We start from the raw sequence: 72,089 nt of genomic DNA, 5'->3' as shown, positions 1-72,089 counted from the left end.
TCATAACGAGTCACAGATGGTTCTGAACAAGACCTCCAGGTTGCTTCATCTGACACATTACAATAGGTATTTTGATTTGCTTAGTACTTGATGGTGACACTTTTTTAGCATATTTCGCATTTTTTCTTTTTTATTCTCGGTTATCGAGACTGGATGTCTTGAATGTCAAGATTAGTCTCTTTGCTGTTTGCATTCCCTAAAATCTGATATTTACCCAGGAAATAAAAACAAATGAGTTTAAAATATGCAATATTGTACACAACTTGCAATTTTCTCCTTGCTATATGCAAATAACTTTAAAATTATACTGATCTTATCAACTGAGGTAGCTGACCTTCATGTCAACTATACTGCAGTCCAATGTGAACCATTAGTCAGACTGTTTGTAGTAGACTGTTCCAATATTGACCCACAGAGTAGGGTCATTGGGGACTGCCCATCTGTGTGCTCACAGGCAGGTTCGGCTGGTACAGGCAAACCACTAGGTAGCCCTATTGCACATATTCTGCACACATGCGAACCACTTAGCCACCCCAACCCCAGGCACAAGGCAAGAGCAGTACGCTACACCCCAGCTGCATAACTGCCCAAACTGTCTACCACAGCCCATGGCAGGCAAACACTCAAGCTGGAACAGCCTAATTTGTGTGTCCGATACCCTTGGGCTATAGATTAATAGATTTCTTTCGGTGAGTGAGAAAGTATATCAAATGCAAGAGATAGTGAGTTTGATTTAGCACTAGAATCATGTTTCATGCTGAGAATCTGCCAAAAAATTGTTGGATATGGTTCACTAACGTCTACACAAATGCTAGGAATGGTGCATGCCGTACAAGACCAAACTGCAAGTGTAACTACTTCATACAGCATTGCATTCAACATAAATTAATAAGGGCAAGCTGATGTCAGAAGTGCCTCAATGGGAGAAACTGGGGAACAGTAATGTCTTCTACAATATTTTGGATATTGTTTCAGTCTTAATTATACAGCTTTTATTTATCAGTTTAACCTTATCTTCAATGCATGGCCCGATAGATGCTTACACAGCTGGGGCATATAGAATAAGACAACAAGATAAATTTGACAATATTTTACTACCCCATAAGATGATTCACATTGGGTCCTAAATTTTCATAATAGGGTTCAGCCAACCCATCTGACCCACAATGCCTTTTGTGGATGGAAAAAGCTGTTAGTTGGTTGGTGCCATACCACCTAGAAAGGTATTTTCACTGTATTATCACAAAATTTATTCCTTCAGGTGGCGGCATCTTAATCCATGAGGTACATAGTGAAATACAAATTGTGCATGAAGAAACTGTAACATACTTCATTTTTCAACCAAACAACCTTATGTAGCCATATTATTATTTATGAGACATGGTTACATTTGTCACACTACAGTTAAGACATCAGTCTCGTGTATGCCATCACCAAGGATGACGACAACTACAAAAATTCTTACAATCAATTCTAGTGAAGGTTGCTGAAATTACCACATTAACATGGAGGACTGATCCCATGCAGAGCAATAAATTAGGGCTGAGCATCTCACTGATGATGGCATTAGAAGGATGCAAAGTCGGATTGGGAAAGGATGAGGTAAGCAAACTGGTTAAGACTTTTTGAAAGGAAAATCCCTGCAATTACCTTTAGAGATTTATGTAAACAATGGGAAACTGGATGGCAGGACAAGATCTGAACCATGGTCCTTCCAAATGAGTCCAGTGTCTTACCACTATGCAATGTCACTCAGCATCTATAGATTGATACAAATGCTGAGATGTATGTTCTTTATATACTTATCATGAATTAATTATTATACCCCCTAATTTGTCAGACATTGGGACAGATCCATTGCTGATTGGCATCATCTACGTCATTTAGGTCAATGTACCTCATGTCTCCATTTGTTGAGAGAGCACAAAAGTTTGAAACAATTTAATGATTGTGTTTAAGAGAGAAAAATCTCAGAATGCAACAGTATGAAGAAGATTTGTATTCTGGTAAACTATAGTATGATGAAAATCATTAATTCTTATTATTACTGTAGTAGTAGTAGTAGTAGTAGTAGTACGTGACAAATTCTGTAACACTCTAGCTCACCTGAATTACTTCACACTCTTACATTCCGATCTCTCTCTCTCTCTCTCTCTCTCTCTCTCCCAAAATAATCAAATTATTCCCAACGTCAGCCTGGTTTAACTGTTCTATCATTTCCCTTTGTATTGCCTTCCTCTTGTTTGAACCTAATAATGAAACAACAATTGACACACAGTCACTGTTCACCTAACACATCCTCTCCAACACTGTTTTCTATGCCAATACTCTACAGACTGAACTTTTTAAATAAATTCAACTCATGCTGAAATAATCCGAATAGTTAAGAGTTTCACAGTGCTTGATGTTTTCAGTTTTTGGCTGATTTTATGACAAAAAACGCACTTAGAAACAGGCATATGCAAGGTCTGCTTGCGAAAAACCAAAGGCAGCAACCAAGCTAATGCTTAAAATATGAACAGGTAGTAGTAAATCTGTGTGTTTTTCTTTTTGCACAGTATCCACATGTCTCTCATGGGGAAAAAAGAATGAAAAACAACTGTTATACAGGCAGTTCCATCTCTATTTTTGTTCACCATGAGCTGTAGTGAAACCATATTGCAAAATTATTAAATGTAATCATTTTGCATATGGCTGTTAAGAATACACTGGTGTGCAAAACTTAAGAGACAAATGCAGCTTTCGCATGATATGTCACTGCCAAGTAATATAGCTCAATGAAATTTGGACCGCACGCAGAAGGAACTGCTACAGTATAGTACAGGTGGAAACTGAATTAAATACACGATGAGATGAACAGAAATAACACTTATTCACAGACAACTCTGAAGTCACTGCAATTTACAGGTGGGACAGTGTTCTTAATATGGTGTGTGAAAACCATGGATGGCAATGCATGGTCTACAATGTGCTCCCAGCTGGCCACCGTGTTGCAGTTCTTGTGGTAGGGCATTTCACTCCACCACCAGTATGGTTGACAAATGCCTCCACCAGTATGGTTGACAACTGTTGGATGGTCGTTGGTGCATATAATGTCTACCCAACACATCCTACACATGCTCAATGGGAATTACCTCAGGGAAATGGGCATACCAGTCGATTTGCTGAATATCCTCTTGTTCGAAGACCACCTCCATCTGCACTGTTCAATGCAGTCATGCTTTGTCATCCAAAAATGAAGTCAGGACTGAATGAAACCATAAAATGGTGTACATGGGGAAGGAGTACAGTGTCACAATAATGTTGATGGGTGACTGTAGCATGTTCAAAGATTTGGAGGTCAATAGGCCCATGAAAAATTATGCTCTCCACACCATAACAGTTAGACCTCCACAATGATGATTTTCGACAATGTTCCTGGGAGCATTATATATCCTTGGTGTATTACATATTCTCATATAGTGAGAGGTGGGAGCACACAATAAATTCAAGAAAAAAATCCTGTAGCAGAGGAGCAACAACTATATACAATTTATCAAATTTATTTGGTAAAGACCAAACAATCCAGTGGCAAAGCAGATAGGAAGAACAATCTGGTAGTGTTCTGGCTGTAATATCTTCACTTGCCACAATGCTTCAGATCATTTTGTACGTGGAATACACATGAAGTTGTTTACATACAAAATTCTCTGGACTGATGACAAAAAGTCTTAAGTGACTGATTTTTCAGAGCTGAAAATGTCCGAGTGTTTGGGTGGCAAATTGTTAATGGTGAATTTTTCATATATTGTCGACATTTAGCAGTGAATTTGAACAGTTCTGGTTTCACCAGTTTATTTTACGTGCACTACAATTCACCATGGCTCCATGGTAAAAGTGTGGAGTGAAACAAATGAAAGTGGGCTTTGTAAATGGTACCAATCAAGTTTTGCAATATGATACAACTAATGGTGATAAACTGTGCAAAATTATTGTAAATTCAGATAGAGGTAAATATAAACTTTTAATGGTTGGACAAGCACAACATACACTTATAATTGCAGTCAAAAGCTTTACAATGTTGTCCACCTACAACTATGAGACACTTTTGTTTAATGTGACTTTTACAAGCAGTGTAATCACAAATACCTGTTCTACCACAGTAGCAGACTTACAGAAATAAATGGAAGGTGGGTAGACTACAATTTAATGTCTGTTGATGATGTGGACATTAGAGATGGAGTACAAACTCTAATCTGAGAAGGATATCTGCCTGTCCTTTCCAAAGGAACCATCCCAGCATTATTCTTAAATGATTTAAGGAAATCTGAGAAGACTTAGCAACCAATGGAATTTAACGTATAAGTATACAGAAATTATGGCACAAGCAGACTGCATTTACTTAAGTGACCAATTGCCTGCTTGAACCAAAGTTTGTAGTGGTAAATATTTTGTCAAATCATTTTGAAAACTTGAGGACAAGAAGGCTCTAACCTCAGCTTCCATGGATGAACAGTCCATTTACATGACTACTCCATCAATAGTTCTGTGTTAAATGGATTCCTGTGATTACAGAACAGGAAAGCAACAATAAAAGCATACAGGAACACTACACAACTTCTCCTCATAAAAAAACTTTGTGTACAAATCAGCTTCCTGAAGTTGGGTTACAAGGTGTCAGTGTAGTCAAGCACACACACAATTCGTCTCCTCAGTCACACACATACAATGTTTGATAAAAGGAAAAAGGGTTAATTTATTGGGAGCATTTAACCCAAATGACATAAATATAAAAATCTTTATTTCTGATAAATTTATGAAATAAAAATACAGTAACAAATATACCACATACCTCAGATCTGTATACATTATAAATATTTTGTACATATCAACAAAATTGACATTATCTTGATGTAAGACTGCAGTGAATTATAATATATACACATGAATGTCTTTAATGTCCAATTATTCACTGCAGTCCAAATGGTGGAATTGTGTTGTCCATCAGCCAACGTTCCACTGAAAGAGGAAGTGTAATTAATACATTGAAACAAAAACACAAAAATGCAATCAGTATAATTTTTCAGTGTTGCAAAGTATCTTCTGGTATTGTGAAAATTAATACTGTCCTATGAGACTTAAAAGGGAAAGGTAAATTAGCATTTAAACATCCCAACAACAAGGTCATTGCAAATGTCACAAGCACAGACTGAACAAGAATGTGGAAAAACATCAGTGTCCTTTTCAAAACAAGCAGTCTTTCTCCCCCCACCCCCCACCCCTCCAGTTGATTTATGGACATAACGGAAACTTACAATAAAATGACTGGAGATGGGTTTTTCACCACATTCCTCTTAAAAGAGTTAAGAGTTCAGTACCCTAATACCAGTGTCACATCACACAGTGACTGACCGGGTGGCGGCTGTAAATCCTACTGTGTCCTGCTGTCTTCAAATACAACATATCTGTAAATGAATTACAGATTCTAGCAGTCAGATAAGATACACATTATTTCTACACAGTGTGGCTGACAGAGGAAATGTACTTTAGTACACACAGAAGCTTGCACCAGTATCACGCACATAGTGGCAATGCTACCATTACCGTGTATTTTGTTCACACACAGTGACAAATATCAAGACAAATAAGAAAGGACACTGCAGCGTCAAAATACAGATGAAAACAAATTAAAGCATTCCTTTAATATGGAAGAGAGAAAAAAACACAGCACACAGCATTACGAGAAAAAAATGGAAGAATAATTGGGTCACTGACAACAAATTAGAAGTTGGACCAGAGAATTTTAGATTTTCTGTATGTGTCACTATTACACCTAAACAATAATGACCAGGATATATGTAATAATAAGGGCAATAATGTAATAAGCATATAAAATATGTAGATGTATAGTTTATGGGGCATTTGTATATACTAAACATGTCATTAGCAAAAAAGATAATGGAAATTAATATCACAAGGGGTAGGATTATTTCAACAGCTCACAAAATTCATTATCACACTACATAAATTATTATAGCAAGGAAAAAGTAAAGGTGAACAGTAAATCATGTAAACAATGTAGTGGTTTGAACAAAAACTTGTTCTGTTATTGCAGTAGCAGTATCTAGAATACACAGTATAGAAAACCTCAAAACTACTTAACTACAAGAGGGTGGAATATATGCACTACACACAGAAGGCCATGAACAACAGCACACAAAATAATATATGAAACATGTTCTTGCAAAATATCAACGAGCAAAATGAGTTTCATAGATAAGCTACTTAACATCTCATGGCAGAATATACAGAGTAACAAATGGCTTCTTTGGCACATGCAGTACACAGTTGCTTGGAGACACTAGGTGGTTGTAATGTACTCTAGTAGGTTGTTGCACTACGTGTGTGCCAAATTTGACGGAACAGTAAAATTATACTTTTGATGTGCCAACTAACTGAAGTAAGACCCTGCTTTGTTTAACTCAATCTACTGTTCAGAGGATGCACAAAAACTGTTGGCCTTTATTGTTGCTGTCATCATTGGCTTCTTCTTATTCTTATTCTTATTCTTCTTATTCTTCATTCCCAAGACTGGTTTGATGCCACTCTCCATGCTACTCTACCCTGTGCAAGCCTCACTATCTCCAAATAACTACTCCAAGCCACATCCATTTCAATCTGATTACTGTATTCATCTCCTGGGTTCCCTCTACAATTTCCACCCCCCCCCCCCCCCCCCCACACACACAAACAAACAAACAAACACTCTTCCAGCTTTAAACTTATGATCCATTGATGTCACACAATGAACATCGTGAGTGCAAGGTCACACAAGGTCAATTACATTTACGGTATTCGACACCCCACATATTTTCTACCATGCAACTTCAATGCTGGCACAGCTCATGGCAACAGGGGGAGGGACTGGAGGTATCCAATGGTGAGCACAGCATTAGGCTACAGAGGGTCGAACTGTTTAGTCGACATGTAGCTCACAACAGCGCTAGAGTGTTAGTGGTATCGATACAAAGCAACAATGATAATCAAAGCAAACATTGCATTATACCTACAACAGCAGTTGCTAAAGGTGAAATTTCGTCAGAAAGGAACCCCAGGAGTCTCGCAGAGTCAGAAAGAAGTGACAGATGAGACATTAGCGTTTCTGCAAGATGAGTCAGTGGAATGTGTGGTGTTGTATATGCTCAACTGTGCAGACAACGTACATGAGTGTAATGATGATCATACATGCTTAACAAGTGAGAGCGATATTGAAACAGGTGTCGAGTCATTTAGTTCATCACCCTCGTTTCTACAGAGAGCCATAAACCCAGCCTCCAACGAAACATAGTCAAGCACAATCATTATACAAGGAGCTGGTACTAAACACAATTATGTACATGGAAATCATTCACAGCATAGCAAAACTAACCTTCATGAACAGATTTCAAGCAAGTCCACAACAATATGACTGCGTAGCAAGTAATAAAAACTACGGTTATTCAACAGAGGACAAGGCATACTTATTACAGAAACTACTGTTTCTGTGTTTAAAGGATGCCTGATACAATTTACAGGATGTGCATGATAGTGACCTACTACGTTATGCACATCAAATTATGTGCGACATACATTACGGTGATTTCAATGGCAGCAGTGGATGGTTGCATTACTTCAAACAGTGCTACATAGTTGGAAGATGTACGACAACAAAATTTCAAACAAAGCATCAATTTTACAATGTATGGCAAACTGCAGAATCGGCCCAACAATTTGTAGATGACAAACTTATCGTTCAGTAAGGCATTTGTTTTCAACTCAGACCAATTGGGATTTGACGAGGTAATACATATGAAAGGAACCCTGGAAATCAGAGATACCAAGAGAGTTGTATGAAGATTAACTAACATAAATGCCTTAATGCATTCATATACAATTATGCTGACTATTAATTGGATGGTAAATTCAGTGGAAAATCATTTATTGTGCTGCAAGAAATTGGAAGTGCTCTGCCCCCTGCAATTCTCTCTTGTGTGTGGTCTTCCAAGGGCAGTAGGAAATATTTATGTCACAACAAGCAATAGTGGGTTGGGGTTGTTTTGGGGGAGGAGACCAGACAGTGAGGTCATTGGTGTCATCTGATTAGGGAAGGACGGGGAAGGAAGTCGGTCGTGACCTTTCAAAGGAACCATCCCGGCATTTGCCTGGAGCGACTTAGGGAAATCACAGAAAACCTAAATCAGGATAGCCGGACACGGGCTTGAACAGTCTTCCTCCCAAATGAGAGTACAGTGTGCCAATCACTGCGCCACCTCGTTTGGTGCAACAGTGGGAAAATGGGTGTATGAACTACAATTATGGTATGAGCATTGCTTTGGGCCAATAGCTGATCAACATAACTTGCTTCTACTTGGTCTGCATATAAAAATCACACTCTTTTAGAGCAAACTATCCTCATGAAAATTGTATGACATTGCAATTCATACAACCCAGAATCACTGCACAAATTTAGCCTCTGGATGTTTGTTTTTTCTATGCCTATAAAACCTATGATCACACTATATGCAGCTATGCCTTAAAGGACAGCCAGTTTCACGATACCCTCTACAGCAGACTTTTTTGCATTCAGTTGTGTACCATACATTCGATCATTTCTCATCATCATCTGCATCTATATGCATTCTGTAAGAGTGGATACCTGGCAAAATGTCCTGCATGGCTTGTAGCTGCAAAGGAGTTCGCCTTCGGTCTTGATGGTGGAAACCTTTGTGATCACCATGGTATGCCATTTTTCATGGTGCAAGTTAATGGTTTGTTTTGAAGATTCCTTGAATGCTGGCAATATCTATTTTGTGATCTATACATCTCCTGGACACTGATTTTCTGTTGCCCTCATGATGCACATGGTGTGTAATTAGCAGCTAATATTGTTCCTGTTGTAATTGTGAACACAACAGTTTCAAATAATCCTTACTAAAATTGAACTTGTGACTTACACTCAAGGAGTTCCTTGTCAGAATGTGCTCTACCAACTGGTTCCTCCTTTTAGTCGAGCTATTCCACAAATTTCTTTTCTCCCCATTTCTATTCAGTACCTTCTTGTTAGAATAGCTTAGGTTAGAATAACACTTGTTCCATAGATCTTGAACATAACAGTTTAACAAAAGTTTCTTTGTATGTGATAATTCAACATGGTTTCGGTTTTTCTTAATAATTATCTGATTACTGATTTATATCTAAAAATTCATCTTTTGACTAGAAGGAGCAGCTGTTTAGAAATTCTTTCAATTTGTATTTAAATGCTGGGTGGCTATCTGTGACACTTTGGTTCCGTTCGTAAATGACCAAAGACTTTTGTGGAGCAGAATTCATTCTTTTCTGTGCCGAAGTTAGATTTAACCCAAAGTAGTGAAGATCAGCTTTTCTTCTAGTGTTGTAGCTATGCACACTGCTATTGCTTTAGCATTGGGATGCGTTATTAGTAACAAATTTCATGAAGCTACTGTGAATATCCCCAGTTCCTTAAATAAAGTCTGCAAGTGGGCTCGAGCTGTTATTCTGATTACTTGTTTCTGTGCAATGGATCTTTGTTTCCTTGATGATGAATTACCACAGAGTATAATGCCACACAAAAGCACTGAATGAAAATGGCCTAGTAAACTAATTTACTAATACATTATTCACAAAAATTAGCAATAGCCCCAACAGCAGAAGTAGCTGAACTCCAAACTTTCAGGATATCATCAATGTGTTTCTTCCAATACAATACAATCAATGCACATACCCAAGAATTTGGCATATTCTGTCTTAGCTACACTCTTCTGTTCAAACTTTATATTTATTAATAGTATTATGTCATTTACTGTGCAGATCTGTATAGGCTGTGTTTTATTAAAATTTAATGCAAGTTCATTTGCAGAGAACCAATAAATAATTTTCTGAAAAATATTATTTACAATTCCCTCAGTTAATTCTTGTTGGTGGGTGTGATTACTACAATTGTATCATCAGACAGACAAAAAAAAAGTGGGACCTCATTCTTGATACCTTCCGAGTCTGAGGAATCTGCAGATTTTTCCCCATTATGTGAACTGTTTATTTCAACGTTCCACACTATTTCAGTTAAATATGAATTACATCATTTGTGCACTGTCCCACTCATACCACATCTCTTTAAAGAGATCACAAAAAATCTCAATGGGTGATGTTACGTTATTTAGAGCATTTAATATTTGATCAGTGAAAGCTTATGTAGCATTTTCTGTTGAAAAGCCTATCTGAAAACCATTCTGGCATTTTGTTGGTGCTTTATTTTTACAAATACGTGAAGCTACCCTTGAATTCATTGCTTTTTCAAGAATTTTGGTTAAAGCTATCAGAAGAGAGATTGGGCAGTAGTTGCTGGCATCAAACCTAATCGGCTTTTTATGGGTTGGTTTAACAATAGTATATTTCAGTCTATCAGAAAAAAAGCCATGTTTTAGTGAGCTACTAAGTGGTTGAGGATTCTACTTATCTGTTGGCAACAAGATTGTAGTATCTGCTGGAAATGCTATCAATTCCATGCCAGATTTTAGTTTTGAGTGAGTTTATTATTTTCCTGATTCCAAAATGACAGGTGGGTAGAATTTCAGTTTTATCAAATTTCACAGGTACTGCCTCTTCTGTATATGACTTTTGCCTTTTCTAATGAACATCATGATCCTGTTTTCTCCAAAACATCTAAAAAAAGATTATTAACAATATTTCTAACTACTAATTTTTTGTTAATAAACTTTTTATTCAGTTTGATGATAATTCAGTCTTCCTGTACACACTGGATGCCCTGTTTCTCTTTCAACAATATTCCAAACAGTTTCACTTTTATCATCAGATGTGCTAAGCTCAGACATAATAAACATGCTTCTGGACTTTTTAATAACTTCCATTAATACAGTACAGTAGTTTTTATAATATTTCACTGTTTCCAGGTCATCACTCTTTCTTGCTATAAAATAGGTTTTCCTTTTCCAGTTAAAGATATTTTTATCCTGTTAGTAAGCCACTGTTTTTTTACTTGGTTCTTTTATAATTACATTTCACTCTTTCCTTAGAGAAACTATTTTCAAATGTGTTTGTGAGTATATCATGAAATAAGTTATATTTTAAATTAGCGCCAGATACCAACTAAACCTCGTTCCAATCTACCTGCTGCAAGCTTTCCCTAAAATATGCATTTGTTAAATCGTTAACTGAAAATACCATTCTGGAGGAGTTTTTTGCTTTATTGTATGAAGCTATGTCATACTGTAACTAGCTGTGCATCATAATTAGAAACACCATTCTTAACACCATGAAATGAGCACATTTTCCTTATTTGAATGTAGTTGCACTTACTGGTGTCTGATGCTGATGAAACTTGGCAGACATGTTTTTATGATATTCTAATATTCTTGAAGGATGTGACATCTCTCTTAACACATGCCTTCATGTAACAGTACTTCACAAAACTGGCAGTAATATCTCGTTTCACTTCTTTTACGATGCACTGCACAAACTCTGCAAGGCTGTGCTGGACATTTCTCTTTTCCACTTCCCATGACAATCGACCAGGTGGATCCTTATTAGGTGCTCATTCTGTAGATCAGACTGCTTCAGTTTCCTCCACAATTGCTGCGCCATCTTGTTGATCACTTGTCCAGGCTCTTGCAACTTCTTTTAGGAACATTTTATACTTTTTTGTATATCTGGATTTAAGTTTCTGTACATCTTGTATGCATTAAACAAAGCACAATTCACTAGAAACAAAACTACTTTGTCAATTTATTGGTTTTTCTCATTATTTCACAATATGAAAGATATTGATCAGCTCTGTCCACACCTTTCATAAATTTACTGTATGTCACAACACATTTTAGGTTTTGTATAATTTCCCCTTGTGTTTTTTACCTGTCACAACCATGGACTCATCATGAACTGTTATTCTCACCTCCCTTTTGTCTTTCCATACCTGCAGCAAAATGTCACCTTGTCTTCAAAAGGTAGTGTCACCTTTCTTTACAGGTTTGGCTTTTGTTTGTAGACACTGAGCGAGACCTCTATTGATTCATGTTGTACCAAAAAGTATTTTTTTTTCCTTTCCAGAAGTGTTTTGGCAACAGCTGTACTATTGTCACAATTGTCTTGATAAATGTAGTGCCATATTCCAAACTGAGGTGAAAGTACAGACAGAATAGTGTCGTGAAGCTTTTTTTTCTTCCCTAGTGTATATTTGTAGATAAGAGATATACCCACTTATGCTTTCACAAACCATACGAACATGCAAACTCCAGGATTACCTGTCTGGAAATGAAGATGCCCTCCTCTCCATGGTATCATTGCTTCATGAAGTGAAAGCTCCTGTTCAGATTTGTATATGGTCTGAAATTCATCTAGGAGGTACTTTAGCACAGGTTCATATCTGCTGAAATTAATATCTGCTCATTAGCTTGCCAAAAATCTGTTGACCAATAGTCCATCAAATAATCATGGCCAGAAATTTTTTCAGTTCAGCAGCAGTGATTTTATAAATTAAGGAGACCTGGGAGGTTCTTTATAAAGGTTTTTGCTTTGTTTGTAATAAAAGTTAGTTTGTGTCGCCATCTGACCAAACAATTCATACTCTAGAAATAATTCCACAGTGCTTATAATGCTATTGATATAACTCAGAAGCGTTTTTACATCTAGAATTCCTCTAAATGTTTCTAAAATAATTATCTTAACCTCCTTCAGCCAACTTTCACTGTCAAAAGCTTATTCATCTAAATTGTTCACAATTATCTCACTTGGCTGATTATAGCCATGTTGTTTTCTTCTTCACTTCCACTACCAGTATCCGTATCATCTCAATCACTTTTAACACAGAACAATTGTCTACAAACAGTTCAGCAAGAATCTCTCTTTCTGTCAACTGTTTCCGCACCATAGTTGGCAGAATAACGAAATATAAAAATATGTTCATACTGTTGTTCACTGTACTGAGCCCTCAAATTTGTATATAACCTTTTGTTACCCCAAAACTGAAATTGTTACTGGCATGAGCAACAGGTCTCAGAAAACATGTGGAACGAAAAACGTAAATTTATGTGAGCCGTACACAATGTGTTAACAGGATAAATGTTTATTTGCTTAAATTTATCTTGGCCTATGAAAGTAATAGCTATCAGTGTGCTGCTTTCCTATACTACCCAAGTAGGTACATCAAAAACTGATGACAAACTGGAAGAACCAATAATACTTAAAGGTCATTCTTCCTAACACACTCTTTCAAAAATCTACACTGAAATTCCCACAAATAATAATTTGCTTCCCCCTGTCCGACAGATAGCAGAACGAAGAATCCAAATTTTTTTAGTAACAGCTGAAAATTTCCCAATGGGGACCTATATGCAGTTACAATTACAGAAGTACCACAACTTATTTTAAGCTCACAGGAACACGGTTCTATACTTTGCTCTTCGCAAAAAATTTTTTATTTTAAATTTTTCACACTATGATGTCTCTACTTAAATGTGCTGAAAGGTTATATCTGCTTACATTTTCTTTTATCAAATCTATGACTATATTATGTTCAGACAGGCATAGCACTTCTATTATATCCTGAGTTTCCAAATCTTCCAAACAAGAAGCTCATCTAGTTTGTTTTTAATCTACTGATATTCTGATACAATATAGTAACAATATTTTCAACTTTACTTTTATGAGAATCTTGTGATATTTTGACATTTTTAGTACCTGCCTCTCTCAGCTTCTAATTAAGCTTAATTCCTTTTAATGCCGAATCAATGGACACTGAACTTAGCCTATGAAAAATGTACCCCTTGAGTTTCAGTGCCATCCCCCTTTAGGGATTTTGCTATCAACCCAGCCAACATATCTTTCTCTTTCCTACTGACATGCAGGCCATGCCTCGTAAAATCCCTCCTTCCAACAGCATCAACAGGAACCAAATCCATGTCTCACCCAGTAGCCACCCAAAGCAGCCAATCTATGTCGATCCTCCTTACAGAGCTGTTCAACTGGGCCAATCATATTGCATGAAAGCGGTCACCAATCCTACATTTGTATGGTTCAATGTATAAGATATTTTTACTGGGTCACTCTCAATATTGTGGCCTTAGTCCCTATCAATACTGTTTCATGCTCCGCACACTATCACAACATGATCCTGCTTTGTAAAGCCCTTTCACAAGGCTCTTAACATCATCTACCACATACACTGGGCTTGAAAAATTTTGTGATCTAGTACGTGTCACCTAACTTTTCCAGCAAAACCTGGCCCATACCTCTTCCACAACTACTTCCTAGCAACAAAACTCTCCTCCTACTTCCTACCTTTTTTAACTGGTGGTTTCCTGATCGAAGTTTGTTGGGTATTAACTACACATACATCTACTTGAGCCTCTTCCTTGCTTAACTGAGGTAGCAAAGCAAATCGATTTTTTCTGCCAATGATGAAACTGATACTGTTCTCTTTCTGTGGCCCCTGTGTTCCTTGCTACCACTTCCCACTTATCTTTACTCATCTCCCTCTTAGCCTCATCAGTTCCTTCCTAGCACTATCCAGCTCAGCCTCAAGAGCTCTGATCTTCTCTCCTTGTTTAGGTATTTTCCTGTCTCTTGAACATACTTTGCAATACCATAGAAAAGTCTTATTTACTTCCTCAATTCCCATGCCACTACATCTCCCCTCCACCTGCACCCCCCTCCCATCCAGTGAAACAATCAGTCACAACAGCTGTACAGAACCCCAGACCTAATTTTCCTCTGGCAGCTCAAAACACTTTGCACTCATGGCTGTTCACAAATTTATTCACTAAATTTAGCTAAATAATAACTACAATATTCTATTAACTACAGACCACATTAGGCTTTTAAGTTATGTAGGACACTAACATATGTATGTACTAGTAATATAGTAATGTAACACACAAAATTATGATAAATTGCTAAACTTGTACGCCCAAAAAATAGGGTCTAAAACTGTATAATCACAATATGGACTTCATGCATTTTAAAAGAAATAAAACACAGAATATCAAATCTTTAGTTCTCCAATTAGATAACACTCTGCTACATATATGTGAAATGAAAACAAACTAAATTCTGCAAGTAACAGTTACACAGACTCGTTCAGTTTGTGTAAACCTACATCTGGAACATGCAAAAACTGATCCTTAAGAAATTTTTTCTTTTCTTGAAAAACATGTTTGAAATAATGAAATCTTCAATAGTTAAGTTGGAACAGATGCTAATTAACTTCTTTACAATATAATCTTAAATTAATTAACAGCTATTAACAGTTAACAACTAATCTTTATGAGCTCAATATTCCAGTCTCTGCCATTTGGGTCAGGGCTGCCCACCTTACACGAGCTACTGTCTAATCTTTAGAATTCTTCTGTGGCACCACATTTCATTTCAAAAGCTTATATTCTCTTGCTGTCTGACCTGTTTACCATCTACATTTCACTTCTGTACAAGGCTGCACTCTAGACAAATACCTTCATAAAAGACTTCCTAGGACTTAAATCTTTATTTTATGTTAGCAAGTGTCTCTTATTTAGAAATGCTTTTCTTGCCATTATCAGCCTCCACTTTATATTCTCCCTTCCTAAGCTATCATCAGTTAGTTTACTGCCCAAATAGTGAAAGTCATCTACTACTTCTAATGTCTCATTTCCTAATATATGAGGGTTGCCCAGAAAGTAATACAAAGAATTTTTTTCCAACAATTCTATATTGAACATAATGAGAATTACACACACGAAAGAACGGTGTTTTATCTACACATTCTATTTTTCTACGTAATCTCCATCCCGTCATTTGGCCTTCCCACAGTGCGAAACAAGGACACGTATGCCCTGTAGGTACCAATCCTTGTCCTGGTAGTGGATCCAGTGCTTCACAATCTGAATCACCTCCTCATCGTCCTCAAAATGTATTCCATGAATGTCATCCTTTAATGGCACAAACAAGTGGAAGCCCAAAGTGGGTAGGTCAGGGCTGTCAAGTGTGACAGTCGTGGATGATCTCCCTGAGCACCGCAAATTGTGGAACTCTACCGAATCGTCTTTTGATGACTTCACCCTTCCTGGCCAGGGACTAACTGTACTTCTGTCAACAGCAGATACTCCATAGACTTTGCACAAGCTTCTGTGAATATTCCCACAGTTTCTTTCCCTCAATGTTACCTGATTTAGCTCACACCTATGTCCTATTATTCTTGTTCTGCTTTGTTGATGTTCATCTTATATCTTACTTTCAAGACTCTTGCCTATTCTGTTCAATTGCTCTTTGAAGTCCTTTGCTGTCTCTGGCACAATTACAATGTCATCCATAACCTCCAAGTTTTTGTTTCTTCTCCCTGAACTGTAATTCCTTCTGCAAATTTTTCTTTGGTTTCCTTTACTGCTTGCTCAATGCACACACTGAATAACATTGTTGATAAGCTACAACCATGTCTCACTCACTCCTCAACCAGTGTCACCCTTTCATGTACCTCTACTCTTACAACTGCCATCTGGCTTCTGCAGAAGTTGTAAATAACCTGTTGCTCCCTTTATTTTACTCCTGCTACCTTTAGAATTTCAAAAAGAGTATTCCATTCATCTTGTATCAAGTCAAAAGATTTCTGTAAGTCTACAATTGCTATAAATGCAGGTTTGTCTTTCCTTAACCTATGTTATAAGACAGGGCCGTTCATGGTACCATTTTACGGAGCAGCATGATTCTGTTCTTTGCTCTGGCTCTGGCAGTACACTGCAAGTGGGAGCACAGAGCACTTGACTGTTCATTTGGCAGTGGCACCCAAGTGGCACTGCACAAAGCTGGCTTATTATTCTTTTGTTCAATACTGTGGTGTCGTAAACAGAAGATAGCATTTGGAATTATTTAGTCACGAGTAAATCAATACTCTGGTGAGCAATTGGGGATACGCTTACTAAAGGAACTGTAAAAAGAAACAGCAATTCTGACTAAACATTTTGAACATTTCATGAAGACACGAATTACAATAGTCTTAATGCCAAACAGATTGCCAGTAAATAAAGAAGGGCAAAAATGAATGTAATTACATACTAAGTACAACATTTAATGGATGATGGCAAACTGTAATTCAAAACTAGGAAACTGAATAACAAAGAAAATACAGAAAATTAATCCACCTTAGTTTTCTATTGCTGATTTCTACATTTATTTATGTTTCTTTGTGTATGAGCTTCAATGCTGGGACTGACTGATTCAGCACAGTTCAGTCTCAAAAGACATTTCAGATGATAATCTGATATGGAACAGCTCAGTCATGTTTTACACAGTTTCATTAGTGAAAAGAACTTTTCACAATTGTGCATTGATCTGGACAGACTAAGCATCCATGCTGCATGTCTATGAAGTTTCGGGTAATGCTTCTGTGAAGAATGTTTGTAAAAGTCACTTGAAGTCCACAAAGTATGGAGTATCAAAGGTTCCTAAATCTGTTTACAAGTTCAAAATACCAGTTAATCTTGTTTCAAATAAAGTACGTAATTTTCTTAAAAGATCTGCATACTCTTCAAAATCCGCAGCAATGGTAACATTTGTTAATGCTGACCATTTTTGACAGTAACAGATGTTTATAGCCACCAGCTGCCAGCTGCCTTGCCCAGAATAGTAGTTTCATCTTGAATGCCTTTATTTTGGCACAGAAATGGACAATGAGAATATCCTTCCCTTGAAGCAACAAAAACAAGACACGAAGACGATCTGTAGCAACAGTTAAAAATGTTAAATTACATTATCCAGCAATCAGCCGACGGTTCAGGTACACTTTCTCCCTTAAATTCCATGAACAACAATATTTATTCATGCCACTACATGAAGCATTCCAGAACTTTAGCACGACTGTGCCAGCAAACCTAACAGTGATGGGATAAAGCTCCATATTCACAGTCATCATACAGAAACACTCTGAACAAGAGATTATTGAATCCTTTTGCTTTAAGAGAATTAGTGATTTTCACAACCAAGCTCATTAGTTCATTCAGTTTTATGCTGTTGCAATACAAATGTTGTTGGTGAATCAAGCAATGTATAGGGATAACCGGAAGATCATGAATCCTGATTTTTCTCTGGAAGCAGCCCTCTAAACCACTGATTTTGCCAGTCATAGCAGGAGCAACGTCTGTTGATACGGAAGTTAGTAATTCCCACAGCAGATCAAACTTCTACACAATCTTTTAAGTGCATTGGACATGTCTTTATCTGTTGTTGTGGCCTTCAATGGGATGAGATCTAACATCTCCTCATGAACTTCCTGCATTTTGTTTACGGTCCTGATGAAAATTACCAGCTACGCTGTGTCTGACAAGTCAAGAGAGTCATAAAGAAAACAACACTGTCATTAATATTCATTTTCAGGTGAGCCTCCACATCTTCTGCTAATTCTTCAATTCGGCCTGTATTACAGTGCCTCACTATTACAAAGCATTCTTAATAAATTCACCTTCAGCAAATGGCTTCAAGTTCACAACTATCTGATGAGAAATTCTGTAGCTTATTTTCACAGAAGAGTCTCTTCCAAGATGATCAACACCCTACAAATAATACAAAATATTTTTAGCAAATAATATCTGTAGCATGAGCTCTCAAAACTGGCAGGGTGATTGTTGAAACAAAGCAATTTTGTTTTATTTCTTCCACTGTCACCATATTACAACAGAAAGTTATTAAGAGGTGACTTACTTTGTTTGAAAACCTGGCTTTCAGTACAAGGATTATTGTGTTTCATTTGTTGTCGATATATTTGTCATATCTGCCACATGATGTACTGCATAATGACATCATAAATTGAATTTCCTGATGTGGTTTAATACTGTGTGACACACTACATTTTACACAGTCATCATATCCAGTAAAAAGATATAGATCATCTCCAGCAGGATTAAAAGAAGATGGTTCTGAGGGCCTGCTGTTGGGAGCTGCTTCCTGCTTCTGCCACATCTAACTGTGTTCACAACTCGAACTGGTGGCCAACGAGGCTCACACTCTTTCAGTTGCTCTTGCCTGTTGCTCTGTTTATTTCCAGAGGCTACATGATCCTGACCAGCACTGCTGAATGGTCTTGTTCTAAGCGATGTTTTAGGGTCAGTATTGCCTCGTGTTCCTACATTTCTCGGAAGTCCACACTCATCTCGCCAAGGTAGGCTCCTACCAATTTCTCCTTTTTCTGGAAATAATTCATGTCAATATTTTCCAATTATGACTTATTAGACTCATTGTTCAGTGATATCCACACCTGTCTGCAACTGCTTTCTTTGGAATTGGTATTATTATATTCTTCTTGAAGCATGAGATTATTTCACCTATCTCATACATCTTGCACACCAGACAGAAAAGTTTTGTCATGGCTGGCTCTCCCAATCAGTAGTTCTAACAGAATGTTGTCTTCTCCAGGGGCCTTGTTTCCAGTCAGATCTTTGAGTGTTCTATGAAATTATTCTTGCAGTGTCATGTCTCCCATCTTGCCTTCTTGTATGTCATCTCCCCTAGCAATAATAGTGCCTCCTAGTTCATTTCCCTTGCACACTCTCTCTATACACTCCCACCTGTGAGATTTCTCTTGTTTTAACCCTTTATAATTCATACAGCTGCTTCTATTTTCCCCAAAGAATGCTTTAATTTTTCTATAGGCTGTATCTATCCTTCCACTAGTTGCATATGCTTATATAGCCTTGCATCTGTCCTCTAAGCCATTTCTGCTTAACCATTCTGCACTTACAGTCAATCTCATTTCTGGGGAGTCTATATTCCTTTTTGCCTGCTTCATATGCTCTACCTTTTTTTTCTCTCTCTCTCTCTCTCCTTTCATCAATAAAATTCAGTACCGTCTGTGATATCCAAGGATTTCTGAAAGGCTTTGTTTGTTTACCTATTTGATCATTTGCTGCCTTCACTACTTCATCTTTCAGGTTACCCATTCATTATCTTCTGTATTTTTGTGGTAAGTTCCTATGGGACCAAGCCTTCTGTATTCCTTTCTTGTTTCTACTCATTCATTATCTTCTGTATTCCTTTCTTGTTTCTACCCATTCACTGTCTTACGTATTGCCTAACGCTGCCTCCTGAACTCTCAAACAATTTCTGGTTTGTTCAACTTACCTGGGTCCCATATTCTTAATTTTCTACCTTTTTGCAGAGTGAACATCTGCACCTGGAGGAGGAGGAGGAGGAGGAGGAGGAGGAGTAGATGATTCGTGTTTGATGTCCCTTTCGACAATGGGGTCATTAGAAATGGAACGCAAGCTCCGATCGTGGAAGAATGGGTACGAAAGTCTGCTGTGCCTTTTCAAAGGACCCATCCCAGCAGTTGCCTGAAGTGATTTAGGGAAATCGCAAAGGACCTAAATCTGGATAGCTGTACACGGGTTTGAACCGTCGGCCTCCCGAAGATCTGTCCCTGGAAATGTCTTACAGATTAAAATCTGCTTCCTAAATCTGTATCTTACCATTATATATAAGCAATCTGAAACCACCCTGTGTCTCTGAGCATCTTCCATGTATACAACCTTCTTTCAGGGTTCTTCAGCCAAGTGTTAGCAATGATTAAATTATGTTCTGTGTAAAATTCTACCAGACAGCTTCCTTTTTTATTCTATTTCCCAAGTCCACAGCCTACTATTTTTACTTCTCTTCCTTGTCCTACTATTTAATTCCAGTCCCTCATCACAATTAAATTTTCCCCTTTCTTCACTAGCTGAATATCTGTCCCTTACCATAAAATCTTAAGTTGGAATAACCACAGTGCAGCAAAACCATTAAAATATTAGTAATATGACTTTATTCCTCCCCATGAACCATGGACCTTGCCGTTGGTGGGGAGGCTTGTGTGCCTCAGCGATACAGATAGCCGTACCGTAGGTACAACCACAACGGAGGGGTATCTGTTGAGAGGCCAGACAAACGTGTGGTTCCTGAAGAGGGGCAGCAGCCTTTTCAGTAGTTGCAAGGGCAACAGTCTGGATGATTGACTGATCTGGCCTTGTAACAATAACCAAAACGGCCTTGCTGTGCTGATACTGCGAACGGCTGAAAGCAAGGGGAAACTACAGCCGTAATTTTTCCCCGAGGGCATGCAGCTTTACTGTATGATTAAATGATGATGGCGTCCTCTTGGGTAAAATATTCCGGAGGTAAAATAGTCCCCCATTCGGATCTCCGGGCGGGGACTACTCAAGAGGATGTCGTTATCAGGAGAAAGAAAACTGGCGTTCTACGGATCGGAGCGTGGAATGTCAGGTCCCTTAATCGGGCAGGTAGGTTAGAAAATTTGAAAAGGGAAATGGATAGGTTAAAGTTAGATATAGTGGGAATTAGTGAAGTTTGGTGGCAGGAGGAACAAGACTTCTGGTCAGGTGACTACAGGGTTATAAACACAAAGTCAAATAGGGGTAATGCAGGAGTAGGTTTAATAATGAATAGGAAAATAGGAATGCGGGTAAGCTACTACAAACAGCATAGTGAACGCATTATTGTGGCCAAGATAGACACGAAGCCCACACCTACTACAGTAGTACAAGTTTATATGCCAACTAGCTCTGCAGATGACGAAGAAATTGAAGAAATGTATGATGAAATAAAAGAAATTATTCAGATTGTGAAGGGAGACGAAAATTTAATAGTCATGGGTGACTGGAATTCGAGTGTAGGAAAAGGGAGAGAATGAAATGTAGTAGGTGAATATGGATTGGGGCTAAGAAATGAAAGAGGAAGCCGCCTGGTAGAATTTTGCACAGAGCACAACTTAATCATAGCTAACACTTGGTTCAAGAATCATGATAGAAGGTTGTATACATGGAAGAACCCTGGAGATACTAAAAGGTATCAGATAGATTATATAATGGTAAGACAGAGATTTAGGAACCAGGTTTTAAATTGTAAGACATTTCCAGGGGCAGATGCGGACTCTGACCACAATCTATTGGTTATGACCTGTAGATTAAAACTGAAGAAACTGCAAAAAGGTGGTAATTTAAGGAGATGGGACCTGGATAAACTGAAAGAACCAGAGGTTGTACAGAGATTCAGGGAGAGCATAAGGGAGCAATTGACAGGAATGGTGGAAATAGATACAGTAGAAGAAGAATGGGTAGCTTTGAGGGATGAAGTAGTGAAGGCAGCAGAGGATCAAGTAGGTAAAAAGACGAGGGCTAGTAGAAATCCTTGGGTAACAGAAGAAATATTGAATTTAATTGATGAAAGGAGAAAATATAAAAATGCAGTAAATGAAGCAGGCAAAAAGGAATACAAACGTCTCAAAAATGAGATCGACAGGAAGTGCAAAATGGCTAAGCAGGGATGGCTAGAGGACAAATGTAAGGATGTAGAGGCTTATCTCACTAAGGGTAAGATAGATACTGCCTACAGGAAAATTAAAGAGACCTTTGGAGATAAGAGAACCACTTGTATGAACATCAAGAGCTCTGATGGAAACCCAGTTCTAAGCAAAGAAGGGAAAGCAGAAAGGTGGAAGGAGTATATAGAGGGTCTATACAAGGGCGATGTACTTGAGGACAATATTATGGAAATGGAAGAGGATGTAGATGAAGATGAAATGGGAGATACGATACGGCGTGAAGAGTTTGACAGAGCACTGAAAGACCTGAGTCGAAACAAGGCCCCCGGAGTAGACAACATTCCATTGGAACTACTGACGGCCTTGGGAGAGCCAGTCCTGACAAAACTCTACCATCTGGTGAGCAAGATGTATGAAACAGGCGAAATACCCTCAGACTTCAAGAAGAATATAATAATTCCAATCCCAAAGAAAGCAGGTGTTGACAGATGTGAGAATTACCGAACCATCAGTTTAATAAGCCACAGCTGCAAAATACTAACACGAATTCTTTACAGACGAATGGAAAAACTAGTAGAAGCCGACCTCGGGGAAGATCAGTTTGGATTCCGTAGAAATACTGGAACACGTGAGGCAATACTGACCTTACGACTTATCTTAGAAGAAAGATTAAGGAAAGGCAAACCTACATTTCTAGCATTTGTAGACTTAGAGAAAGCTTTTGACGATGTTGACTGGAATACTCTCTTTCAAATTCTGAAGGTGGCAGGGGTAAAATACAGGGAGCGAAGGATATTTACAATTTGTACAGAAACCAGATGGCAGTTGTAAGAGTCGAGGGACATGAAAGGGAAGCAGTGGTTGGGAAGGGAGTAAGACAGGGTTGTAGCCTCTCCCCGATGTTATTCAATCTGTATATTGAGCAAGCAGTAAAGGAAACAAAAGAAAAATTCGGAGTAGGTATTAAAATCCATGGAGAAGAAATAAAAACTTTGAGGTTCGCCGATGACATTGTAATTCTGTCAGAGACAGCAAAGGACTTGGAAGAGCAGTTGAACGGAATGGATGGTGTCTTGAAGGGAGGATATAAGATGAACATCAACAAAGGCAAAACGAGGATAATGGAATGTAGTCGAATTAAGTCGGGTGATGTTGAGGGTATTAGATTAGGAAATGAGACACTTAAAGTAGTAAAGGAGTTTTGCTATTTGGGGAGCAAAATAACTGATGATGGTCGAAGTAGAGAGGATGTAAAATGTAGACTGGCAATGGCAAGGAAAGCGTTTCTGAAGAAGAGAAATTTGTTAACTTCGAGTATAGATTTAAGTGTGAGGAAGTCATTTCTGAAAGTATTTGTATGGAGTGTAGCCATGTATGGAAGTGAAACATGGACGGTAAATAGTTTAGACAAGAAGAGAATAGAAGCTTTCGAAATGTGGTGCTACAGAAGAATGCTGAAGATTAGATGGGTAGATCACATAACTAATGAAGTATTGAATAGGATTGGGGAGAAGAGGAGTTTGTGGCACAACTTGACCAGAAGAAGGGATCGGTTGGTAGGACATGTTCTGAGGCATCAAGGGATCACCAATTTAGTATTGGAGGGCAGCGTGGAGGGTAAAAATCGTAGGGGGAGACCAAGAGATGAATACACTAAGCAGATTCAGAAGGATGTAGGTTGCAGTAACTACTGGGAGATGAAGAAGCTTGCACAGGATAGAATAGCATGGAGAGCTGCATCAAACCAGTCTCAGTACTGAAGACCACAACAACAACAACATGACTTTATTCTCTTTACCTTCAGAACTGCATTAGAATTTTCAGGTAATTCTGCTGCTGGCATTTTTTTCCGTGGCTGTTGAGGATTTTTCACTCCCCTTGACTCCTGCTCCTTTTGTCGCCTCTCTGCTGCCTCAGCCATCTGTTTCCGTTTTGTTTCCTGAAATTAAAAAAAAGAAAGGTTCAATGGTTGCTATACATTATCACCAATGTACAAAGTGTGTTAAAAAAATATTAGGATTTTTGTAATATCATGAGCTGTATTAGTCCAGTTCGCACAATTTTGATTTGTTGTGTTGGTAAACATGTCTGAAACATGTCTGCACACTGGTAGCCACATTGGACGTTTGGTCTATCATCAGTTGTCATGAAGGTTACGTCTCTCGGCTTACAACTGAGGATTACTGATTTGTTTTAAAAATGCATCAGAGAATTTGCAATAATTTTGCTATAAATATGGAATAAAATTTAAGAGAGTTTTAGAAATGTTTACTACTGCTTTTGGTGAAACATCTATGAGTAAAACTGGGATTTATGAGAGGTATAAGCATTTCCAGGATGGCTGTGAAGAGGCTGAAGATGACCAACATTCTTGATGACCAAGAACAATAACCACCAAAGAAAAGTCGGTAAAAGTTAGAGAAATGATTATGAACCATCACTGACTCACTATCAGAGAAGTTGGTGATGGTGTTGGTATATCAATCAGCTCCTGCCTTGAAATTCTTTCTGATGTTTTGGGTATGACACACTTAACAGTAAAATCTGTGCTGGAGGTGTCAAATTGCGAGCAAATGGAAATTGCTAGGGAGTTACCAAATGATGTCAACAACGCAAAACTACTGAAACGTGTCTCAAAAGGTAACGAAACATGAGTGTATGGGTATGACATCAAAACTAAGGCTCAATGGTCTGAGTGGAGGCATCTGGCAAGTGTGGTCGAATGTCAAGACTATGCTCACCGTTTTCTTCAACTTTAACAGCATAGTGCATCACAAGTTGTTGCCAAAAGGTTAAATCATCGACAACAAGTACTATCTACAAGTTCAGTGGCATTTGTGGGAAGCAATCGGAAAAAAAGGAACCCAGATTTTTGGTAAAAAAATTTGTGGCTTTTGCACCACAATAATGCATTTGCTCACACTTCATTGCCTGTTCACGAATTTTTTGTGGAAACCGACACCATAATGATGCCCTAGACTCCCTATTTGCCAGATATTTTTCTGTATCCAAAAACAAAGAGAACCTTACAAGATTAAAAGCACATCGCTGAACGAGCTAAGTGCTAACCCAAAGATCAAATTCCGGAAGTGTTTTGGGGATTGGAAGAAATGCTGGCCCAAGTATATAATATCTAACTGAGTCTACTTTGGAGGAGATAGCATTAATATAAATAAAAAAATATACCTATTTCTGGAAAACGAAAATTCCCAAGATTTTTTTTAACATTCCTCGTATAAACTGAATTTTGCAGGAAAGTCTGCACAGTGCAACTTGCAAACCATAAAAAGGATTAATAGTCAATCAGCACAATGTAGCTGTACACATGAAAGAAGGGGGGGTGGGGGGGGCCACTGGGGCAACCGGGGGGGGGGGGGGGGGAGGGGGGGCGAGAACTGGGTGGCAGGGGCTGTGGGACAAGACCAGGTGGAGGGTGGGTGGGGACAGTGGGTTAGGCTGGTGAGGGGGTGGTAGGGAGAGTAGGGAGAGAGGGGGACAGAGAAGGGGAAGAGAGGTGTTGGTTGGTTGGATTAAAAGAGGGGGAAAGGGACCAAATTATAAGGTCATCAGTCCATTGTTCCAAATAAAACAATGCAACAAGTGTGAGAATAAAACAAACGAGACTGACAACACAAAACAGAATGAAAGGAAAAATCCCAAGAGCGATGAAGGGCAACAAACATGTAAGTGGACAAAATGGGACAAGAAAAACACAGGAACGCAAGAAATGGGATGAAGAGATTAAAATAACAAAGCAGATTACCATAGCTGGCTGACCATGAAAATAAAAAAGTAGAAGCCAGGCACTCTGCAACACATTAAAACATCCACCCTAGAAGCACTAGGGTAGCGGACAAAGAACACGTGCAAAAACTTAGGTCAAATGACAAAACCCACCCTCACGAATAAAATGTAAAACTATATCAGCCAATGAGGCGTTGTCAGATAAAATCAGCGGCAAGGAGTCCGGTAACCTAAGAATTCGTCGTTGGGCAGTAAAAGTGGGACAGTGCACCAGAATATGGGCCACTGTCAACCAGGCACTGTACCAACACTCAGGTGGGTCTTCACGGCGCAGGAGGTAAATGTGGGTCACCCAAGCGTGGCCAATGTGGGTCCAGTAGAGGACAACTGATTCCCTCCGAGAGGCCCTCATGGAAGTCCTCCACACATTCATAGTCTCCTTAATGACACGTAGTTTGTTGTGTGTACTGTTATGCCATTCCATCTCCCAAAGCCGAAAAACCCTGCAGGGTAAGACAGAACGCAGGTCAGGCTCAGAGATGTCTATCTCCAGAAGCGGTTTCCGCATAGCCTGTTTGGCCAGCCTGTCGGCAAGTTCATTGCCTGGGATGCCGACGTTTCCTGGGGTCCACACAAACACCACTGAATGACAGGACCGATCCAGGACATAGATGGACTCTTGGAGGGACACTACCAAAGGATGGCAAGGGTAGCACTGGTCAATAGCTTGTAGGCTGCTCAAGGAGTCAGTACACACAAGAAACAATTCCCCGGGGCATGAACAGATATACTGAAGTGCATGAGAGAGGGTCACCAGCTCTGCAGCGAATACACTGCAGTCATCAGGCAAGGAATGCTGTCCAAAAAGTCCTCTGGGGATGTAGGTGAAGCCAACATGACCATCAGCCATTCAGCGGTCAGTGTAAACCACTTCAGAAGCCCAGAACACGTCAAGAATCGAGAGGAAGTGGCAGCAGAGAGCGGCAGGAGTAACCAAGTTCTTAGGGTCATGCGAAAGATCCAGATGAATCTGTGGCCCAGGTGTACACCATGGAGGTGTATGCGGACAGACCCTTTAGGGGAGGATCCCAGTTCAGACAGAAGGGATCACAAGCGAACCACAATCGTTAGCCCTGACCTGGGACGCCGATGCGGGAGATGAACTGCCATGGTTGGGAAAAGAAGATGTTAATTCAGATGTGCAGGAGAACTAAGAATGAATGCAACATATCTGGCAAGCAGTTGTGCACGTCGGATCTGCAACTGAGGGACTCCAGCCTCCACCAGGAACTGGTCACCGGATTTGTTCTAAAAGCTCCTGTCACTAGGCGAACACCACAGTGGTGCACTGGGTCAAGTACATGCAATGCTGAGGGCGCTGCCAAACCGTAAACCAGACTCCCATAGTCAAGGCGGGATTGAACAAGGTCTTTGTAAAGCTGCAGCAGAGTGGAGCGATCAACACTCCAGTTGGTGCTGCTCAGGCAGCGGAGGGCATTGAGGTGCCGCCAGCACTTCCACTTAAGCCGACGAAGGTGATGTAGCCAAGTCAACGGGGCGTTGAAAACCAATCATAAGAATCGATATGTCTCCACTATAGTGAGTGAATCGTCATTAAGGTAAAGTTCTGGTTCTGGATTAATGTTACGACGTCGACAGAAACGCATGACACACGACTTTGCGGCTGAAAACTGGAAGCCGTGGGCTAGAGCCCATGACTGCACCTAGGGAATGGCCCACTGTAGGTGCCACTCAGCAACACCAGTACTGGAGGAGTAGTACATAATGCAGAATTCGTCTGCATACAGATAGGGTGAGACAGACAGCCCTACAGCTGCTGCTAGACCATTAAAGGTTACTAAAAATAGAGAGAGACTCAATACGAATGACATTTCATTAGTAGGGGTGAGGTTGGTTGGTTTGGGGAAGGAGATCAGACAGCGTGGTCATCGGTCTCATCGGATTAGGGAAGGATGGGGAAGGAAGTCTGCCGTGCCCTTTCAGAGGAACCATCCCGGCATTTGCCTGGAGTGATTTAGGGAAATCACGGAAAACCTAAATCAGGATGGCCGGACGCGGGATTGAACCGTCGTCCTTCCGAATGCGAGTCCAGTGTCTAACCACTGCGCCACCTCGCTCGGTGTAGGGGGGAGGGGGGGGGGGGGGGAGACTATGGGAGGCACGGATTTGGCCACAGAAAGTATGGAGAAACATGAAGATTTGGATAAAAATCGGGAGCAGGCCTTGGAGACCCCACTCGTACAATGTGGCAAGGATATGATGTCGCCAGGTCATGTCTTATGCTTTATGCAAGTCAAAAAAGACGGCAACCAGATGTTGGCATCTGGAGAACACTATTCGGATGGCAGATTCAAGAGACACAAGATTATTAGTGGTAGAGTGCCCCTGGCGGATGCTGCCCTGACATGGAGGCAGTAGACCACGTGACTCCAGGACTCAACCCAACCGCTGACACACCATATATTCCAGCAGCTTACAAACAACATTGGCAAGGCTGATGGGCCGATAGCTATCCACATCAAGCGGGTTTTTACCGTGTTTGAGCACCAGAACGATTTTGCTCTCCTGCCATTGCAACCGAAAGACACCATTGCACCAGATCCAGTTGAAGATGACAAGGAGATGTCACTTGTAGTCAGAGGAGAGATGTTTAATCATCTGGCTATGCATCCGATCTGGCCCAGGAGCTGTGTTGCAGCAATGTGCAAGTGCACTGAGGAGCCCCCACTCCGTAAATGGAGCGATACTGGGTTCACTGTGGTGTGTAGTGAACGAGAGGACTTTACATCTGCCATCTGAGGGTGCGAAAGGCTGGGGGGTAGTTCTCTGATGCAGAGGCTCGAGCATAGTGCTCAAGCCAAGTGCTCAGCAATCGTGTTTGCATCGGTACATAGCACGCCATTGATGGTAACACCAGGGACACCTGTACGGGTCTGGTACCCAAAAAGACATCTGATCTTCATCTAGACATGGGAAGGTGATGTATGGCACCCATTGGTCGAGACGTTTCTCGACCAACACTCCTGCTTCCGTCGTTTGATAAGTTGGCGAATGTGGGCACAGAGCAACTTAAAGGCTATCAGTTGCTCTAGGGAAGGGTGCTGTTTATGTCACTGTAGAGCTCACCGACACTCTGCAATTGCTTCAGCGACTTCCAGCAACCACCAACGGACTGTCTTTTGCCAGGGGCACTCTAAAGAGCAAGGGATCGCATTATCTGCCGCAGAAACACTTGTGGTAGTGACCTGCTCAACCATCAAATCGATGTTGCCATGTGGTGGAGAGTCAAAGGTGACATCAGAGGTGGAAGTTTCCCAGTCTACCTTGTTTAAAGCCTATCTGGGCTGGCATCCGTGGGCCTGACACCAGGGCAGTGACAGGAAGAGGGGGGGGGGGAAGTGGTCACCACCACACAGGTCATCATGCTCTGTCCAGTGGATAGATGGGAGAAGTTCTGGGCTGCAAATTGATGAATCAAAGGCTGAGTAACTCCCTCGAGCCACACTGAAATTTGTGGTGGCCCCAGTATTTGAGAGGCATTAGTCGAACTAATACAGTAAAGTTTTGACATCTCAGCCCCGGCCATTAAGCATGGTGTCACTCCACAAGAGGTTATGCACATTAAGATCTCCCCGAAGTAGGAACAGTTTAGGGAGTTGATCAATCAGTGCAGCTAATACATTCAGGGGTACTGCACCATCTGGAGGAAGATATACATTGCAGACAGTTATTTCTTGCGTTGTCCGTATTCGACAGCCACAGCTTCAAGAGGGGTTGAAGGGGCACAGTTTCACTACAGACTGAGTTTAGAACATGAACGCGAACTCCACCCGACACTCGATTATAGTCACTACGTTTCCTGTAATATCCCTTACAGTCATGGAGGGCAGGGGTCCGCATTGCCGGGAACCACGTTTCCTGGAGAGCAATGCAGAGAGCAGGTGTAAAGCTTAACAGTTGCTGCAGCTCAGCCAGACAGTGGAAAAAACTGCTGCAATTCCACTGGAGGATGACATCATGGTGAGACTGGTAAGGCATGGAGCATTCAATGAGGCAGTTTACGCCACAGTGTCACTTGCTGCCACCGACTTTTTGCCTGAGCAATCTACACTCCTGGAAATGGAAAAAAGAACACATTGACACCGGTGTGTCAGACCCACCATACTTGCTCCGGACACTGCGAGAGGGCTGTACAAGCAATGATCACACGCACGGCACAGCGGACACACCAGGAACCGCGGTGTTGGCCGTCGAATGGCGCTAGCTGCGCAGCATTTGTGCACCGCCGCCGTCAGTGTCAGCCAGTTTGCCGTGGCATACGGAGCTCCATCGCAGTCTTTAACACTGGTAGCATGCCGCGACAGCGTGGACGTGAACCGCATGTGCAGTTGACGGACTTTGAGCGAGGGCGTATAGTGGGAATGCGGGAGGCCGGGTGGACGTACCGCCGAATTGCTCAACACGTGGGGCGTGAGGTCTCCACAGTACATCGATGTTGTCGCCAGTGGTCGGCGGAAGGTGCACGTGCCCGTCGACCTGGGACCGGACCGCAGCGACGCACGGATGCACGCCAAGACCATAGGATCCTACGCAGTGCCGTAGGGGACCGCACCGCCACTTCCCAGCAAATTAGGGACACTGTTGCTCCTGGGGTATCGGCGAGGACCATTCGCAACCGTCTCCATGAAGCTGGGCTACGGTCCCGCACACCGTTAGGCCGTCTTCCGCTCACGCCCCAACATCGTGCAACCCGCCTCCAGTGGTGTCGCGACAGGCGTGAATGGAGGGACGAATGGAGACGTGTCGTCTTCAGCGATGAGAGTCGCTTCTGCCTTGGTGCCAATGATGGTCGTATGCGTGTTTGGCGCCGTGCAGGTGAGCGCCACAATCAGGACTGCATACGACCGAGGCACACAGGGCCAACACCCGGCATCATGGTGTGGGGAGCGATCTCCTACACTGGCCGTACACCACTGGTGATCGTCGAGGGGACACTGAATAGTGCACGGTACATCCAAACCGTCATCGAACCCACCGTTCTACCATTCCTAGACCGGCAAGGGAACTTGCTGTTCCAACAGGACAATGCACGTCCGCATGTATCCCGTGCCACCCAACGTGCTCTAGAAGGTGTAAGTCAACTACCCTGGCCAGCAAGATCTCCGGATCTGTCCCCCATTGAGCATGTTTGGGACTGGATGAAGCGTCGTCTCACGCGGTCTGCACGTCCAGCACGAACGCTGGTCCAACTGAGGCGCCAGGTGGAAATGGCATGGCAAGCCGTTCCACAGGACTATATCCAGCATCTCTACTATCGTCTCCATGGGAGAATAGCAGCCTGCATTGCTGCGAAAGGTGGATATACACTGTACTAGTGCCGACATTGTGCATGCTCTGTTGCCTGTGTCTATGTGCCTGTGGTTCTGTCAGTGTGATCATGTGATGTATCTGACCCCAGGAATGTGTCAATAAAGTTTCCCCTTCCTGGGACAATGAATTCACGGTGTTCTTATTTCAATTTCCAGGAGTGTATATCCATGGTGTCTGAGGGTCCAGCGAGATCCAGGTCCTCAGCGGATAGCAGAATCTCCACCCCATCTTCAGACACAGAGCTTGTAGGTAGTGGTGGTGTGGGTACCAACACAAGTTCCTTGTTCTTGAGGGTCTTCTTTTTCAATTTCTCACACTGTTCCTTGGGTTTCCCTGGTGGAGAGGACTTCACTGAAGCAGTCTCCAGGACTGAAGATGAGCATGAAGCCCTACAACCAGCTGCTTTTGGGCTCTTCAGCCACTGGCTGGTGTCATATTTCCCACTGGCAGAAACCTGGGAAGGGAGTGACCCAAGGGATCCCTTCCTAGCGAGAAGAGCCGAAGAAGCCTTATGTTTCTCTGGCTCAGAAGTGGGGACTGAAATCCCCAATGGGTGGGAGGGGGGAGGGGCGGAGGTGTTGCTCCTGAAGTAGGTGGTGCAGGAGCAACAGGGAGCGAAGTGACCCCCACCATCAAGCCATCAAGGGGGCAGGTGTAGTCTCCCGGTTCTGAGAGGCGACATGAATTTGAGGAACTGATGGAGCGACAACTGTTCTCATAGCAGCGGCATGTGAGGAAGTCATACCCACAGGATGTAGGCACTCAAATTTCCTCTTAGCCTCAGTGTAGGTCAGTCAGTCCAAGGTCTCATATTCTATGATTTTCCTCTCTTTCTGTAAAGTCTGGCAAGCAAGGTGAGTGATGCTCTCTGCAGTTGACAGAGATGGGAGGTGGGGCACATTGGGTATTGGGATGCGATGGATGTCCATAATCTCAAGAGGTGGGGCTTGAGGTACAGTGGGAAGACATATGGCCGAACTTCGAACACTTAAAGCAGCGCAGGGGGAGGGATATATGGCTTGACATCACAGTGGTAGACCATCATCTTGACCTTCTCAGGCAATGTGTCACCCTCGAAGGCCAAGATGTAGGCACTGGTGGCAACTTGGTTATCCCTCAGACCCCGATGGATGCACCCGACAAAATGAACACCTCGCTGTTCTAAACTGGCACACAGCTCATTGTCAGACTGCAAAAGAAGGTCCCTGTGTAATATAATACCCTGGACCATATTTAAGCTCTTATAAGGCGTGATGGTAACAGCAATATCCCCCAACTTGCCCCAAGCTCATGACTGGGCAGAGGATGCTGTTTTTATCAAAACTGATCCAGAGTGCATTTTGGACAAACCCTCCACCTCCCCAAACTTGTACTCCAAATGTTCCACAAAAAATTGAGGCTTGATGGACACGAAAGATCCCCATCAACTCTCGTACATATGAGGTACTGGGGCAATTAAGCTTTACTGCCATCCTTAGCCTGGTGTTCCTCCCATGGTGTGGACAGGGAGGGGAATGACTCGGCGTCATATTTCTTCGCACTGAAATTAGACTTTGCCCGCTTAGAGACTGCTGGTGTTTGACCACCAGCAAGAGATGACGTACTACACTTCATGGTTTGTCATCCGCCCTGATGCCACCCACTCCGACCAGGGGCCCTCCCCATGGGCACCACCCAGCCACAGAAAAGGCCACCTGGCAGGATGGCCATTGCCGGGAGTCCCGATGCCCCAGGGTGACGAGCATCTACTCCTTGGCATACATGGGGATTCAAAGGCGCAGGCATCAGCAGGGCGATCCCTGTGTTGTCAGGGGGCTACAACCAACAGGGTACATGGCGGCCCCACCACAACAGACTAGCTACCATACTGGATATGAGGTGCAAAGAAGTCCATGGTCATCGTCAGCACAGAAAGTGACACTGCATAGTGCATGGCGGAAAATTTGTGCAGGAAGGTGTCTTCACCCAAGAGATGGAGAACGAGTGGGACAGCAATGCAACGACGAGAAAGTGGGCTAAAGATCTCAATGCACAATAGACACGATGCACCATGTAAGGCGCCCTTCCCCAATTGGCTCTGCCTTTAGGAAAATTTCGAAAAATTGACTTCAAACCCTACAGGGGACCACCAGATAAAGGCCGAAATGTGAGAGACTCCTTTTAGTCACCTCTTATGACAGGCAGGCATACCTTGGGCCTATTCTAACCCCCGGACCCACAGGGGGGTGAGGTTGGGGGGGGGGGGGGCAGGGGGAGTGGGGGGGCGGGGGGGAAAGAGACAAGTGCGCACAGAACTGTGCGAGCACAAGCGTGCTTGTGTGAGTGTGCCCATGCACACACTAGTTCAAAAAAGTGTGTGTTTACCTTCACTCGTAAAAATTTTCAATCTACTGAACTTCACATTACCATAGGTATAATACCAAACTTAAATGCATTGAAATAATGATGATCAAGTCTATTTTCCACATTACAAACACATTCACTGTAGTTGCTGTTTAGGAGCCGTTTACGTATCTTCATACTGACTTTTTAAATTAATCCTCATCTCCGATGGATTTCAACATGAAAATACAGGCACTCTTCCACACAACATAAAAGCAGCAATTTCTTAGTCTTGTATCAATGACCATAAGGAACACATACTATGAAAGGGTGAGAGAAATCTAGAACCAGATGCTGAAAGAGAAGATTTAAAAATCTGAGAACTTAGAAGAGCAGGGGGGATGATCACTACCCAGAGATACGAGAAGCAATGAGAATGTGTGCAGAACTGCAGTGACAATGTTTAGCAATAGATAAAATTGAACAAGATACAAACAAAGAGCAAGACAGAAACTAGGAAAGAAAATACACCTGAGGCCACGAAACAAATTCAAAAACCATAGCATCAGTGGAGAAGAGAGAAGGAGTAAAAACCTATAGGGGCAATACAGGTGTAAGAGATGAGTGGTGGGACAAGAGCACCAGTAGTTGAGTGACTTACCCTACTAAGTTCTGAGCAGTAAATGTGATGAAGAGGTCAGGGTTACTTTGTCACAGACCATGCTCTACAGAAGGTATTTCATGACACCACAAACCTAATCTGTGTCCACACATCTTCATCTTCACTGACAGCTTTGTGCTCACATGTTGATATTAAAGGACAAATAAAAGTTGTACATAATGTGATGTATACCACAGGTTGTCTTTAAAATGGGTATCTTTATGATTGAGCAATTCTTACCAGCGACAAAGCGGAAGAAGATTTTAGTAAGAGAGTGCACTAGCCCCAGTCTCGTAGCTAAAGTGGCCATGTGGATATGAAGCATTAAGATGTGAAGAGTGTGTGTGATCTATATATTGCAGAGTTTGGAAAGGGTGGTGTGAGGTTGCCCAAAGTTACTCAGGGTTGTATGGAGAAAAGAATGGCTAAGTTGGATTTAATTTCAGAATAAGATGTCCTACAATGGTGAACACTGGTTAAGACATTCAACTTGTATTTGGGAGAAGTAGATTCCAGATCTCTCTCTGGCCATTCAAATTTCCTTTGGAAAGGACATAAGCCGATTTCTTGCTCCTATCCTTGTCGATCCCTATTGACTTCACTGCAATCGGGTGTTAGATTTATCTTCCTTCCTTGCTGTAAGCAAGCTTGACATAGTTTAATGTACTCTAGCAGCACTGTTTTCTGAGGAGCAAGTAGTACTACAGTCACTGTAGGTGCTACATGCCTGAGGACCAGGCTGGTGAGAGAGTTTGAGTTTTCATGCAGCAAATCAGCATCCACACTAATATATTTGTCAAATTCCAAGGATGTAGGAGGAAAATTTCACATGACGAGGATGACATTTAACATACTGCAAATACTACTATTTGTTATGGGTTATATGTCTTTGTCAATAGATAATAATACAGAAGAGTCCGTAGAATCTGCACAGTTCGGGAGGACACTGTTCCGAGATGCCCTTCATCATCAACAGGCTGCTGCCAGCTGATCATACAGCCTACTTCCCATAAAGGACACAACACAGACTGGCCACAGTGATTAGGCCTATAGTATATTCAATGTTTTGCTGTTGGAACACTAGATGATGGACCTCACCCTCTGCATACTTTGTCTGGACTTGCTCTTCAGAACACTGCTAACCTTGCTCCGATGTAAACACTTCTAAGCAGTCATTGTTGTGCAATCACTTCATGAATTTAACATGTTCTGTAATACTATTCATGATTGTTAAGAAAGCAGATGTTGATGTAGATGTAAATCTAGTGAGGAGAATTCTTGTACTCTGGAGTGCAATACAAAGAAATGGATTCAGTGTTACCAAAAATTTTTGAACATCAGCAGCAATCACTGTCACTACATTAGCAATATGTGGAACAGCAGTACAGGCATCAGATATAATAAGAAGCATGTCATCAGGTATGTTTGAACAACAGCTGCTCCTGCTGGACCGGTTGCTGCAGCAATAAAAAAAATCACGAGCATCTGTTTCATCAGCACCACATCCTCTGTCTTCAGTCCTGCCCACAACATCTGCACCTTTCAGTAAGTCAAAGGAAGCTCTGTACTCATTGAACTAATCTGACAACACTTCCACACTTTCCATGTGACTGATCAACAGGTTCAAATATTTTTCTCTCTCTTACTGAATGCAGATCTTTAATAAATGACAAATACATTTTCTTATCAAGGAGACAGTGTATCCTTTCCCTTGTACAGATATATGTGACCTTTCAAGTTATCAATTTGTAACCATTCCCAGCTTGTGATAACTGAAGTTGCATCAAAGTGAATCATAGTGTTTTCATTACCGCTAGGTTTCATGCTTTCCTAGGTTAAGTTGCAATTGTTGTTATACCTGGCACAAATGTCAGTCATATGCAAACTCCTTGAAACGTGATCTAGTGTTAAGATCTACTAATGCAACAGGAGGCATTAAAACTGTAAGATCCCTCTGTTGACTAATTATCACAGCATTCAGTGTGCCACAAGCTATTGGCAAAGCAGTTGCAATAAAAGCTGGACATTTCCGAAGTATAATATTCACCTCATTACCACTTATCAGATCTTTCCAAGTAAATATTGTGTTGCACAGTTGTGCTTGGCCATAGCAAACCATCAGGAAACAAAGAGCTTTGCTGGCACAGTGTCACCCCAACCAGTTGTATACAATAAGAGGTGATTCTTGCCTCGAAATAAAATTCTCACCACAATGTCATTTATGGTTAAAATCAAAACCATCACAGCCAAGTTATGCATATCCATCTTTTTCTAATGTTTTGTTCTTCATGACTGATCAATGTGCCCAATGCAGCAGGAAACTTGCAGCTACTGTAACAAATGTGGATACGTATCTCACTATGTCAAAATTGAACACCAGCAAAAACTGAACCCCTATTTCAAGTAAGTACCAATATCAACAGTACTATGCAGGCTCTAAAACATCACATCAGCTTTCACTTTAACTCCATCCAAAGAATCAGAAAATTAATTTTCAAGGAGCTACAAGGTCATCTGCCACATTAATTAACAAGGCTACATGTTAACTTAAGTACTTGGTATAACCCTGTTGTTATCCTAACAAACAAACGTCTTCAAATCACTGTAAGTCGTCCACCCCTCTAACTGGGACCACTCTAAAAGAGAAAATGATAGAAGCCGAAAGGGGAAAACGTGCACTAAAAGGGAAAAAAGAAGTAGAAGGTATTAAAATAATATAGCAAATGGCCTGGGCTGGCTGATCACAAGAATAAAGAAGGATGAGCCAGCCACTCCGCAACACACTAAAATGTTCAGACTAAAAATACATGGCTAAAGATACACAGCTAGGGAAAAGACGAACACCAAGGCAAGCAAACAGCAAAGAAAGAGCAAGGAAGAGTTGAAATGGAGGGAGGGTGAAGGTCTAGGAGAGAAGGCCAGACGCCCACCCTTAGATTGAGTGATAAAAACCTGGCTCACAAATGAAACGTAAAAGTAGATCACCCATCGAAGCAGTCTCCCTAACACTGTAGGGAAGGTTAAAAGTCCGCCTCATGGAGGGCTAAAACTGGGCAGTCCAACAAGATGTGGATCACAGTCAAGTGGGAACCACAGCAAAACTGAGGTGGGTCCTCATGATGGAGGAGGTGACCGTGAGTCAGCCGAGTATGTTTGATGCGGAGCTGGCAAAGGGGAATGGAGTCCCTGCCACTGGCTCCTATGGATGACCTCCACACATTCATTGTCTCCTTGATAACACTTAGGTGTACTGAGGGTGCGTCATTCAGTATCCCAGATCCTGAAAATTTTACTGCGTAAGACTGATCGGAGATCAGTCTATGGAGTGCCAATCTCCAGGATCAGTTTACCAGTAGCCTGTTTGGCCAGACTGTCAGCAAGTTCATTTCCTGGGATCCTGACATATCCAGCAGTCCAGATGAAGGCCACTGAACATCCATGGTTTACGAAGGCATAAACAGAGTCCTGGGTAGTTGTCACCGGAGGATGGTGGGGGAAGCAGTGGTCGAGAGCTCGTAACCTGCTTATGGAGCCACTACACATGAGGAAGCAGTCACCTGTGCAGTAGCTGATGTGCTCAAGAGCACAAGTGATGGCTACCAACTCTGCAGTGAAAACATTGCAGCCATCGGGCAAGGAGCACTGTTCAGTATGTCCAGCATGAGCAGCAGTGGCCTCTACATGACCATCGAGCCATCAGTGTAAACTATTTCTGAGCCCTGGAACTCGCCGAGAAGAGAGAAAAATGGGCAGCGGAGGACTTCAGGAAAAAATGAGTCCTTAGGGCCTTGCACCAGGTTCAGATGAGGCTGGAGCTGAGGCATGGATGATGGAGGTGTATGCGAGTGGACCCAGTGGAAAGGTGGTAGAAGGGAAGACTCGAGTTCAGTGAGAAGGGACCACACACGGACAGCAATTGTAATCCCTGATCTGGGCCATCATTGCGGGAGATGGATCACTGTGTTAGGAAAAAGGAGACTAATTGGGATGTTGAGGCTAACTGCGAATGTATATGGCGTAAGTGGCAAGCAGTTGCTGTCACCTGATCCGCAATGGAGGAACCCCAGATTCCACAAGGAGGCTGTTCACTGGGCTCGTTTGGAAAGTTCCCGTCGTAAGTTGAACACAGTGACGTATAGGGTCCAGCATCCACAATGTTGAGGTCAAAAGTCGAATTACACACCAGTCTCCCATCGTCAAGGACAGGACTCTACCAAGGCTTTCTAGAGCTGCTACAGTGCAAGGCGGTCTGCACTCTAGCTTGTATGGCTCAGACAGCGAAGAATGTTAAGATGGGGCCAGCACTTCTGCTTAAGCTGACAAAGGTGGGGAAGCCAAGACAAGCGGACATCGGAAACCAGTCCTAAACAGCAGTAAGTCTCCCACTACGTTAAGTATTTGATCATCAAGGTAAAGTGCCGGATGAGGGTGGGCAGTACGCCAATGACGGAAGTGCATAAGGCAAGTCTTGGAGGCTGAAAACTGAAGCTGTGACAGAGTCCATGACTGCCTTTCAATGGCGCCCTGCAGTAGACATTTAGCCACACCAACAGCAGATGAATGAAAGGAAATACAAAAGTCATCAACATATAAGAAGGGTGAGACTGACGACCCAACTGCTGCTGCAAGACCATTAATGGCCACTAAAAACTATGGGACACTCAGAACAGAGCCCTGCAGGACCCCATTCTCTTGGACATGGGGGGGAGGGGGGGGAGGGGAGGGGGGGGGGGGAACTGTGAGAGGCACCAACTAGAAATCTGAGGGAGCAGAGCGACAAAAAGTTGTGTGTAACGGGCCCCAGAGATCCCACTCATGCAATGTAGCAAGGATGTGGTGTTGCCAAGTGATGTCATAGGCTTTTGTCAGGTCAAAGAAGACAGCAATAAGGTGTTGACAGCAGGAGAAGGCTGTTCAGATGGCAGACTCTGGGTATACCAAGTTGTCAGTGGTGGAGCATCCATGGCAAAAACTGCCATGGGACGGAGCCAGAAAGCCCCGAGACTCAAACAGCCAACACAACTGCTGGCTCACCATCCAGTTGAGTAGCTTGCACAGAACATTGGTGAGGCTGATAGGATGATAGCTACCCACATCTAGCAGGTCCTTACCAGGTTTTAGCACTGGAATGACAACACTTTCCCACCACTCCAATGGAAATTCGCCACCGCTCCAGATGCGGTTGAAGACCGCAAGAAGATGGCACTGGTAATCCACCGATAGATGTTTAATCGTTTCGGGATGGATATGGTCTGGTTGAGGGGATGTGTCATGACAATTGACAAGGGCACTGAGAAATTGCCACTCACTGAAGGGAGTATTATATGGCTCAGGGTGATGTGGGGCAGCAGAGGTTCAAGCATAATGCTCAGCAAGACACACTGCAATTGTGTCTGGGTTGGTATGTACAGCTCAATTTGTGGAAATTCCAGGTATAACGGCAGGGGGCCTGAAATCCGTAAAGGTGTCTGAACTTATCCACACCTGGGAAGGAGAGCTTCAGGTTCCAATGGTGGAGACATACTGTTCCCAACACTCCTGTTTCTGTCACTTGATGAGTTGATGAACCCGGGCACAGAGCTATTTTAAGGCAACTAGGTGCCCCAGGGACGAGTGCCGCTTATGACGCTGGAGGGCTCGCCTACCATCTCTATTGGCATCTACAATTTCTGGTGACCATCAAGACACACTCCCGTTGGGGGCAACTTGAGGAACACACGATTGCCAATTCAGCTTCAGTAACAAAGGTAGTAGAAATGGTCTGGACCACCTCACTGATGTCACCACGCAACAGAGATAAAGGTGAAACTCCCTGGCAGATTAAAACCGCATGCCGAACTGAGATTCGAACTCAGGACTTTTGCCTTTCGTGGGCAAATACTCTACCATCTGAGCTACCCAAGCATAACTCACGACCCATCCTCACAGCTTCAATTCTGCCAGTACCTCATCTCCTACCTTCCAAACTTTACAGAAGCTCTTCTGCGAATCAAGCAGAACCATGAAGGTGTCCCAGTCAGCCTTGGTAAGAGCCCATCTGGTCAAGCATCTAGGTGAGTGCTGCTCGGGGGCAGGGAGGGGGGGGGGGGGGGGGGGAGGGAATAGGGAGACTGGAAAGTGGTCACTACCACACAAGTCACCATGAGCTCTCCATTGGACAGGCGAGAGAAGGTCAAGACTGAAAATCGAGAGATCAATGGCCAAGAATATTCCATGTGCAACACTGAAATGAGTGGGGCCACCTACATTTAGGAGACAAAGGTCGAGTTGAGTTAGTAGATCCTCGACATCTTTACCATGGCCAGTAATCTTTATTCCACCCTAAAGATGGTTATGGGTGTTAAAATCACCCAGAAGTAGAAGAGTTGGGGAGGGGGAGGGGGGGGGGGTTCAGAAATAAAGGCAGCCAACACTTGGTGCAGCACTTCACCATCTGAAGGAAGGTAGATGTTACAGATGGTAATTTCCTGCTTTGTCCTCACTGATGACCACAGCTTCTAAAGATATTTGAATGGGCACAGGTAAGGACATAGGTACAGACTCCACCTGACATCCTGTTACAGTTATTACAGATTTTGTAGTACCTCCAATAGCCACAAAGGGTGAGGGTCCTCATTGCAGGAAACCAGGTTTCTTGAAAGGCAACGCAAAGAGGAGGTGTAATGAAACTTTCTGGCAGGTTAGAACTATGTGCTTGACTAAGGCTCAAACTTGGGACCTTTGCCTTTCGTGGGCAACAACTGCTCCACCCACAGAGCTAACCAAGCATGACACACAACCCATCCTCACAGCTCCAATCCTGACAGTACCCCATCTCCTATCTTCCAAGCTCTCCTGCGAAACTAGCACTCCTGGAAGAAAGGATATAACAGAGACATGGCTTAGCCGCGGCCTAGGGCATGTTTCCAGAATGAAATTTCCACTCTGCAGACAAGTATGCACTGATATGAAACTTCCTGGCAGATTAAAACTGTGTGCGGACCGAGACTCAAACTCAGAACCTTTGCCTCTCACGGACAAGTGTCCTACCACCATTCTTGAAGCAGGTGTATTGCTAAAGAGTTGTCTTAATTCAGCCAGGTGGGAGAAAAAACCGCCCAATTCCACTGGAGGATGACACTGTCTGTAGTCTGGGATGGCACAAAGGGACCAAGGAGGCAGTTTATGCTTTAGGGCCACCTGCTGCCACAGGTTGAGTGCTGGTATCCAGTATCATTGTGTCTGAAGTGTTGGTGAGACCCAGGTCCTCAGGGGATGCTAGAATCTCCACTTCATCCTCAGATATGAAACTGTTAAGGAGTGATGGGCACTGGAGTCTCATGTTTCTTAGCCAATTTCTTCTTCATCGGTTTGTCCTCTCGCTGCTCTTTAGGGGCTTTCTGGGAGGACTTAACTGAAGTAGCGACAGTAGAAAAGCACGAATCCCTTTGATCAGCATCACGACTCCTTCAGCCACTGGCTAGTGTCCATTTTTGCACTTGTGGAGACTTTGTAAGGGAGAGTTCTGAGGGGCTGGTTCCGTGCGAGAGGAGCCAGATAAGCCTGTTGCTTCTGGCTGAGATGTGGGGACCGATGTCCGCGGCATTTGGGGAGACGTTGCCCCCCAAAGTAGAAGCTCTGGGAGCAATGGAAGAAGTGCCCCCAACCACCAAGGAGAGGGGGGGGGGTGTAATCGGGAGGCCCTGATGGCCCACTGTACGAGGCAGAGACGAGGAGACTACCATCGCCAGTGAGAGTGATGTCAACACAGCTTCAGCATACAACGATGTCAAGCAAATGGGGTACAACCATTCATACTTCCATTTAACCACTCAGTACGCCATCAGATCCAGGATCTTGTACTGGATGCAGTGGACGTCAACAGTCTCGACATGTAGCACTGCAATTGCACCGGGAGGATATGTGCCCAAATTTCCAGCACTTAAAGCACCACATAGTGGGAGGAATGTATGGTTTTACGTCACATTGGTATACCATCACGTTGACCTTTTCAGATAACGAGTCACCCTCAACGGCAGAGATGAAGGCACCAGTAGTGACCCTATTCCCTTTTGGATCTCTATAGGTGCACCGGATGAACTGAACATCCCGCCATTCTAAACTGCTCATTGTCACCAGAGCCGCTAAAATTTTCTAAGTCAGTTATCGGTGCAGCATTGCAACTGAGTGAGTTACCATTTAACTGACCGTTCTCAAGCAGCGCTGCTGCGTTCATGATGCCATTTCTTAGTTACTATAGGTATCGTAGGCATGAGTCTCCTGTTCATAAAGTTATTGATAGTGTGTTAGTGACTGCATCATCCAAAGTTGGAGCACAAGTTACTTTGCAGGGACCATCATTGTTTGTCGGCTGTGTGTTTAATTTTACTGTGACAAGACAGGCAACATGGTAATGGTTGGATAACTGCTGCTATAGTGCACTGCTCTGATGCTAATACAGTTCCTGGTCTTGAGTGTTTCAACAGTCATGATGTAATAGCTTATTGGACATTTAAGACTGGAGAGGTATATAACAGATATAGGTCATTCTTATTTTGTTTCTAGAATGCCTTTGGTTTTGAGGACTAGGAATTGTCATAAGCTAAACGAGTCTGAGGAAGTTTCCATTTGGTTTAAAGTCAATTTACATTGTAAAAGCATTAAGATTATTAGTGAGGTAACATTTTATTGCTGTAATTGAATAGTAAATGTTAATAAAATTACACACTGATCTTGCCAAAAGCCGAGAAGCTATTTGTTTTCTTTTGTAGCACCTCTGGGCCCCTGCGTTCTCTGGGTCATAGGATTCTCAATACAGTATCCTGATGAGTGTATCCTTGCCATCGGACTGCAAGAGAAGGTTGTGATGGAGAATAATCCCCTCAACCATGTTGGGGCATTTATGGGGGGTGACGGAAACGGAATATTACCCAGCTGGTCACAGGTGATCAACGCCCAGGACTGGTCTGGGAATGCTGTCTGAATCAGGATTGCCCCATTTCTCATTTTGGACAGTGCAGCCAGTTCCACAAACATATCCTTCAGGTTTTCAACAAAAAAATAGAGGCTTTGTAGTCATAAAAAAGTCCCCATCTGTTCTGCTGCACACTGACCACTGAGACAAATAAGGCTCTTTTGCACCGCCCTACATTCCTCCCATAGTTTAACTAGCAAGTGGAACCATTTGGGATCATACATTGCTGCATTATAGTCCACCTTGCTCTTCTTAGAGACTGCTGGGGACAGTCAGTCACCAACAATAGATGACTTGGTACGCTTCATTGCGGGTCAACTACCCTGATGTCACACACACTTATCAGGGGACTCCCTATGGGCGCCACCCAGCCACAGGAAAGACTACCTGGCACGATGGCCATTACCAGGAGTCCTGATGCCCAAAGATGACTGGTATCTACTCTTTAGCATACACTGGAGTTAGCTGCTCAGGCATCAGCAATGCGTTTCCTGTGTTGTCAGAGACTACGACCAAGAGGGTACATGACAGCTCCACCATGTTGGACTGGCTACTGGGCTGGATATTGGGTGAAGAGAAATCCTATATTGTCATGGGGGCAAAAGGGCACAATGGACAATGGAAGTAGATGATGCACCCCATAAGGTGCCCTCACCCAAATAGCTTGATTGCTGGTAGAGTTGCAGAGCCATGGCAATAAGAGGTGCAGAAGTTCTAATTGTTTGATGGAAATATGGTGCACCACATAAGGCATCCCTTCCCAAATGGCCCGCACTTCTACATCTACATCTACATTGATACTCCGCAAGCCACCCAACGGTGTGTGGCGGAGGGCACTTTACGTGCCACTGTCATTACCTCCCTTTCCTGTTCCAGTCGCGTATGGTTCGCGGGAAGAACGACTGTCTGAAAGCCTCCGTGCGCGCTCTAATCTCTCTAATTTTACATTCGTGATCTCCTCGGGAAGTATAAGTAGGGGGAAGCAATATATTCGATACCTCATCCAGAAACGCACCCTCTCGGAACCTGGCGAGCAAGCTACACCGCGATGCAGAGCGCCTCTCTTGCAGAGTCTGCCACTTGAGTTTATTAAACATCTCCGTAACGCTATCACGGTTACCAAATAACCCAGTGACGAAACGCGCCGCTCTTCTTTGGATCTTCTCTATCTCCTCCGTCAACCCGACCTGGTACGGATCCCACACTGATGAGCAATACTCAAGTATAGGTCGAACGAGTGTTTTGTAAGCCACCTCCTTTGTTGTTGTACTACATTTTCTAAGCACTCTCCCAATGAATCTCAACCTGGTACCCGCCTTACCAACAATTAATTTTATATGATCATTCCACTTCAAATCGTTCCGTACGCATACTCCCAGATATTTTACAGAAGTAACTGCTACCAGTGTTTGTTCCGCTATCATATAATCATACAATAAAGGATCCTTCTTTCTATGTATTCGGAAAATTTGGAAAGATGGAGGTCAAACCCTGAAAGGGGACCATAACTCAGTAAACCGAAAGGTTGGACACTCCTGATAGTTGCCTCTTACGACAGGCAGGAATACCTTGGGCCTAGTCTAACCCCTGAACCCGGTAAGTTATTGAGACTGGTGCTAGACTGTTGCCATTACGTAGCAACACACATTTTAAACTTCTCTTACCTTAGTCAGTAAAGACCATTATGGCAGAAGCTTTGTAGGTCACCAAATTCTGCTACCACCTCTGCAAATTAAATTGGGACTAACAGAACAGTTTACAAAGACACTGAATAAAAACTGCAATTGTTTTAAACACCTAATGAACATGTTTTCTGTGCTCTCAGAGGCAAAAGCCAAAGAGGATATATTTGTAGGACCACATATAAGGGAACTAAGTAAAAATATAAGTTTTGAAGCAAGGAAGCATAGATTGGTTTCAAAGAAGTGGTTCAGAAGTTTTTGGGAAATGAGAAAGATTCAAATTAAGTGGAATGCGTGAAAAACATGCTGGAAAAATATAGAGTATTAGGTACACTTCCTTTATTCGCATTTAGACATGTTTCCAGAAAAAGTTTGGGCAGTGACTGAATATGTGAAAAGTTTCACCAAGACATTAAACAAATGGAAAGGAGGTATCACTAGCAATGGACTGCATCCATGATGGCTGGCTATTGTTGATTGTTGCAACATGATAGTCCTGCACAACAGAAGAGAAAACGTGGCAGAAGAAGTGTTTCATCCAAACTATATTTGTACTATTAATTGTTCGCGTAAGTGAACAAAAGGATTGAATTTGATGTTTCTCCTTTGAATCTGATATGTTACAGTAAGTCTTAAATTAGTGTGTTTTTACTTTTGTGTACTAAATTTTCTCTTCTATGAAAATAGTGCAACACAATATGAATTTAAATCATGCTTAGTACATTATATTGGTCTGACAGCTCATAAGAAATTCTGAATTGCTGCTTTAAAACACATTGTAAGCCTTTGTATTAAGTACAATTTTTGACTCCTGATGCGATACATGAAAACTGATTATGTAAATTGTTCGTCTTCAACATATGAAGTAAGTACTTGGATTTCAAAAAGGTCACAAAATTTTTTTGTTGGTTTGTGTTCTTGGCAAGCGAATGAAGGTGCAGCTATTGCCAATGGGCTCCGGATCATGGCTATAATAAGCTGGACATAATTTTGTTGTCAATACGGAAAGGATTTACAAATGGCAATAGTGTGGGTTCCATTTAAAATACAAATTATCACAGTAGTAATGGAACACAACCCACAGCTGGCAAGAGAGATTACAGATTCAATGGCCTGAGAACATACCAAATGAACACTTAATATGCACCTTTCTCCCTCCACTGCAAATATTATCAAGGCATTACAGTAAGTACTCTGATGAATGAACACTGAATATTAGTTCCAAATCTGTCACCACAAGCACTGCACAGACACAAGAGACAAAGAGACATAGGAGAATAACAATGATGAAAAAGCTACCTTGTCAACATGCATAATAGTCACTCTTATACGGCAATACTGAAAAGTTAAACACCCTCACCAGTTTTGAACTGAAAACCATTCGGGTACACAGTCAATCTTCCTCTCACAGCTAACACCACATTGTGTAGACTATGTCAACACAGCCCTAAAGTATTATTTCATCACTTTTGACACATCATTCCATTTTCTTTACGTTATCAATATGATATGAAGCACTACTACAGAAGCAAGCATGACAATATTCTCCACAGGAATACTACAGTTGTTTCAGATAATGGACCCTTATTTACCTCTAGCTACATTTGAACATTTTATAAAGAGAAATGAATCTCTCACCTTAAACCTTAAAGGGAGGAAGGGTATTTGCTTCGGTATCAAGATGTCAGAATGGTCCACTCAGACAACTGTAGACATGAGGGTACTTGCCGCCCCACTTGAAATTGACAGTGTCAGTCCATTTTAGTACACCTGGGACTCTGCCATGCTGACTGCAAACACTTTTGAGCCAGGCTCTTACAAACCTGTGCCTTGTATGATGATACATAGTCACTAATTGCCAAGGAATTGTGACTGTAATTGTCATTATCATTGTTCCATTCACAAGCTAGTTATTACGCACAACTATAAAAGTGACAACTCTTCTGTAATTAATAAATTTACCACACAATTCATTGTTTTTGGGGAGGTAGTAGCTTAAGTATACAATTATACCTTGTACTTCAACTTAAAAAAAAACCTATTTTTGAGAGAAACTCAATTTCTAAAATTGGAATTTATTCTGCTGGTGCCTGATGACACGTGCACTTCATCATTGGAATTTAAAAACATATATTTTGACTTTACAAAAATGAAATGAAGGGTCCATTACACAAAAGAAGTGCACCCAACACTAAATGTTGGAGCATATTCATAGTGATTCCTTAGGCAAAAATCACAAACTTTAAACATATTACATATTCAGGAAACAAGTTACCTGTTTAACCTTTGAAAATCTTTAAATACATCACAGAAAACTCTGACTGGTGATACATCATTTAAATATTTTCTTATTTAATTGTAAGTACTGTGTTCTGTTCAGAATCTCCTGGAATCAAAATTGTGATTTACTCGTAATTGTATTTTTGCTGGAATGCTGAGCCATTAAAGTGTATATTTCCTTTAATGTTGTGTTAAAGGAAATTATCAGTAAAGAAGTTTGTCAATAAAATGGCTATGCAAATAGGAGATAATAATCTCATTGCACTTTATTCACTCCACCTCATGAATGGCTACATCTACACATGGTAGTATAACCAAGTCAATGATACACTAATAGAAGAACATGGCTTGGATTCCATGTTACACTGCAAGTCCCCTTTCTGTCATTGGATAACTAATTGGGACATGCAAGACGCCTAAGAGATATCCAATTATTCAAAATCATTTTAGAAAACCGCACAGCAAAGATACATATAAATTCAAAACTGGTGGTTTTCTATTCTTTATGAGTAAAATAAAACTTTTTCCGAAAATCTACTTCAGCATGGGATACAGCTTTGCTTCATTTATTTGAAGAAAGTTTTGCAGCAGCATGGCAAATGACTCAACTTTAAGCTTTCTGCTTTCCTTAAGTCAAACACAGATGTGAACTAATCATCTTGTGGTGTTGCAGTTCTTTTTGTGTCCATGCTTTCTACGAAATGGGGAGAGAAATTCCGCGTTATGCACGACACCTTTTTTCTGTTTTCTTTCACCCAGACATGTTTCAGTACTTTTTGTGCTATCTTCAGTGGGTTACTTTTTTATTTTCTAACTGTAAAATTGTTGTTACATATTAATATTTTGCAAAACTTGTGGTACATAATATTGACAAGTATGAATGAATAATTATTGTAAAATATTATACATCATATGTTAACAGCTGAGATGTGTGTTAACGACCTGATGCACTGTGTGTTGTTTATAACATTACGTCAAAGTTCTTAATTGGCAAAAAGAGTGGATGTATGCGTTAGGTTACATACCTTACATGATACTATTGGACACTTATTTTGGTACCTATTCTGCTACACAATCTACTATTTGTGAAGGATTATTTGTTGCCAAGAGGTCAAGTATACTTTTGCAACCATTTATGCTTCGAGTGGGCTCTTGAAGTAATTGTTCAAAATAATTTTCTGAGAAAGCATTCAGTACAGTTTCGGATTATGTTTTATGCCTGCCACCAGCTCTAAATGTATAATTTTTCTAGCATATTGAGGGTAGATTGAAGTCGCCACTGACTATAAATGTATGAGTGGGGCACCTATTTGAAATGAGACTCACGTTTTCTTTGAACTGTTCAGCAACTATATTTTTGGAGTTGGGGGATTGTTAAATGATCCGATTAATAGTTTAGTCCAATTTTCAGGTATAACCTCTACCCATACTATTTCACGGGAACTACCTAATTCAATTTCACTACAAGGTAAACTACTTCTGACAGCAATAAATACTCCACCACCAATTGTATTTAATCAACCCTTGGCTCACATTGCTAATTTATCATTCACTGAGGGTGTGTTCCCCCAGATTAAACCTAGAAAACAACAGTGTTGCAAGGAGTTAATTTAGATCTTTTAAAACCTTTTGGTATTGTTAGTTATGAAATTCTTTTAGATACATTAGAAGCAATCGGGAAAAAGTGAGAGAAAACAAATGGTTTCAATCAAATTTACAAAATAAATCATAGGTTGTGCAACTCACATCAGCTCAATCCATGCATAAAATCAGATTAGCATCTGAATCAAAGTTTAAATAGGTGTACCTCAGGATGGTATGTTAGGCACCCTCCTGTTTCCTATTTATATAAATTACACACAGGCCTCAAACAGCAACTAAGAACATGTTATTTGAAGATGGCACTAGCATAATAGTGAGCAACATTATGAAATCTCCTCCCACAACAATAAATGAAGTCCTCAAGTCCTTGTATTGCCTGTTCAATGCTAATAGTCTGACCTTTAATGTGACCATAACAAATTACATTCCCTTTGGAAAAATGAATTGAAGTCACATCTCCAATTGGTAGTGGGTGGTAATGAGTTAGAAAGTATGATGCACAAAACTTTTAGGAACATATAAAAATTAAGACAAACTGGGAAGGCTATGTAACAAAACTCTCCCAATACCTCAGTTCGTCATGTTTTGCCCTTGTGACGAAGCAAGCTGGGATATTTTTATTTCCCCTCTTGTTTTGCCATCTGCCTCCTTAGAATTCATTTTTTCACTTTTAACTAATTACCATTAACATACATGAGCATACTCTGAATTTTCATAAAAGAGAAAGGTTGGCCCTCAGTTTCAAAGAACAGAACACCAGATCTAATTTTGTGCTTAGATTTATGTATGTAATTGATTTCCTAATTTATTTGGACTATTCCTAGTTGTTATCTATTGTTACAGATGAAATCAGTAATTGTTTCGTAACTTAAATTCTATTGTTGACATTTCAACAAATATAAATTCTGTACTAATAATAGACATTTGGAGGAACAACTAATAGTATTCTTTAAGAATCTATTTGGCTCTATTTGAAAACATGGTAGCAAAGCCGGCTCTTAATTCCAAAGTAATTAACAGTTTTGTCAAAAGTATTGTTTGTGTAACAATATTTGTTAATTTCATGATTTAAACAAATAATTCGGCCTAACTCTTGTATTAAAGAACCAACTTTTCGATGTATTCAGTCAATTTAATGAGTTAAGTTTCAACTGTAATTTCTGTAAATTAAACTTCGAACAATGTGTAGTTTCAGTACCTATTATTGTGATAATATATAAGGGCCCGAATTTTGGTCCCGAGACAGTCAGTCCACAGCAGAGTTTCAGACGAGAAACCAGTGTTCATTAGAACAACAATGCTTCAACTTAACTGTGAAACAAGTGACATAATTAGGCCCTGTGTTAAAACAATGACAATGTCTGATCAATTTGTACCTGATTATTCTGAAATAACAGTGAATTATGTGGTTATGTTTTTACTGCTCATAGATATTCAACAGTAAACTATTGTAGCAGTACGTGGATGTTAGCCTGAAAACTAGTACTGAGGCTTATCGAAAGTAAAACAATAGTGCACTTACCATATTAAATATGTATATTGCAGGGTGGGGGGGGGGGGGGTGAACAGTGAAAGTAAAGTAGTCAGTGTTGTACTTCCACAACCATTTTTCAGCCAGTGTAACAACACACTACATTGACACCAAGGACAATCAACGAAGAAATCAAAGGTGCACCATCACACCATGAGCATCATTTCTAAGGTATTCTCCTCAGAATATGCTAAAATGGCTTATTTTGGTAACTTCAAGTCCATTCTAACTTCGGAATAGTTTCTCTAACATACAGAATAGTTCTTTAGGGTACAAATACAGTCAATTGAATGGGTTTTTTTACACTGCATGAAAGGAATATTTTAATCTTGTCACATAGCTCTACAAGGGCTCTTGCGTGTCCCTATTTAAAAAGTTTTGTGTATTTACCGTACCCTCTCTATAATATACAAATGTGTATTGATGAGCTAATCCTGCAGATCTAAAAACTAATAGTTATTACCATAGCTATTAACACAACTGTGGGTCCCTCTATGTAAAGTTAAACATAACTCACACACAAATATGTGTGAGCCACTTTAGTGTCATCCTTTATAATATACTGCCACCTTACATAAAGAAGATGAAGAAGGAAGCAGCTTTCAGAGCAGAGTTGAACTCATTTCTTGTTGAAAAGCATCTCTATACTGTAAATTAATGTGTTAGCTTACACATATACTAGACCCTTCTCTATTGCTGAGTGCTTTTTAATCTATTAACAGAGACACCGCCATATCTGTATAAGAATGTTTCTGCAATTGATTCTTGTTTTCACTGCTTTCAGATACAATGAAACAGATCTCTTCAGAGAAGTGATCAGTTGCAAGAATTGTTGTGATGGATACTGTGTTGACAGGTGTTTCCACGTTTTACTTTTTAATAAGTGTTATGTAATGCAGTCATGTTTTACATTTCTTTCATATGTAATATAACAAAATGTTGGGTCCTATTTAGTTATATCACTGAGTATATTTCTTGGTAATGTTGTAACATCCTTTAAAAATAGGTATATTGATTTCTCTCCAAATCATACCATGAGAGGTGCTAAGACAATGTTAATGTACTTAGTCAGGAGGAGTGCAGATCATACAGCATTCTTCTATCCTGATTTAGGAGTAAGGCAGACAACTCACCAAACAGCACAAGCATTGGGTCATGTATGCTTGCAAGTGCACACACGCCTTTAAGGCCCTACACTGTGCCATCTAGCACAATGCCAAGAATGCAGTTTGGCAGGTGGATTACAGTGGAGTGAGGGTTGTGTCGGGTGAGTTGGGGAGAGGAAGAGAGGCAGGAAGAGTGGTTGGGTATGGGTATGTAGCAGCTTGGAGGGAGGCAGCAAGTGCACTGGCTAGGAATGTGAGAGGGAAAAGTGGCAGGTGCATGGGCTAAACATGTGACACACAAGTGCTGGAACCGGTGAGGTGTGGCGTACAATGAAGTGACATGGATGCATGGGTTGGGACGGGGGTGAAAAGAGGGGAAGGGTGAAAAGAGGGGAAGGGTGAAAAAAGGGGAAGGGTGAAAAGAGGGGAAGGGTGAAAAGAGGGGAAGGGTGAAAAGAGGGGAAGGGTGAAAAGAGGGGAAGGGTGAAACTTCGCGTAGAGTGTGAGAGACAGCGGGTTCCTGAAGAGTGAGGCCAGGAGTATTACGGGAACAAAGAATGTGTTGCAAGAATAACACCCACATATATATATATCCCCCATGTGGCTGATGCAATAGGCTAATTAATTATTTTTGTTTGTTTAATATATTTTTTTGGTAAGGATAAGGTAAAGGGAAGATTTTATTTAATTTCTATAATAATGAGTGAGATCACCAACAAGTTTAATTTTCTTACAGTTCTCAACACCTTTAACCCACACTGACACAGATTCAGATTCATTTATTTTACGATGATTCTTGGTCCTGAGAACAAAAGGCATGGTCGACAGGTAACATGATTTACCCATATCTCTCTTGTAGACCTCTGCAATGTGAAATGTCCGATAAGTGATGACGTCCCGGCTGTTAAAACTTTCTAGCCCTGGAACTTTGTCAACTTTAGGTCCACGGACGAGGGCTACGGTTACCCAGCCGTTACCATGCTGCAACATATCAGTGTTGCTAATAGTAAAGTTCAGAACTCCACCACAGAACACTGATGGACCATGCAGGATGACTTGTGCACCTACATAGTTCTCAGTATTAATAACAACACTGTCTATTGCTTTATAAACTTTAAGGTGCGCACGCCTTCTCCTATAATATCGTGGCATCTTCTGTGTGAATGGTCCAATGCTGTTGCTCGTGCGGCTGCACGAAGAGTGACACCTTCTTACCAGATTCATTACTTATATAGCATTCTTGAGCCCCTGGTTCTCAAAGTACGTTCCCCAGTCCTTGGCTGACGCTACTTTTCAGAAATTTTCTAAGTCCGAGAAGTGGCTGATGGAAGGAAGGATCCAAATGGCATGAATTGTGAATGAGCCACTAAACAACTCTAGCATCTTATGCTCATCCAAATGTTGTGCCAATGGGTGGTCAACTTCATTCTTGGTCACAGTTTGGTGATCACCATTATCATGGAAACATAAAAGGCTGTGTTGTGATCATAGCAAAGTTAGTATATGATAGGGCTGCTTTCACAGGTGGCCCTGCCACTGATGGTATACAAACTGTCGGCAGGACTGAAGTAGGAAGTGCTGGGTGAGTGAATCAAGCAGGTCTTGTGCCTGTGCCTTCCCTATGGCAAGGAGTTCAGAGTGACATCAGGGCAGACCAGGATTTTGTGTAGGTTGGATGGGTGACAATACCACTTTCATAGGTGTGGGAAAGCTCTTGCATAGGATGAACATCATTCATGGGCGTAACGACAGATAAAGCTCTGACAAAGGATTTGGTTCAGTTCGAGTCCAAGCCAGTATTGGGTTATGAGAGGCGAAAAAGGCACTCCTTCCTAGCCGATTCTTGACCGGGGGGGGGGGGGGGGGGGGGGGGGGTGGAGAGTATGAAGGTATAGCAGTGGATATCTGTTTGTGGGGTAGGTTTCGTTCGGAGGTACTACCTGTCTGTCATAGCACTCCTGAAACAGTAGGCATACAGGACAAGGGAATTCTTGTCACTACAGATATGCCTTACAAGGGTGGCCATGCTGTATGGAAGAATTTTTTATTTATCTACATCTACATATATACTCGACTAGCCAGCAAGCAGTGTATAGTGGAGGGCACTATTTGCACCAAAGTCATATTTCTCCCTCTCTGTTCCACTCGCAGATCGCATGAGGGAAAAATGTCTGATCGCCTCAGAACGAGCTCTAATTTCACTTATTTTTGAATGGTGATCACTGCGCAATCTGAAAGTTGGTGGTAATAATATATGCTCTACATCCCTGGCGAAGATCAGATTTTGGAATTTAGTGAGCAGCCCCTTCCATTTAACGGGTCATCTATCTCCAAGTGTGTCCCACTTCAAACTTTCTATGAGATCTGTAACACTCATGCGATGGCTAAATGTACCAGTCACGAATCCTTCCACTCTTCCTTGAACCTGTCAATCTCTTGAATCAGATCCAAATGGTAAGGGTCCCACACAAATAAACAATACTCTAAGAGTGGATGAACTAAAGTATTGTAAGCAACTTCCTTTGTTGAATGACTGCATCCCTTCAGTATTCTACCAATAAACCGCAATCTAGAGTTCGCCTCACCCAATACTTGTTTAATCTGATCGTTCCACTTGAGATCATTTCAAATAGTCACACCCAGATGCTTGACAGATGTTATAACTTCCAAAGACTAGGCATTTATTTTGTACTCTTACATTAAGTGGGTTTTTCACTTTGTTATACACAGTAGATTACACTTACTAACATTGAGAGATAACTGCCAGTCATTACACCATGCATTAATTTTCTGCAAATCCTCATTGATTTGTTCACAACTTTCGTGTGATACTACTTTCCTGTAGACGACAGCATTATTGGCAAACAGTCTAATGCCACTGTCAATGCCAACAACCAGATCATTTATGTAAATCATAAAAAGCAGCGGACCTATTACGCTGCCCTGTGGTACACCTGATGTTACGCTTGTTTTTGTTGAAGTCTCCAATTCAGGACGACATACTGCTCTCTGTGTATCAGAAAGCTTTCTATCCAACCGCATATATCATCAGATAGCCCATGTAAGAGTGCACTTTTTGGAGTAAGCAACATTGCAGAACTGAGTCGAATGCCTTTTGAAAGTCGAGGAATATGGCATCAACCTGAGAGCCAGTATCTAGTGCCTGTTGTTTATCATGCACAAAGAGGGCCAGCTGTGTCTCGCATGACTGCTGTTTCCTAAAACTGTGCTGGTTTCTGCAGATGAGCTTCTCAAAATCTAGAAAGGTCATTATGTCTGAACAAAAAATATTTTCCATGATTCTACAACAAATCAATGTCAGTGAAATTGGCCAGTATTTAGGTGCATCTGATTTTATACCCTTTTAATAGACTGCTATGACCTGGGCCTACTTCCAGTCCTGTGGAACTTTCCGCTGTCCCAATGAATCAATGATAGATTATGGATAAGAATGGTACTATATTTGTAGCATAGTCAACATAAAATCTTATGGGGATAGCGTCTGGGCCAGATGCCTTGCTGGCATCTAAGTATCTTAACTATTACAATCCCAAATACACTAACCACTATGTCAGCCATCCTTGAGTTTGTTCAATAATTGAAAGGGGAAATGGTGCTGCAGTCCTCTACCGTTAATGAGTTTTTGAAAGCTAGGTTTATAATTTCGGCCTTCTGTTTATCGTCATCCGTTACATTACCTGTACTGTTAAAAGGGAAGGTACTGAATTTTTGTAGCGTTCATAGTTTTTACGTATGATCGAAATATTTTGCTTTTTTTTAAATCTGCAGATACAACATTGCTTTCAAATTTGTGAAAAGAATCTCTCACTGACCTTTTGACAGCTGCTTTCATTTTGCATAATTTTGTGAGTGGGGCAGTGACTACGTTTAAAATGACTGTGCAAAATTCTCTGCTTTCTCAGCAACTTCCTAATATGTTTGTTGAACCAAGCTGGATCCTTTCACTCTCCTATATTTTTGCTAGGCATATATTTCTCCAACATGTGGTGGACAATACCTTTAAATTCCAACCAAAGATGATCAGCATCTTTGTATCCCATGGTGAATGCTTGGAGCTGACTATGAAGATATTCATTAACGACACTTTTGTTTGTTTTCCCAAACAAGAAAACTCTATGCTGTTTCTTTGGTTTTTTTGCAACTTCCACTGCCATAGAAGCCACATCGACGTTGTTGTTGTTGTTGTTGTTGTTGTTGTCGTCTTCAGTCCAGCGGCTAGTTTGATGCAGCTCTCCATGCTACATTAGCCTGCGCAAGCTTCTTCATCTCCCAGTACCTACTGCAACCTACATCCTTCTTAATCTGTTTAGTGTACATTATGGTCACTAATACCTTCTTCTAGATTAACTTCCTCAAAAAGATCAGGTGTGTTTGTCACCAAGATATCTAATATGTTCCCATCTCGTGTTGGTTTTCTAACCAATTACTCAAGGTTTATGTTGAGAGTGCTCCTAGAATAACTTCACACGAGTTTTTGCATCTGCTTCCTGTGACAAACGTGTAATTCTCCCATGTCAATGGATGCCAGACTGAAGTCTCCACCTATAACTAATGGATAAGATGGATATTTATTTCCTATGTACTCAAGACTTTCCGTGAAACATTCTGCAACATTTGTTCTTGATGCTAGTGGTCTATAAAAACATCCTAATACAATGATCACTCCTTGGCTGATTGACAGCTTTATCCAGACTATTTTACAGTCCGACCCAGTATCAATCTCAACTGTGTTTAAACAGCTTTTAACTGCAATGAACACACCACCTCCCATAGCATCAGTCTTATCCTTCCTAAACAATGACCAATCCGAGTTGGAAATTTCACTGCTATTTATATCTGGTTTCGACCAGCATTTAGTACCTGATACAATATTGGCATTACTATTGTTTATTTTGGACAGTAACTCAGAGATCTTGCTACAGACACTTCGACAATTTACTAACATGAGATTTAATACATTTAAATCTGTTGGAATGACCTGTTTAGACGAACTAACAATGTTTACAGTTGGTATACCCACATCAGTGTCATGAACTGGTAATTTTTCAGGCCAACAGTTTGTTTCCTGTGGGCAGGAACCGAATCTAAAAAACCCCTATGTGCATGCCACAAGTACTGTGCTACCCATGTAGGCTGCTTCCTGTGTGTAGTGCACCCACGATCTATCGAGGGGCATCCTACAACCTTCCATCCCATAGCGTAGGTTGAGGAATCTACAACCATTTTCGTCACAGAGTCGACGTAGCCTCTGGTTTAGATTCTCCACTCGACACCCTGGATACAATGCTGCAAATCGTCAGCTTGACTTCCACTCCTCGAGAGATGGAGGCCGCCTTCACCAATTTAGCCAGCCGTCGAAAGGACCCAAGGATTTCCTCGGAACCCTGACGAGTGGCATCATTGGTGCCGACATGTGCAACAATCTGCAGCTGGCTGCATGCTCGATAGCCACCAGAAGAGCCCCTTCCACATCCCGGACGAGGACACCCCCCCCCTCCCTGGAAACACACTGAGTGAACATTCGACTACTTGCCTGTCCTAGCTGTTATGATCCTGAGGGGCTCCATGACCCGCCTAACATTGGAGCTCCCAATGACTAACAAACCCCTATCCCCATGTGCCTGTTCGGACCTTGCTGATGGAGCAGCCACTATCCTGGCAGAAGGTGCATTCTGATCCGGCTCATCTCCCCCCCCCCTCCCCCGCCCCACAATCAGATAGCACACTGAATCTATTAGCAAAGGGTGTGGGATTTGGCAGTAGCCTGCGTCCCCCATGCAGCTTTCACTTTGAGGTTCGAGGCCTCGACACAGTCCGCCACCCACATTGAGGTTAGAGTGGGACAGCCAGCTCAGTCACACCTGAGGTCGGCTCAGTGACAGAGAGCTGTGGCATCCCCCCCCTGCACATCTAGTACAGCAGAGGCTGCCCCAGGCACCCGATCCCCACCGCACCTCAAGGTGGCACTATGGAGCCTGTTGACTGTGGCCAATAAAGCTTCCAGCTGCGTTTGGACTGTGGCCAACTCCTCCTGCATCCACACACAATAGACACAGTCCCTATCCATTTAGGTAATAAGTGATTTAATGTAAGAAACTTAAGGAAACCTACTGCCACACAAGGTTAACAGCTACACTCAACAATGAAAAACAATAAAAATGTATGGTAGAAGCTAGTTCTAGTGCTTATTTTCCTGCTAGGGGCTATCTAGTGAATATTATTAAAGAATTCAACAGTAACCTACGATAAGCTACACCTGCTGATTATCCCTCGTATTTCAATGTAAACAAACATTTATGTGCACGCTTAAATTACCTAATAAAACTGTAAAAACTGCTACCTTCGATGTATAGTGTCTAAATGACACTAATAAACATAAATACTGAGTACTGTACACTGACAGATGCAGGTACAAAATAAAACCTTTAGCTAAGAATAAGAATTCAGAATGTAAAGCACAAATACTAACTCTACTTTATAGGAGCTGATGGGCTTACAGTAAATGATGTGTGCCAGGTACATTCACAGTGGGAGGGAACTTATAAAATGGGAATATTGCCGGAAATATTTCTTTGGCCCAGGAAGATTCCCATTGGGAATTAATGAAAATTTTTAGATTTTGAATGTTGTAACACTTATTAACAGTTAAAGAACCTTAAAATAAGGGTAACTAAGTAAACTTATACATTTTAATCCAAGATTTATCATTCCATGCACTAATTTCCGTGCTTATTCCAGGCAAAACATCATTTACCGTAAGTCTGGCAGAAAAAATAATTAAAATATTCGCTAGGCCTACTGTTTTTAGGCAAGTTGAAACCCCACACTTCTCTGAATGAAACCTAAACTTACAAAATATTTCTCTGGAGACGCAATTCTCAACGGGCCGTTATCTGTAGTATTTTTAAATTTTTCCAAACACTGATTTACTCAGATACTGTAGTCTACATCTACATGATTACTCTGCAATTCACATTTACGTGCTTGGCAGAGGGTTCATCGAACCACAATCATACTATCTCTCTACCATTCCACTCCCGAACAGCACACGGGAAAAACGAACACCTAAACCTTTCTGTTCGAGCTCTGATTTCTATTATTTTATTTTGATGATCATTCCTACCTATGTAGGTTGGGCTCAACAAAATATTTTCGCATTCGGAAGAGAAAGTTGGTGACTGAAATTTCGTAAATAGATCTCGCCGTGCCGAAAAACGTCTTTGCTTTAATGACTTCCATCCCAACTCGCATATCATATCTGCCACACTCTCTCCCCTATTACGAGATAATACAAAACGAGCTGTGTAACACTAATTTACCACGTATTTTACATTTGCTTAACTGTTAACGCTCGCAGGTTGCGCTAGTCAAACGTACAGAAGTGAGGTTAGAATTCACTGTCAGTATCCCTTTTCCTAATAAAACGTATGAAAACTGCTACCTCAATGTATCAAGTCCAAACGACACTAATAAAAGTAAATACCGAATATTGTACACTATGGAAGGGGTTATAATTGCCAAAATTCGTACTGTTCGTGGTTTTGAGGGTTTAATACAGACATAGCTGCAAATGGAGCCATCAGAGAGGTGAAGTTCAATGTCAAAGACGGTGGCACTTAGGGATGAGGAGGATTAAGTGAAGCAGAGGGGAGAGAAAGTATTTGTGGAGGAATGAGGATATTGTGTCTTGGCCCTGGTGCATATCATGAGGATATCATCAATGAACCTGAACCAGACAAAAGGTTTGGTGCAGTGGAAGGCTAGGAAGTTTTCCTCCATATCAGCCATAAAAACTTTGGCAGAGGAACATTTCCCATGGGTACCCCTGGCTGGGCTGTGCTGTGGATAGTAGTAAGCCAAAAACAAAGAGGAAGCTGAAATGAAATGAGAAACTTGGGTGCAAAAAACAGTGTAAGGGACAAAACATAAATCTGAGATACTATGGGCTTCTCTTGACATAAGATATGGGATAGTTCCAATGAGAAATACCCAGTTGACTAACAACACGTAAATGTGGTTCAGGAAAGAAGGTATTGCACCCTAATCTCACACAACCCTCTATAGAAGAACTGTTAAAATCAAGCTCATTTTTAATCAGAAACATAAATAATGGTTTTTCCATAACAATAATGTCAACTGCTCAAATATAAAATTTAAGAAATATGGAACTGTTGTCACAGACAAATTAGTGGGTAGGTTCCAGCAAACGTCTGGGTAGCTTTTCTTTCTCTCAACAAACTGAGCACCATTCATTTATTATTTATGATATGGTAACTGTATCTACACTGAAGAGCCATAGAAACTGGTACACCTGCCTAATATTGTGTAGGGGCCCCCGCGAGCACGCAGAAGTGCCGCAACACGAGGTGGCATGGACTCTACTAATGTCTGAAATAGTGCTGGAGGGAACTGACACCATGAATCCTGCAGGGCTCTCCATACATCCATAAGAGTACCAGGGGGTGGAGATCTCTTCTGAAGTGCACGTTGCAAGGCATCCCAGATATGCTCAACAGTGTTCATATCTGTAGAGTTTGGTGGGCAGCGAAACAGTTTAAACTTGGAAGAGTTTTCCTGGAGCCACTCTGTAGCAATTCTGTGTGTGTGGGGTGTGAATGGATGCAGGTGATCAGACATGATACTTACATATGTGTCACCTGTCAGAGTCATATCTAGACATATCCAGGATCCCATATTACTTCAACTCCACATGCCGCACACCATTATAAAGCCTCCACCAGCCTGAACAGCCTCCTGCAGACATGTAGGGTTCATATCCGTACACATCCATCCGCTCTATACAATTTGAAATGAGACTTTTCCAACCAGGCCACGTTTCCTGTCAACAGTTCAATGTTTGTGTTGACGGGCCCAGGCAAGGCGTAAAGCTTTGTGTCATGCAGTCATCAAGGGTACATGAGTGGACCTTCAGCTCCGAAAGCCCATATCGATGATGTTTTGTAGAATGGTTCACAGGCTGACACTTGCTGATGGCCCAGTATTGAAATCCACTGCAATTTGTGGAACGGTTGCACTTCTGTCACGTTGAATGATTATCTTCAGTTGTAGTTGGTTCTATTCTTGCAGGATCTTTTTCTGGCCGCAGTAATGTCAGAGATTTGGTGTTTTACCGGATTCCTGATATCCACAGTACACTCATGAAATGGTCGTATGGCGAAATCCCCACCTCATCGCTACCGTAGAGATGCTGTGTCCCATCGCTTGTGCGCCGCCTATAACACCACATTCAAACTCGCTCAAATCTTCATGATCTGCCATTGTGCCAGCCATAGCTGATCTAACAACTGTGGCGGACACTTCTTGTCTTACATAGGCGTTGCCGACTGCAGCGCCATATTCTGCCTGTTTACATCTTTCTGTATTTGAATATGCATGCCTCTACCAGTTTCTTTGGCACTTCAGTGTATTTCATACAACGGACTGGTGAATATATACAGACCATCAGACACATTCAAATCTTTGCACGTAACAGCTGCCCACAGTCTGGTGATTATAAATGGTATGCAATCACAATTACCGTATTTTTGCCAAATCATGGTGATTAAATCTTCTTCCACAGCCAAGAATAAATTTTGTTAACTGTTAGTGCTGGGCAACCACCTAGTCATTAGTTATTTTCATTACATATTAATTGTTATACCATAGTGTAGATATCACTAAAACTGTATGTCTGTCTATAACCAATTAGGTCAAAGAAAACCTAAGGCTTACAACCTCCATCAGAATAATGTTAGTGAACCTCTTCAGAAACAAAATAAATACTCGCGTTAATCATGGCAGTGAAGCACATTTTCCTGTTTCTCCTCTATTAGATACTCATGCAAACTGCTAACATACAGCCATACAACAATGGGCAACTGTAACTTCAGAGAATCAGTTTTCACACAGCACATTTCAAAACATAATGTATTATCATGCACATGATTAAGAGAAATCATAATCAAATACCTACTTTTCCATATGCTTTCATATGACTAGCTTTTGGTAGCTACCTCAGTATCACACAGCAAAAACATGAGAAACAAATTTTGTCTTCATCATTGGGGACAAAATTAAATTCTATAATTGCAGGTGTTAAAAAAGGTTACTACGGGTCTCCAGGTAGACAAACTCACCAGCCAACAAAATTTTCAATAATTCTTCAAAGACTGACAGTCTATGTTGCAGGATACATTCTGTAACAAGCAGCGAGTAAAAACAAGACTACAGTTAGTACTTAAGTTCTCAGATGTAACACTTAAAGACAGATCCCTCTGCAATTCAAGTCTTCCAAACGACATCCATAAGGGCACTATTTTTACTGAGGAGCTACACCCACTGGATTCTTATTTAGCGACATACAATGAATACTGATAGCAAGAAAGGAAAGAAAAAGTTGAAATACCACATCTAAAAACATAAAGGCAAAGTAGGAGCACACAGCTTACGGACTGAAAGATTCACCAATTTCTACCTAATGTGAGGCAAAGATTTAGCATGAACTAATATGTTTTGTAATTTGCGTTCATTAATTATATGTTTGTAAGTGACCTGTGTACAACATATTTTAACATAAAATACATTACCAAAACAGAAAGGATGGTGTATGAGAATTAGGTGGAGAGAATCAAAATTCTGTGGAGTTCATGAGAAACACACTTATACAGTTCAAATCAGAATATATAAAAAAGGAGAAATTTTAATGGCTCTTCTAAGATCCAAGTATCTTCAAAATACTGAACTACCGACTGCATCAAAATTTAGTACAATTATATTGTAGTACGCATGAATATAGACATGAAAGGTCCATAGCACTACAGACTGAATATATCAATGAAATAGTGTCAGAGGAAGGGATATAAAGCCATTCTAGGGAAGAACTTTAATAAAAGAAATAATCCACACAGAACTATCTACATATATATGGAAATAAAGGAACTGTAGGCTGAATGCTTCCCATCAGTATGGCCTGCCCAGCAACAAGCAGGATGTTTCCTTTGTTTTAATGAAGTTGCTGATACCCACCCATAAAATTATTCCATCACCATTTTTCCAATCTTTTCCCATTATGCTGTGTGGATTATAGCAAGTTCTCTGTTTTATTATGACAAGTATGCATTGCAAATCAGTAAATCGCAAATCATAGAATAGTCCAGTGCCATCGATTCATGATCCTTCAAGAAAATGCTCTTTCACAGCTTCACTTTACTACTTTGTTTACTCAGAACTAGTATCAAGGTTCAAGCCTCAATATAAAGTGCTCCTACACATAAAAATCTCAGTTTAGTATAAATATAGAAAGTAATCCAAAAATAATTAAATTAATGGATTTATATCATCATATAGGACTAACAACTGCAAAGAGCCCATAAAACACAAATAAGTTTAAAGTTACGTCAACAACATGGGAAATTCTATTTGCCAGACATACAGTTATTATATATTTTGGCATCATATGCACTTGAAGTTGTTTAGTTAGGTAGTTCATTACATGTTCCATGGATCAGTTGCATGATGAAGTGTAATAATGTGGAGCATGTCACTTTAAATTCATATCTCAAATTAATTTGTAAATATGGCTACATGCTGAACATTTGTAAGTTCTTTTTATTATTCTTATTGATATACAGATGTGAGTTAGCAATTCCTACCCACCACCTTTTACACATTACAATAACAGAAATTTTTCTGCAGAACAGCAGGAAATACAGAGTAGGAGGAAACATCAGAGCTTCAGTATTTCTTTTGAATGTCTTTTGGTCAATGAGATTTAATATTTTCTGTTTCTTTTTTTTTTTAATTATAATTAGTATCAGTTTCAATTATCTTCTTAATTTACAGAAAGTTCTGATTGAGAATAATGAATTATTTAGGAATAAAGGAGACAACTCACCTACAGGCAGAAGCACTGCGTCATCAACATATACACATACAGAAGGTATGGAGCTTTACTTTGCCAGCTTTCAGAATGGCGCTGTAAGAGCACACACGTGTGCGCTCTTACCTTTTGTGTGTGTATCTGTTGACGATGCGGCGCTTCTGCCTTTAGTTAAGTTGTCTCCTTTACACCTAAACAAGTCATTATTTCTCTTAAATATTAGACATGGTGAGGGATCAGTGGATATTTTATGTGGTTCTGTGTCACTTGCTAATTAGCTGATTGCCACTTGGTACCTCTCATTGGGAGACTACTTCACGTAAATCAACATTTCCATGTTGCACCTTTTATTCTTTGTATATTCCCTTGACTCAGTATTACTCTATAGGTAAGGGATACCTCATTCCTTTGATTACTTTTTAAATTTTTAACAAGCATTTAGTGCTATGTGTACTCTACTGGAGTTGGTTCGTGTGTTTCCTATTGTCAATTTTGTGCATTCAAAGTGTAATTGCAACTTTAACTTTATATTTTCTGGGCTGTTTGTGTCTGATAAGGTACTATTATGTCCCAAGTGCTTTCATTTAATCATTTTTTCACAACTTTGTATCATTATGCTAAATTGGAGTTAATTCTATGTCTTCAGTATTAGTAATTTATTCATCTAAGGATCATTTTTACAACGATATACAATCTGTCAGCTTAATACACGGAGAACAAAAATCATAGAAAGAAACATATGAATCTACATGTGTTTTCAATGAAAGAAGAACACGACAAGTGTTAAAGGAACCACACAAGACTTTGCCTGAAGCGATTTAGCAAAACCAAAGGAAACCTAAATCACAATGGCTGGACTGAGCATGAGCTTCCATCCTCCCAAATCAGAGGCCAGTGTCTTAACCAATGCACCACCTCGTTCTGTAGTACATAATGTACACTTAGGTATACATTGTTCACTGTCTCTTCAAGCTTCAGCCCATAACAGGAGCACTTGTCGGTTAGGCTACTGCCTTGAAACTAGTTGTGACTATAGTATCCATGTAGAGAAGTTAATCCTGAAATATGACCAGTTAAAGGCAAAAATTTTCTTTGAAAAAAATTGACAAGATTATGAAAGATTCGTGATCTAATATCAAGGTTCCTGTGTCTACATAAATGAATCTGTTGTCATACCAGATTGAGGAGCATGAACATACTACTAGTCATCCGGCAGCATAGAGACTGCCTGTGTGCAGCTGCCAAAGTGTGTTTGTGTTAATGTGTTGGGCTGTTACTGTGAGCTCTGACGTAACTTACTGTGCAGTTATCCTCAGATTCTGTGTTGCTGTTATAAACAGTGGTACAACTGCGAGGAGAAACAGAAGGATAACATGTCAAAAAAAGTCATTACATTTTTTTGGGCACAATGTTCAGGAAGCTACCAAGCATGGCCGAATTCCTGGGACCATGTCTAATCACCATCCACTCCAGAACTCTAATTCAGAAAATCACGAGAGCACATCAAATCAGTGATACTGCCAAGTTTAAAGTTTACCTTTGGAAGCCATGAACCACTTTCAGGGCAAATGGATATAATTAGTTACGAAGAAAGCTACACCAGCAAGAGAACAAGTCAATAACAACCAGGAGGAACTTAAACAGCAAACTGCCTGCTTACTGTAGCTTACATATGAGGTGTTAATGAGTCGGCTAGATTCTCCACTGAGGGGTAATCAATAATTCTATTATATCAGCAAACTAAGAGACTTCCTGGGTTCCCCTAAACACACCAACAAGCGTCACGCACCAGAAGTGTACAAGCTGAGCTGTAATTGTTGACTGGTCTACACTCGCAGGGCAGGATGTAGTGGCAATAAACATACTGTGAAGCACGAGTGCAGTAGTATCTGGGACATCAGTAGTTTTACCATATGAGGCAGTCGTACTCCCCTTGCCCATACAAAGCATTATCGGGTGAGCTCAAGCTCATATTCAACAAGAAATTTGGATGAAACTGACTACATTCCTTTCAAAGGAACCATGCAGTTTCCAGAATGAATTCTCTCTATATAGTAGAGAGTGCACCAATATGAAACTTCCTAGCAGATTAAAACTGTGTGCTAGAGTGGGACTTTAACTTGGAATCTTTGCCTTTCACAGAAAGGTTCGACAAAGTGAGCTATCCAAGCACCATTCACGGTGCACCCTCGCAGCCTCCGTGCCAGTACCTAATCTCCTACCTTTGAAACTACACAGAAGTTTTTAGCACACTTCTTTCGCACTGTCAGTCCATAGAAAAAGATGGAATTTTAACAGCCCGCAAGGCATAACTTGGATTAAAGGCACTAAGCTCTGGCAATGTCAGGATTATGTACCAACAAGGCAAAGCTGTTGGCAGAAAAATAATACTGGCATTCACATGTACTGATGAACATATTGGGCTCTCAATCCCACTTTTCCAGCATGAGAATGTAGTATCTTACCGTCATCACCACTTGTCCACGAGATCAATCAGTGGCATTGTCACAACAAACATTTGTAATACCTCTGTTGTCATACTGCGTATGTATACTTTCAGAGACGCCATAGTATAATATATTAAAGCCACATAACAAAAACATTTGAAATAAAAGGAACGGAGATTTCGGGCTGCACTACGAGTCAATTTATCATCACAAAAAATTTATAGAGTGAGACAATATCACACAACCCTTTTTATTAACAGTGAAAGCAGACCAGGCCACGGCAGCAAGTATGCATCAGTTTCTAGAAGCCAGTCATAATACAGCTGACCAATACTTAACATCATAAATTGCAGGACAAAAGTCATAGTTTTCTTTCGAAAGAAATGTTATTGCATGGTACAGTTATGAATACACAGTGAGATTTAGAACTAAGACACCATTGCGACATGTTGATCTCATTTACACATTTCAAAGGAAGATACTTTGAAGTGCCTTTAAGATTTTCTTTGAATAGACGTATTACACGAGTGGAGTATCATTTCCCAAATGGATAATGGTTCAATATGGTTCCAGGAACGTCACTGCGCAGGTATATTATTATCAAATGTCCTCTTACGAAATGACATTAATGAACCACGAATTTTTTCTAAGCTAAGGACCCAATCACCTGTCTAGTTAAATCATTTCTACATAATTACCATATCAGGAGTCTCATAGTCCGACGCAGAACCTTTAAAACACGAATAGCAGACGCCCATTTTCCTTCACTAGTCACTACAGCTACCACACAATATACAACAAATATTGAAGCTATTCAAAGATCTTCATACATGAAGTTCTGTGGGACAAGATTACATTAAGTCAACTCCTAGCGGCACTAAAAACTTGCACCACATCCACCCTTTTGAATTGTACAAGTCAACTTTACTGTGAAAGTATCTTACAGGTACAAAGAACGGCCGACAGGCAGTACGAAATGTTTAAAGCCATCGAAATTTATAACTACATGTTCTTTCGGACACCATCACCCCAGGAGTATCTACAACTGCCGACGGATAGTACTAGCGAGAGAAAAAAGCCTCTTTGGTTGCCGAGTGGTGTGCATTAAGTGCTGTCGTAGAGATAAGTGTTTAATTGAGTAATAACAATTAATTAAGGAAATATTATATCATAAATAAGTACATTAATACCTATTGTTGGCTATCAATTGAAGATTTCACATTTTTTGCGTATTTTCCGGAGAAAGAAAACATTTCATAGGCGCGAATTTTTTACTAGGATTTGTTTATGTTATCGTATACTCTAAATTACGTAATTATTTCAATAAAGTACAATTTGTGTTGTTAGTGTATTCTTGCAAGCTATCCATTTGGTTCTCTAGTAAGTGGCCGAAGTGAAAAGTTCCGAAATATGTGAAAAGTTCGTATAACGTAGAGTCAGCTCTTTGTTTACTTTAGTTTCGTCACATTAACGATGCAGGTTTAATCATTTTTATTTCTCTAGAAGTTTTGAATTAGTATCGGAACTTTAGACCTAAGCTTTCTAAGAAATTTAATATATTAACTGAGTAGTCTAGGAAGTTATTCTTGTTAGACTAAATCTAAATTTGTTTGCCACAAGTGAGTAGTGCTTGACTTGCCATAGGACTGTTAGTTCCGGGGTGTGGTGTGAGAGCTGTTGCAGTTTCTTTCATGTGGGCGACTGTAGCGGTGTGGGAATTGTGGAAATAAACAAGGCTTATTGGTTGTGTAGGATTTTCTGTAGAGAGAGGAAGATAATAGAACAGCAGGAGAAGATTTCTGCCCTTCAGGCGTAACTAGATAAAGCAAAACAATATCTGTAAAGGTTAAGGGGGGAGAAGGGAAAAGAAATGTGGGAAGTGATGACAGGTTATAGAAGAAATTGGAATAGGACTTTCTCAGACAGTGTTACTGTGAATGTGGAAAACAGGTTTGATCTGTTGTCACATTTGGAAACGGATGAGCCACGAGTACATGTAGGAACAGACAAGACACAACAAATTTTCGAATAGTGTTCGAAGAGTAAGACCCCAGAAAAATTGTGAAGAAGAAGAAAGTTTGTTGTTAGGTAGTTCACATGGTAGAGGTGTTGGCCATCTGTTGCAGGATGAACTAGGGTCAGATTATCAGGTCGCAAGTTTTTTTTAACCTAGTACAAGTCTGGGTTAGGTAGTAGAGGATAGAGGTTCACTTTGCAAACATTTCACAGAGGAAGAAACCGTGGTAATAGTGGGTGAGGCAGGCAACACATAAACAAGGACCCTAATTATTCAATTGAGGGTGACCAGGTAAAGATAACTTCAGCAACGAGACATACTGGTGTTGAGCTTGTAACTGTCTGAGGTGTCTTGACCTGCCTCATTTAAACTCTTCTGTTAGGAGAGTTGATTTAGAGGTGGAAAGGCTGCTTGGATCCGGTTGGGGGCCTCATAATGGTGTGGCTCCTGTGGACTCTATCAGTAAGTGGGACTATACTAGGAATGGTCTTCATGTCAACAGGAAAGGGAAAACTGTCTGGGCTAATAGCAAAAAACTTAAGGGAGGACACAAGCACAAGTCATAAAGTATCTGTGGTTACAAGAGACAGAACGGCAGTTCTTCTAGCGTAAGGAGGGCAGAAACAAAAGATGTTCATAGACAGGCTGAAAATGACATTTATATTGATAAAACAGGCAGCCAGAAAGCAAATTTTAGTGTACACAATTCATGCAGACAGCCTCTGGTTGAAACTAAAGATATTCGTAAATTGACAGAAAAATTACGTTCATCCAGCTGTCATTCAGCCAGTACACAAAATCAGTTATCCTTATTGCACCAGAATATCCGAGGACTAATGGGTATGCTTAATGAGTTGTTTATTTATGTTGAATAATTAGAGTTGGGCAAACCAGTTGATATAATCTGCCTCTGTGATCATAATGTGACCACTGGTATAGATACATTAAATTTTACAGGATTCGATTAGCTGCTTATTTCAATAGAGAAAATATGGAGAAAGGAGGAGTTGCCACATTCGTCAGAAACTGTTTTGATTTCAAGAATATTGATAGCAACAAATTTTGCCCAGACCAGCACTTAGACTCTTGTGCAGCAGAAGTAGTATTTCATAATAGGTCGTTTGTTATAGTAAGTACACACAGAGTACCTTCAGGAACCTGTAACCTCTTCATACAAAAATCGGAAGCGCTGTTGTCCCACCTGACACTAAAAAACAAGGAAATAGTGCTTGCTGGTGATTTTAATGTGGATTTATTGAAAAGCTGTGCCACTGAACAGTTATTGCAGTCATTAAAACTGTCATTCAATTTAATTACTACTGTGAGCTTTACAATTAAAATGCTCTGAGACTGCTATTGATAATATCTTTGTAGACACACCTAAGAAAAAGGCATATCACAAAACCAGTAGCAATTGGTCTATCTGTCCATGGCATGCATCATCTTGTGTTACAGGATGAAACTTTTCAGGATAAAAAATGTATTAAATCTGAGTATAGGAGGGTAATAAATCAGTCAAAAATTGAGAATTTTAGGAGACTGCTCAAAGACATGAATTGAATAGATATTTACAATACTTCTGACACAAATGAAAAATCGAAACATTCGTTAATAAAGTTACTTCCTCTTTTGAACACTGTTTTCCCCTAAAGGTAATCCAAATCAAACAGAAGTCTAAAAATAAACTAAGGATTACACAAGGAATAAAGATATGATGTGGGACAAAATGGAGACTGTGTCTGTTATCTAGGAACAGCTCTGATGTTAGCATTGTAATGCATTACAAAGGATACAACAAAATAGTGAAGCAAGTAATCCAGAAATCAAAGCAGCTTTATTATCAGAAAAAGATAATTACATCAGGCAACAAAACAAAAGCTGTATGGGATATAGCGAAGACAGAGACAGGTGGGGCCAGATAGCTCTAAAAATAAATGAGACATCGGTAACAAGTTCATGTAGTGTTGCAAACCTCTTAAACAAATACTTTGTTTCTGTTACTGATAGTTTGCGGTTATTAGGTTCAGTGAACAGTGCAATGAAATATCTGAGACCAGTCTTCAAAAATAACTTCAGTAAAATGAAAATGACACTCACATCTCCAAAACAAGTAGCATCTATCACAAAATCTCTAAAATCTAAATATTCTGGTGAGTATGATAACATAGCAAAGTTAATCAAAGAGTGCTCATGTGAGTTGAGTTCTATCTTTAGTTACTTGTGTGATCAACCTCTTATCAGTAGAACATTTCCAGATTGGTTAAAATATGCTGAAGTTAAGCCTCTTTACAAGAAAGAGGATAAAGAGATACCATCAAACTATTGAACAATTTCACTTTTGCCAGCTTTTTTAAAAATATTTGAAAAGTTGAACTCAACTTTCTCCTTAAGCATCTGACTAAAAATAATATATTGTTCAAGTCACAGCTTGGGTCTTTTAAGGGTTCTTATATAGAGAAAGCTATTTACACATACAGAGAGAATGTGCTTAAGTCATTAGATAACAGATTTTGGGCTACTGGTATTCTCTTAGACCTGTCAAAATCCTTTGACTGTGTGAATATCAGCACTCTCTTAAGTAAATTCGAATATTATGGTGTCACTGGCAGTGCTGCAAAATGGACTGAGTCTTATCTAACAGGAAACAAAGGGTGTCATTGCGAAATACCAGTGCAGTAAGCAGTCTTCATCTGATTGGGAATTAATTACATGTGGTGTTCCTCAAGATTCCATCTTGGATCCATTGCTTTTTCTTGTATACATTAATTACCTCTTGTCTGTTACACTGCTAGCTGCTAAGTTTGTTTTCTTTGTAGATGATATGAACATTGCAACAAGTAGCAAGTCAAGTACAGATTTAGAAATGATTGCTAATCAAATTTTCAGTGATGTTAATAAATGGTTTAGAGCTAATTCACTTTCATTAAACTTTGGAGGAGGAGGAGATAAGTGTTTAACGTTCCATCGACAGCGAGGTCATTAGAGATGGAGCACAAACTCGGATTAGGGAAGGACAGGGAAGGAAACCGACTGTGCCCTTCCAAAGGAACCATCCTGGCATTTGCCTGAAACGATTTAGGTAAATCACGGAAAACCTAAATCAGGATGGCCGGAGACGGGTTTGACATAACATTGAAAAGAGCCACTATATGCAGTTCAGAACCTGTAAGAAATTTCCTTCCAGCATGTGTATAACATTTGAAGACATGCAGATCGAAGAGGTTGACATCGTTAAATTTCTGTGATTACAATTTGGCAATAAATTCAGCTGGGAAGGGCATACCACAGAATTGCTGAAGTTCCTAAACATGTCTCTACTTGCAACGAGAATGATGTCAGATAAAAGAAACTTACATACATTGCTTACTTTCACTCTGTTATGTCATACAGGATCATATTCTGGAGTAACTCATCAAACTGAGCAAAAGTTTTTAGCATGCAAATGTGTGTAATAAGAATCACCATGTTGAAACCTGTTCAAGGAACTTTATATTCTAAGCACTGCTTCTCAGTATATTTATTCCTTAGTGAAATTTGTTACGAGTAATATATTTTTATTTCCAACCAATAGCTCAATACATAGTATCAGTACTAGGAATAAGAACAATCTACATAAAAACCTAAAATAACGTACCTTGGTCCAAAAATTTTCAATAAATTTCCAGCAACCATTAAAAACTTGGTTTCAGATAAATCATGGTTTAAACATATTTTAAGAGATGAAATAGTAAAAGCAGCAGAGGATCAAATAGGAAAAAGACAAGGCCTAGAAGAAACCCTTGGATAACACAAGAGGTATTGAATTTAACTGATGAGAGGAGAAAATTTAAAAATGTAGCAAATGAAGTAGGCGAAAAGGAATAGAAATGTTTAAAAAATAAAACTGACAGGAAGTGCAAAACTGATAAGCAGGGGTGGTTAGAGGACAAATGTAAGGCTATAGAAGCATATTTCACTAAGGGAAAGATGGGAAAATTAAAGAGGCCTTTGGAGAAAAGAGAATCAGCTGTATCAATGCCAAGAGCTCACATGGAAAACCATACCATTCCTATACGAAAAAGGAAATGCTGGAAGGTGGAAGGAGTATATAGAGGGTCTATACAAGGGAGATGAATTCCAGTTAAAAAAAA

At 40.8% G+C, this 72,089-nt stretch overlaps 1 long non-coding RNA gene across 1 annotated transcript; it reads right to left on the bottom strand.

The window, feature by feature from the left end:
• Positions 1-24,134: 24,134 nt before the first annotated feature.
• LOC124723025 lies at positions 24,135-66,974 on the bottom strand. Its single transcript, XR_007006481.1, has 3 exons — positions 66,641-66,974; positions 61,754-61,813; positions 24,135-24,263 (listed from the first exon to the last, which is right to left on the bottom strand). It is a non-coding gene; the product is annotated as an uncharacterized LOC124723025 (long non-coding RNA).
• Between the last annotated feature and the right edge of the window lie 5,115 nt (positions 66,975-72,089).

Source organism: Schistocerca piceifrons, chromosome X (genome assembly GCF_021461385.2).
Source record: "Schistocerca piceifrons isolate TAMUIC-IGC-003096 chromosome X, iqSchPice1.1, whole genome shotgun sequence".
Lineage (NCBI taxonomy): Eukaryota > Metazoa > Arthropoda > Insecta > Orthoptera > Acrididae > Schistocerca > Schistocerca piceifrons.
This window is presented reverse-complemented; position numbering and strand designations above follow the sequence as displayed.